This window comes from Herpailurus yagouaroundi, unplaced genomic scaffold (assembly GCF_014898765.1).
Source record: "Herpailurus yagouaroundi ecotype Mexico unplaced genomic scaffold, PumYag 186, whole genome shotgun sequence".
In the NCBI taxonomy this organism is placed as follows: Eukaryota; Metazoa; Chordata; class Mammalia; order Carnivora; family Felidae; genus Herpailurus; species Herpailurus yagouaroundi.
This window is the reverse complement of record NW_024412417.1, coordinates 28,667,895-28,739,983: the sequence shown is the minus strand read 5'-3', so window position 1 is coordinate 28,739,983 and position 72,089 is coordinate 28,667,895. Positions and strand designations below refer to the sequence as shown.

The 72,089-nt window shown below is 39.7% G+C and overlaps 1 protein-coding gene across 1 annotated transcript; it reads right to left on the bottom strand.

Moving 5' to 3' along the window:
- Positions 1 to 12,608: 12,608 nt before the first annotated feature.
- COLEC10 (collectin subfamily member 10) lies at positions 12,609 to 52,121 on the bottom strand. Its single transcript, XM_040494299.1, has 6 exons — positions 51,852 to 52,121; positions 30,642 to 30,713; positions 28,940 to 29,011; positions 18,829 to 18,882; positions 17,087 to 17,182; positions 12,609 to 15,236 (listed from the first exon to the last, which is right to left on the bottom strand). The coding sequence occupies exons 1-6, from the start codon at positions 51,997 to 51,999 to the stop codon at positions 14,845 to 14,847; spliced, it is 834 nt and encodes a 277-aa protein (XP_040350233.1). The 5' UTR covers positions 52,000 to 52,121; the 3' UTR covers positions 12,609 to 14,844.
- Between the last annotated feature and the right edge of the window lie 19,968 nt (positions 52,122 to 72,089).

The following is a 72,089-nucleotide window of genomic DNA, read 5'->3' as shown; positions in this document are numbered from 1 at the left end:
GAGATGTAATAGAACTGAGATGCTAAGATATGCCAAGGGGTAGACAGCACTCTTGGAATGTGTCCAGCCCCTTTGATTTTAGCAATTTAGGATGTTCCTAAAGTTAGGAGTCCTATCTTTTTTTTTTTTTTTTTTTAATTTAAATCCGAGTTAGTTAACATACAGTGTAGTCTTGGCTTCAGGAGTAGAACCCAGTGATATATCTCTTACATATGACACCCGGTGCTCATCCCAAAAAGTGCCCTCCTTAATCGCCATCACCCATTTAACTCACCTCCCCACCCACCTCCCCTCCAGTCTCCTATGGTTTGCTTCCCTCTCTATTTTTATCTTATTTTTCCTTCCCTTCCCGTATGTTCATCTATTGTGTTTCTCAAATTCCACATATGAGTGAAATCATATGATATCTGTCTTTGACTTATTTCACCGTGCATAATACACGTAGTTGAAAATGACAAGATTTCATTCTTTTTCATCACCGAGTAGTATTCCATTGCATATATATACCACATCTTCCAGCAATTACATTAGTAGGTATTTATCCAAAGGATACAAAAATGTTGATTTGTAGGTGCACATGCGCCCCAATGTTTGTAGCAGCGCTATCCACAATAGCCAAATTATGGAAAAAACCCAAATGTCCATGGATTGATGAACATATAAAGAAGGAGTCACATCTTAATCCTCTTTGTTATCTGCCAAAACCAGTTCTGTAGACTTACCAGCTCCTTCTTCACCTATGAGTAAATCTGTATATATTTTGAAAACAAGGCACTACAACCAACTGTATTGTTTTAGATAATTTATCCTGGCCACACCTTGTTTATTTCATTAAAACTACTCAGTTCTGGGTTCCTGTCCCATTGGCTCACATCTGATTTCTACCAGAAATCTGCCTAGCTCTTTACTAGCTCTGATGCTTTATGAGGATTGACCATACTAATCCTGGCTGTACACTATTAGTTGCCTTTCTAATTTTGAAGCTCTTTCAACTTCTCCATCTCATCCTGGTCCCCAGAATTCACAATAAACCATCATCAGACTGCTTGCTAAAGAAGAGTTTGGACTCCAGTCTCTGTGCTGGGTACCTTTGTTCAACCTTCGGTTCCAATTCTATCTGGTTCCACCATGTTCAAAGCCTCAGAAGGCTGAATTTTATAGCTTACAACTGGGGAATAAGATTAGGAACTCCCTAGGCTTGCACCAATGGGTTAACAAGACATAAAGAAGTACAAAGTCATAGGATGAGATGGAGAAGTTGGAAGAGCTTCTTTTCTCAAGTTTGGATAAACAAGATTAAGACCCAGGATAGAAAGGGGGGTGCAAGGCACCCAGAATGGAGAGGGGGTGAAAAGGCACCCAGAATAGAGAGAAGGGCAAAGGCCCCCCAAATCAAAGGTATATGAGGTAAGCAAGATTGGGCATTCAGGGCGAAAATGCCCCCCAATTTAGTATTATAGCAGAAAGCTGCTTTCACAGGAGGGAAGGACCAAATTAGGTAAGCAGATAAATACAGCCATAGACCACTGCACTGTGCTGTGGATGATGCTGCCCAGAGCACAGATGGTTAACAAAAGAAAAGGTGCTTTGTTAACCCTGAGGTTATTTGCCCTTTCTGTCTTATCCCCTAGGCTAGCTAAGATAAATAGACACGGCGCCTCCTGTCTGCTGTTAACAACCATCTGCCCATCTGCTCAGTGCCAGGATTTTGTTTTATATTGACCCAAACCCCAAACACTGTGTATCTTCAAAACCCCTTTTCCCTCATGCCCATGAGTTAATGCTCACCGATTCATTGTCTCTTTGTGCACGCCCATCATGTTTTTAAGCCTCCTGATCTTAATAAATACAGGGCAAGGACCCTTATTCGGGGTTCTTGTCTTTTCCCAGACATCAGCCATGTCTCGCTTTTCATCCTGCATCCTGCTCTCTTGCGGGATACGAGAGAACTTCAGACCCAGAGTCTATGACGACAACAACTGGATCCTTTACCCTCTGGCTCCCAGTTGGGATTGGCCAAAGGGAAGCATTTTTATGAGAACAGAGAACAGTGAGAGATGTGAGTCAACTAATGACCTCTTGGCTTCCCTGTGGTCCCAGCAGCAGAAGTGGGACCTCGCTGCTAAGGCCATAGGTCCTGTCAGGTATCTCTCACCTGTGGCTCTTTCCACATCTGGTAAGCTGACTCACACTGGCTCCTACAGGCTTTGCTGCCCTTCATGTTTCATGACCCCTAATGGTTTCCCTTAATTCCATTTACACCTTTGTGGAAGGTTTCCCTTTCAACTCCTCAATTACCTCATTTATGTGTGACATGTCTTTCCCATAAAGACCCGGATTGAAACACCCCTAGTTTCTAGAATTCTGCCCTGCACATAGTGGGGCACCAGGAGACCTTGAATTCTATTCCTGGATTCGCCACTTTTAACATAGTTATTGGGCAAACATGCACTGGTTAGTTCCTATATCCTGGACACTTTGCCTTTGCCTTTAATCCCTGTCCTCAACACAAGATGCCATGACAGGAACATGTAGAGCTGGGCTTACAGAACAGTGGGAGAGCCCCTGAGGGTCTTTGGGAAGCCGAGGTTGTGAGCCGCATCCCACTAGATGTATGAGAGGTTGCTGAACACAAAACAGGGAACAATACACAAGGGCAAAACACACAAATCAGAGAGATGAACTTGTTGTGGAAACTTCTAGCACATGTGTAGATTTGTAGATTTGTAGATTTGCTACCCACCTGGAAGTGGGTAGCATAAGGAGGGACTAAAAAGGCTGGCAGAAGCCATATTACAAAGAGTGCATATTCATTTATCAAATATCCAAGTTTGATAATACATTATATTATGAATTTGTGGCTCTATTCTTTTTTTAAAATTTAAATCCAAGTTAGTTAACACATAGCGTAATGATGGTTTCAGGAGTAGAATTCAGTGATTTGCCACTTACATATAACACCCAGTGCTCATCCCAACAAATGCCCTCCTTAATGCCCGTCACCCATTTAGTCCATCCCCCGACCGACCCCCCCCCCTCCAGAAACACTCAGTGTGTTCTCTGTGTTTAAGAGTCTTTTATGGTTTGCCTCCCTCTCTGTTTTTTGTGTTATTTTTCCTTCCCTTCTCCTATATCCGTTTTGTTTCTTGAGTTTCACATATGGGTGAAATCATATGATATTTGTCTTTCTCTGACTGACTTATTTTGCTTAGCATAAGACACTCTAGTCCTATCCACGTTGTTTCAAATGGCAAGATTTCATTCTTTTTGATTGTGTGGCTCTATTCTATAAGACTATGGGTACGAGATATAATTGGACATTACAGTTAAGTGACTTTATACCTGCAACATTTAAAAAGTTGCTTCCATCATGGAATGAGTGATTTTGCATTCTTAAAATTAAATAAAGACAACATATCATATTAAGTACATCACAATAATAAGAGAGGGAGACAGCAATCATTTAAAAGAGCTAGGGGGTTGTTTTCCCAGTCTAGAATACTATCTGTACAGCAGAGGGACCCGAATGCTTTCAGAATCCCAAACAGCGGACTTGATGTCCTCACCACCTGGAATTCCTTCCAGAGGCACTCACGGTGTCCTAAAGGAGGATCTTGTGTTCTCCATCTTCCTGTCACACTCCATCCCAGGATAACATCACTTCAGCCCAGAGGACCCCGATTATGTCATTTTTCCTTCTCTTAGAGCAATTGCTTCTCAAGGTTTTTTTCAGAGACTTCATGTTTGGTTTTAAGTGTTTTCAACCAGATCCCCCTGGAACAATCTATCTCTATTAGAATGTTTTCCTTTATGTGAGGCAGTATTTTTCCTTGCCTTCTGAAGGACAGAATAAAAGAGTTGTCTTCAGAATCCTTGAAATATCTGTTTATTCTTTTTGGGGAATGGATGAAATGTTCCTGAGTTTCCAACCTATTCATAACTGATGGAGGTATTGTGAAACAGTCAGGGCTTTGTACAGTTTTCCTCTTTTCCATACATCCATCAATACGTGCATTGTATACGCAGATAACAAGCTCAGAAAAGTTATGTGAATTGTGAGCAGCCGCATAGAACATGAGTAGCAAGGCAGAAACTCTGGACCTTCCAGATATGCCCATTATCCTATGGTGAGACAGAATAGTGCAGTAATTAATAATGCAAACGCTGGACTGGATGGCCTGCATGGGATCTCAGCAGGGTGAACTTAGGGATGTTACTTAATCTTTGTGTCCCAATTTACCCATAAGCAGACACAGATAATAATAGTATGTACCACATAGGGTTGGTTTGTGGATTAAGTTAAAAACCACAAACCGCACGTAAAGTGCTTAGCATAACACTCAAGTTACATCAGTTATTACCTTTGTTTTGATTGCCAATGTCCAATCACCATTCTTGATCTTGTTGCTTTAACTCTCCTTTACAGAAGCTTCTTAAAAATATTTTTCGTCAGTAGATGTGACTTCCCTTTTCTGTCAAATCCTGTGGTTTTAAATTAAAACATGTGTCTCGCATGGCACTTTTATTTTTTTATTTAAAAAAATTTTTTAACTGTTTATTTATTATTGAGAGACAGAGAGAGACAGAGAGACAGGGAGACACAGAATCCGAAGCAGGCTCCAGGCTCTGAGCTGTCAGCACAGAGCCTGACACGGGGCTCGAACTCACAAACCGCGAGTTCCTGACCTGAGCTGCAGTCGGACGCTTAACCGAATGAGCCACCCAAAGCGCCCCTCACATTGTACTTTTAAAACGATCTACTTCCTGGAATTCTGTATGTTGGGATGTTTTCTATATATACCATCTCTACCTTCTTACAGCCCATTTCTCCATCAACCCTACTGTACTTTGTCTTCTGCCTCCATCATACTACTGATATGTCTTCTGCTAAGTTCCTTTATGACTTCATGTTGACAAATTCATCATCATTGGGTACCAATAGAAGAAACCATACTAACAGTAAAGGAACTAAGGACCTATAATCCCAGTGGCTACATCGTTATTATACTTCAGGAAAGTGTGAGGGTATTTTCCAACAACTTTGGCTAGAAATGCCCAGGAAATAAGGGGCCATAAAGATTATGATAAATGCAAGGATGTTTCAGAATCTTAAACTCCTAAAATTATTTAGGAGTATTTGCAGAAAATTTAACAGTAAATATTTCCAGTGTAAGGAGATTGCACACCAGGACCCAGATATCATGTAATTTCTATCCATACGGATCGGAGGGCGTGTTTGTGGTGCTCAGAGGAACACATTCTTTGGTGTGTATAATTTCACCCTGTAAATATTATCTTGATAATTGGTAGTGGTATGAATCGGTGAGGCCAGAACATTAATGCATACCGAGCTACTGAATTTTTGAAAACGTAGGAAGGAGGGAAACTGATAATATAACATTTGAAGGAGAGGCAGCAGTATCATGCCCCATCCCATTCCCAATGAGACGTTAGCTGAAAAAGGAAGAGCTTAGGTAGTTTTCCTTTTGCACTTTCAAAGGTGGAGATACAAACACACATATTCACCCCCTTCCTTTTTTTTTTTTTTGTTTTAATAAAATCTCTCCATGCAGGGGCACCTGGGTGGCTCAGTCAGTTAAGCGAACAACTTTTGATTTTGACTCAGATCACGATCTCAAGATTTGTGAGTTCAAGCCCCACAAAAAAAAAAAAAAAAAAAAACAAAAAAACTCTCTATGAATCCTTCTGGGTTTCTTAACACTAATATTTTATTTTATTTTTTATTTTATTTTATTTTAAAGATTTCTTTTTTAAAATATTTATTTATTTTTGACAGAGAGAGTGTGTGAGCACGAACTGAAGAGGGTCAGACAGAAGGAGACAGAAGATCCAAAGCAGCTCTGTGCATCAGCGCAGAGCCCGATGCAGGGCTTGAACTCATGAACTGCGAGATCATGACCCGAGCTGAAATCAAGAGTTGGACGCTTAACCGACTGAGCCACCCAGGCGCACCGGCATAGTAAGATTTTATTAAAAAACAAAACAAAACAAAAAAGTAAGGAAGGGGGTAAGTATGTGGGTTTGTATCTCCACCTTTGTAAGTGCAAAAGGAAAACTACCTAAGCTCTTCTTTTTTCAGATAATCTCTTATTGGGAATGGGATGGGACTTTGAGAAATTGAACAGAAGACCATGGGGGAAGGGAAGGGAAGGAGGAAAACAGTTACAAACAGAGAGGGAGGCAAACCATAAGAGACTCTTGAATACAGAGAACAAACTGAGGGTTGATGGGGGAGGCAAGGGAGAGGGGAAAATGGGTGATGGGCACTGAGGAGGGCACTTGTTGGGAGGAGCGCTGGGTGTTATATGTAAGTGGTGAATCATGGGAATCTACTCCCGAAGCAAAGAGCACACTGTATACACTGTATGTTAGCTAACTTGACAATAAATTCTATTAAAAAAATAAATGAATAAATAAAAGTTAAAAAAAAAAAGAAACCCAGAAAAAATATTTTCAAGCTTCTTTTTTTTTTTTTTAATTTTTTTTTTTCAACGTTTATTTATTTTTGGGACAGAGAGAGACAGAGCATGAACGGGGGAGGGGCAGAGAGAGAGGGAGACACAGAATCGGAAACAGGCTCCAGGCTCTGAGCCATCAGCCCAGAGCCCGACGCGGGGCTGGAACTCCCGGACCGCGAGATCGTGACCTGGCTGAAGTCGGACGCCAACCGACTGCGCCACCCAGGCGCCCCTCAAGCTTCTTTAAAAACTGCGCTTTTTGGTACTTTATTTTAGTGTCTCCATATGTATTTTTGGATATATCAACTTATCACTTTTCTCAAGTATAGAGACCAAAATTAGAAATAACTTCTTGTGTTCATTCACTCTATTCTTTAAGTTCTAAGGTCCTTTAGGGCAAAGATAATAACCCGATTCTGTGGAAGAGAGAATTATAGTGCTTGTAAGTTGCTAGTACAAAAATCCTCATCCACCCTGAAGGTTGTGTCTCTGTACAATACCAAGCTCATCAAATTCAAAGATAAGATTACACAAAACGGGGTTGGGGAAGATATTTTTAAACATAAACATTTCCGGAAATCATCCACTTATACAACACATGTTTCTCCTGGTAGCCTTCTCCAGAATCACCCTCTCCAAGTTGATTTAGGAAATATCCATGTGAAATTATTATCTACTATGAGAAGAGTCTCCCATAATTCTTTGCCATGTTAACTGTACTTAATAAAAATATTCATCTAGACTTTATTAGATTTCAATTAAATGTGTTTGCAATTACATCTCTCCTTACCTCAGTTTCTCAAGACTTAGAAAATGTTCCTATGCCTGCCTGGGCTTTTCACACATCGTGAAAGAGCTTATGAGTACTCGTCCCTGGAGCTGACATTCTATCAATATTTCCAGGGATTGACTGTAGACAGTCCTCATCTCCATCCCCTCTCCCAAAGGCCTACCAATCAGGTTTACACAAAGAGTAAGTGTTACCTGTTGATAAATTAGTCTGCTTAAGGGTTTTAAAGTGAAAAATACATGTGCCAAAGGGTCATATAGCTTTAAAATTGCGTGGACACACATTAATCTCCATTATCTCTCAAATGCAGAGGCTAACATAGTGATTAATTTGGGGTTGCTGTACTCACATTTTAATGAATTGCAAAATGTCTGACTCACTTCTCGTCCCTTCCTCCTAAGTGTCCCTATTTTATCATGAAAGTGACAATCTATGGCAAATCTGAGTTTCACTGAAGGTCAGCTATAGGTCGCCAGGAAAAAATAAGGCAAGGGGACATTTACCAGGTATCAATGCTCATTTATGCACAACCTCAAGGATACATTCTATCTTTGTGAGGAAGTGATGTGGGTGAGCATAGACACTGATATGGGAGCTTTTTGTTCACCTCAAAATGAGTCAGTTAAAATGGATGTGTAAATGTATTCAAAGGAATGTGTCTATGTTACTCTTTGAGAAAGGGTAATGTGGTATTGTGACATGAAAATTCCTTGCCCAACTTATTTCAGTAGATCTTTGAAGAGGTGTTATGTTGAAGAGGAAGTACACATAAAAATAGGATAGATTTATATATTCCATCCCTGACAATGGAATAAATCTTGGGCCTCAGCGTGGTAGACTTGATGTTCAATGAGCATGAGGGGAGTTCTGCCCATCAGTCTACAAATCTGATTTGTCTTCTTTTCCATTGTGTCTCCAGCCTTATCATAGTGCCTGCCACTTAACACATATTCAATGCTCCGTAAATATATTTGATAAATTAATGAACTCTACTATCCACCCAGGCCAATTGCTCATAGTGTAGGCTCTATGCACATAGATTCTGATTTTGACTTCATTCTCCCACTAGCATTGGGACACCTGCTCTGAACCCTCTCATCGAGGCCTTACCCCACCATCTACCTTTTAACAGTTTCCTTCCTGGGGTTGAACCCTGTGCACCCATGCACCTTCCTAATAAATAGATTGTTTATGACTGAGATGCCCCACATGACTTCGAACACCATTCATACTCTACCTCTGTGCCCCTCATGCCTCACCAAAAAAATTTGAATTCATTGAATGTGGAGAATACCATCTAGGTTTAAAGAAACGTGTAAAACTGGATATCCACCTTAGTAGTCAGTGCCATAGTGAGGACAGTTCTCCCTGCCCTGATTCGTACTTTCATTAAGTACCTGCTCTAGCTTGTCTCTGGGCCAGAACTTTCAGAGATATAAACAGCAGAGACCATAACAAGGACGATGGGTGGGAATTAGAAGGAAGAAGATTTTAGTTCACCATCAGGAAAATTTCTCTAACGGGGTTAGCAAATTACCAAAACCATTCAAATATGGATTGTATTACCATCTGTTACAAGTGCTGTGAAAGAAATTCCTATATTCAGAGAAAGATTTGTGTATAGAATATCTGTGGCAAATGGTTCCTTTCCTTTAATCTTCACTCTAAAGGACATGACTATTTTCCCTTCAAATTTTAAGGGACGCAGCTAGATGATGAAGGCTTACAACCTCAAGGTGATGGTTTCCTTTTTAATTTTTAAATTTTTTTTTCAACGTTTTTTATTTATTTTGGGGACAGAGAGAGACAGAGCATGAACGGGGGAGGGGCAGAGAGAGAGGGAGACACAGAATCGGAAACAGGCTCCAGGCTCTGAGCCATCAGCCCAGAGCCCGACGCGGGGCTCGAACTCACGGAGCGTGAGATCATGACCTGGCTGAAGTCGGACGCTCAACCGACTGCGCCACGCAGGCGCCCCTTAATTTTTAAAAAATAGTTACTTTTTTATGTGATCAACATGAGTTCAGATGAACCGCATCTTAGGAAAAGTAGAAATGATTTTAGGAATCAAAAATATCCAGTTATGAAACTCCACACTAATTCTAATCAGCAAATTTATTCACTGCCCTGAGGATGAAAATTTTCTCTAGAAATGAGGATAAGAAAAGTTATCTGCCTGTGTATACATACACAGACACACATATACAGCACATTCATATATATATATATATATACACACACACACATATATATAATGTGTATATATGTGTATAATGTGTACAGAAATACATGCATATAGCGTATATGCTGTATACATATATTTTTTCACTCAAGTAATTTTTTGTATATAAAATGTATATAGGTATCCCCCACTTTAAGAAAGTTCACATAGGGGCACCTGGGTGGTGCAGTCGGTTAAGCGTCCGACTTCAGCCAGGTCACGATCTCGCGGTCCGGGAGTTCGAGCCCCGCGTCAGGCTCTGGGCTGATGGCTCAGAGCCTGGAGCCTGTTTCCGATTCTGTGTCTCCCTCTCTCTCTGCCCCTCCCCCGTTCATGCTCTGTCTCTCTCTGTCCCAAAAATAAATAAACGTTGAAAAAAATTAAAAAAAAAAGAAAGTTCACATTGTGCCACTTTGCTTTTACAGAAGACCTACATTAGTATCTGCTTTCACTAACTGAAAGAATCTGCAGAGAATTTTCACTTCCCCGGGAAAAAATCTGAAAAGTGAACACAGCGTTCAGCGTTGGTCTTGCAGGAGCTGGGAGAGAAGGAGCCACACCCTGAGGAGCGGGAGTCGTCCCGCCAAGCTCTGTCCCTTGTGACCTACCCTCAACATCTCAGCATCAACCGCCAGAGCTTTGACGTGTGCCCATGAGCATCTAGGCTTTACCTCGATTTATTTTGCGGATCATTAGCAAGATGTGTCCAAAGGCATCAAAAAAGCCTAAGACAGGTGATTTTTTTTTTTTTTTTAGGTCTGGAATGCTCAAAAAATATTCCATATACATTAATAGTAATTGTTTCTTCACACCATTTCAGTTCACAAAAAGGTTTCATGGGAATGCTCTACTTTCGGATACTAGGGGCAAACCTGTATCTTAGAATATGACTTGTTTCTTTTCAACATGTGGCTGATAGTAATGGTCAAGTTTTATCGCACCCCTGTAATGTGCCTGGCTGGTACCCTGGTTCTTACCAGGTAAGAACCATCCTGTCTTTAATTGTCACAGTACTCTGTGGAGGAATTATACAGATTAGGAAAATGAGGTTTAGAGCATGGAAATTTCCTCCTTAATAGGGCTAATAAGTGGCACAGTTGGCATTGGAATTCAAGACATCATGACACCAGATCTGGATTTATAATTTTTTTTAATTTGTATTTATTTCTGAGAGAGAGAGAGAGAGAGAGAGAGAGAGAGAGAGAGAACCAGCAGAGGAGAGGCAGAGAGAGAGGGAGACACAGAATCCAAAGCAGGCTCCAGGCTCTGAGCTGTCAGCACAGAGCCCAAGGCGTGGCTTGGACCCACAAACTGTGAGATCATGACCTGAGCCAAAGTCGGACTCTTAACTGACTGAGCCATCCAAGCATCCCTGGATTTTTACTTTTAAAGTGATACTCAAAGCTGCAGGGTTTTACATGGAATCCCATCATGATTTTCTTTCCTTTTTCTAAGTTTACTTATTTACTTTGAGAAAGAGAGGAAGAGGAAAAGGGAGAGAGAGAGAGAGAGAGAGAGAGAGAGAGAGAGAGAGATAGACCCGAGCAGGCTCCACATTGCCAGCATGGAGCCTGAAGTGGGGCTTGAACTCACGAACCTCAAGATCATGACCTGAGCCAAAATCTCGAGTCAGAAGCTTAACCGACTGAGTCACCCAGACGCCCCATAATTTTTTTTATTAGAGATAATACCCGCAGACATTTAGTCTCAAATCTGTTGACAATGTAGTGGGTGCTGCTATTTAATTAACCTTTCCTATTCAATAGATATCTTATTGTCTCAAAGTATGCAATCCAGAGAGCTGAAAATTAGTTGGTTAGTAACAATCAAATCAGCCCATATTTGGTTAATATATATCTAAGCAGGACAAAATACACATATATTTTTAATGCCAAGTTTTTATCGGTGAGGTGTCCAAAGTGTAATCAATGTCAGTTATATATGTCTCAACTCTGGGTATACACCTTTCCACAGTGTTTGGGCAATAACTCAATGATATTTCTTCTCACCTAGTTATGGAATGTGTTCCTCTGAGAAGGTAGTGCTGTGAAGTTGTCAATGTATTTTAAAAATTTTCTTCCCATGGAAACTCTATGTAGTCTTTGGGAGGTACACAGATGTACCCCTGAAAAGTTGAGTATAAACTTAACTTTTTCAGAATAAAATTGATTTTAAATGCTAATTATTTAAGGGAGTTCTTATGAATTTTATGGGGCAAATAAATTATTTTTTCATCTTTACTTTGAGCAGATCTTGATTTTCATATATCTGTTCTGCTTTCCTTTAGCAGTAGTTATCTGCAAAACTATAGGGAGGTCGTACTAAGTCACCTCCCCAGCACTAAGGCCATGTAAAGACATTTATGAATTAAAAAATAAGCTAGTAAACACCAAATTTGTAAGGCAAGTTTCTCTATCTCCAGCATGTCTGTTAATTGACTCTAATCTTTAGCTTTGGAAAGTAATCAAGAGAGATAATTTGAGTGCCCACTATCATGAGAGAATCATGAATGAGCTTCCATTTAACATGATCAGTAAACAGGCTGGAGAGAACACTGGAGAGAACACTGGATTGGCAGTTGTGATCAGCAGGTTGGTCTTGTTTTTCTCCCAAATGAATTGACTTTGGTAAATTGGTTAGCTTTCTTGGGTTTCAGTATTCTCTTTTTTTTTTTTTTTTAATTTTTGTTTTTCAACGTTTATTTATTTTTGGGACAGAGAGAGACAGAGCATGAACAGGGGAGGGGCAGACAGAGAGAGGGAGACACAGATTCGGAAACAGGCTCCAGGCTCTGAGCCATCAGCCCAGAGCCCGACGCGGGGCTCGAACTCCCGGACCGCGAGATCGTGACCTGGCTGAAGTCGGACGCTTAACCGACTGCGCCACCCAGGCGCCCCTTGGGTTTCAGTATTCTCGTGAAAATGGCAGCAAAATGTCTTCCCTTCCTACTGCACAAAGCGTATCAGGACCAAATTAGAAATGGTGTGTAAGGGAATTTATTTTGCTATTTTGTAAAGCACATAGGGCTTTATAAAACTGAAGCAAGTTTTTAGTAAGTCTAAATGTGTGGTACCTTAGACATTCTGTCATCTTCTCTTAAAAGCATTGGCAGCAAAGATGAGTCATTGAAAGAAATGTTTTAATAGTAACAATGATAATAATAACTAATAATAGTGCTTACAGTACACACAATAAGTATTCATATTTCTGCCACTTAGAACAAATCAGAATATGGATCTCACTGCAAGTGACCTCTAAGCAATGCTTGCTGTCCATTCTTTCTCTCCTTTCTTCTTATTTCTTTCTTTTCCTCCAACTGTTTCTAGGTTCTTGTTCCTTAGGCTCCATCCAAGGTTACTGGCTTTGATATAGTTTCCTGCTTTGTAATTTTTATTAAACTGTCTTGCCTTCCAAATATCATATGCCACATTCTCAAAAGTCTGATTAAGTAACGAGTTTATTAACTCGATTAATGGCAAACCCTGGACAAATTCCTGTAATTGAGCTGAACTGATTGAAGTACAAATGGGAGACCTTGACTTTGATGTCATTGTATCCTAATGACATTCAACATGGTTAGAACCTTCAGAACTTTTCCTCAGAGGTGAGAAATGAAAAGTTCAGCCTTTTGGCTAGGAGACTGTTTTGTATAACTTAGATATTTGGGCTAAAAATGGACTGATTGCAGTATTTTCAAATATGGATATACATTATGAAGTTGCAGGTGTCTGACTTCTCTTGAAATATCAGAGCATGTAGTGATCTTGGATCTTCCATAGGAAAAACAGCTGTGACTGAGGAGCAGCCGGTTTCTTTAGGAGAATAAGCTGTGTTCAGCACTGGGATCCCCACCCGTTCCGCTTGATTTATTTATGTCATCTTGTATGGCCCCTGTAGGACCTGAGTCTGTGACTCTCAATAAACCCACAGAAATAACCTAATTAAATCTTATCTCATAACCAGTTAGTCATGGGTGAAATCATGGACAGATGGTTGAAGGTGAACATATGTTGTTGATCTGTTTCTCTTATTTCATTAACCATTTTGCCAGCATTTTGAATAGTCTGATCATATGTCACAAACTATAACTGGCGCAGCAGTTTAGAAGGGGAAAAATCTAGAGTTTTGTTGACTATATTATTTTCAAATTTGAAACGAAAGCTGCTTTGAGTTTTGATTTGCAGTTCAAAGTAGAATTTTACCAGCTCAATAAATGTGAGTTCTAGGCAAGTTCCAAGCTCCACACCCACCACATTCCTATGATGTCAGAGCATGACAAAGAGCATCTCTGGTATGGGGTTTTTATAACATACAGTTATGGAAAGTAAAAGGTCTCCCATGAAATGTCACCGTAAGTGATATATTAGAGGCAAGAAGGAGAGGACTTAGCAATTTGACATTGGTAGCACCTTGAAGCTTCTAGAGTTTTCTGAAGGTTTCACAAACTCCTTCCTTTGTTCCCCATGCCTACGGGGAAGAAAGTTGATATGGATAAACCCAAGACACAGAAAAATGGAGCGATATTAGTAGCAAGGGGCAATTTAACAGGTTTACAAATAATACTGTTTGGGGAAAAATTCTCCCTTCCTTTTTTCTTTTCAATTTCTAAAGTTCCCCTTTCTTCAAATCAGAGTGAGAACCTGGAGCCCTAGGATTAAGTTGTGGGCCTATAGAAAGAGACCAAAGCAACTTCCTGGTAGATCTCAGTGAACGCTGTTAATCAGAAGCACAGTTCTCTGTGTGATTCCTTACGGTTTGGAACAGGTCATGGGCTAGAAGTTTCTCATACAGAGGCTTGGGGATGAAAATAATCTTATATCTGAGCAAACAAGAGGACCTTGCAAGTGTGGCTACAGGCATGGTGGGTGACCACGAAAAGAATAGGGGATCTCGGCTTCAAAGACAGATAACATCTCTGCACCCCTAGCAGAAGGCCTTCCCATGCATCTGGCTTTGAGCAAGGGTAAGTTAGCCAAATCGTCACCAACCAGCTGTCCAATTATCCACTGGGTTAAATGGACAGTGGTTTAGGAACCTAAGGAGAGACAGCGGAGCAAATGCCAAGAGAACACTTCATCTGACACATGGATAGCCACATTCTGCACAACTAGTAATTCAAACTCTCTCCCAGGATCCCTGTAACTCGGTGAGCTACCGACTCAATAATATACTGTGTATGGAAATGTTCAAGATCATCAGAGAAGATGACAGCAATGGAGATTCCAAACCTCAGTTCAGCATTTTCTACTTGTTTTGAGTCAGAATGAATTTGGCATAATTAGAAAGAAAAGGATGGATAAAAATAACTGCAATGGTAGTCGCAGAGAAAGAACAAATGTGTAGCACGAGGGAAGTTACTTTTTCTTCTTGACAAACTCACAGACAAAGTACATGGTAAGATGGCACTCTGTGTCATTCCATCTGCCTGAACTCAGCATTTCCACGCAGTCCTCATGACCATAGGGGTCACTGGGCTCCCCCTCTCTCCAGTTGCTGTAGTTCTGCAGTGGAGTGTTGTCTGTGAACACATACTGTCCCTCCTTCTCAAGGTCGTTCACCCCGATGAACACCCGGAAGAAGCCACTCTTGGCGACATAGTCGGCAATGAGGGTGTTGGCAGCTTCGTCCTTTGGCATGGCCAGCATTCCACCCCGGATCCGGCAGTGGGTCAGGGATTCCCGATAGTTCTTCTCCTCCTGCACGATGTAGTAGAATTTCTCCTCAGTTTCCCTAATCCCTGCGATGACTTGGCAGAGAGGAAAAGATGAGCATGATTATGTATCTCAAAAAGGGAAAAAGCAAGTATATAATATTGCTGTGATTAAATTCGTGTATTCGATGTTCAACAATTATTTTGCAAGCCCCTATTATGAGGTAGGCACTGGTTTAATATTTTTATCACCCTCGTAGTTATCAAATGGAGAACAAAGCCTTCCCATTTGCCCTCCTTGTCCTTCCTCCTTAACTTCCCACACGACTGTGAAGAAGAGACTGTTTTCACAAAGACTTGTCATATGAACTGCGCTGAGCTCCTCTCAGACTGTTCTCCCATCCAACTTTACTCTCTTCCATACAGAGTCCAACAGCCTGTCCTTCTCTCTTCCACTTCAATGACTTTTATGCCTGGGAAGTCTTCTCACTGATTTACCTGGAAAACTCCTTGTCAATTAGATCTAAGTGGAAGTATTTTCTCCTGTACAAGCTTTTCTAACGTCCCCGCACAGACACAGGGCTCTTGTGCACCTTCCCCACGTTTCCACTGCTCTTGGCTTTTTCTCTTGTGTATCCCTCAGTGCATTCCAGTCTAATGATTTGTCTGTATGTCTCGTGTACTAAACTATGAGTGTCTTGAGGACAATGTCTGTGTCTTTACCACTCTGTAGGCTCAGAGCCTGCAATAGTGCCCAGGATGGTAAAAGCTTATCAAGCGGATATTGGAATAATGCAGAAATGTGTCCGTTTGGGGCCGAATTTCTGGGCTATGAACGTGTACATAGATTGAAATTGTCCATAGTTCACTCCAGATACATGAAGTACTGAGCTACTGAATAAGATTCAGGGCAGAAGTGGGGACTCAGAATCATCCTGAGCTCATAATATGGTAAATATGTTTTAGGCTTCAGGGACATCTGCATATATTTCTTAGGGCCTATAAATTAAAATTTGCCAAGAAATCTGTGACCATGCCAATATAGATCAAAAACTGTTGCTCTGTGTTGAACCTCAAGGGTCTGGGGTTTTCATGAGAATCCAAGTCATGTCAGAGACAACGTCTCTAAGAGTAGTTTACAAGATGAAGAGGAACACAGATGGCATATGTGTGTTTCTAATAATGTACAACAAACATAGTTGGATTACAGTAAATAAAAGTGTAGCAAAGGAAACCAATTTCAACTGTAACTACCATAGATTGTTCATTCATACTGTCTCCAAAGAGAACACATAGGCCCTACTTTAAGGGTTTCACCGCTAACTACAATGGGGAAATGGACCAGGGATAACAAAAATGGCTAGCGTGGGAAGTTGCACAGTTCTGAGAAACACGTAATGATCTGTTGGTTTGTATTAAGGGTAGAGGAATCAGTGAAACCCACAGTCAAATCCCCGCTCCCCTGTTAATTAGTTCTGTATCTATGGGCAAGGTAATTTCTCTAAGCTTCAGTGTAAACATAATACCCACATGGCGATCACTATTTCAAATTCTCAAGAAAGTAGCTATTGTTTTTACTATTACTTCTCTTTTCTGAGATGCTAACTCTGTTGGATTCTTCCTGTCCTCTTTTCTTCTTAAGGCATGGCTTGTTAAACTCTGCCCTTTTCTCCATTCCCTTTTCTCCAAAAAGTATCTTTTCCTATCCATAGGCAAATGAATGTATTATGTATGAATATATGTAGGTAGTGTCCTGGAGTCTGAAGGGATAATTAGCATTTGAGAGACCTGCAAAGTGGTGACACTCTCTCAGTAGGCCTTTGCCTGACCCAAGGTATTTGCCGCTAAAATACTGGAAATACTTTGGAATTGTATTCTTGAATACTGGAATTACAGTGTTGAAAGAGGTTGAATTGACAGCATAAAGCAAAAGAGCATATACTCACCATTCTTGACAAACCTCATAGATGTCTTGAGGCGAGCAACACTAATATCCAGTTGTCCAACAACTTTCCGGTATCTTCCACAATCACAGACAGTGCCTTTGAAATGACAAAAACTGTGAATTCATGTTGAAGTACACATAGTTCAGTTGGAAAGGGCAATGACTCCCTTCTCAATATTTACTATCATCTTTTCCTAGTCTGGCTGTGTCTTTCTGTGAATGGCTATACTTTTAGTCTTTTATTTAAAACAAAGTTTCCAGGGGCGCCTGGGTGGCTCAGTCGGTTAAGCGGCCGGCTTCGGCTTGGGTCATGATCTCGCGGTCCGTGAGTTCGAGCCCCGCGTCGGGCTCTGTGCTCTGACCGCTCAGAGCCCGGAGCCCGTTTCAGATTCTGTGTCTCCCTCTCTCTGACCGTCCCCTGCTCATGCTCTGTCTCTCCCTGTCTCAAAAATTAAAAAATAAGAAAAATAAAAAAATAAATAAGTAAAACAAAGTTTCCAATTGACATTGTCTTCAGGAATTTACAGAATATCTTTTGAAGTATTTTGGATGAGATAAAACACAGCCCTAAGCCAGATTTTTAAAGTGAAGAGTAAATTGTGGCAAACCACTGCACACACACTGTGGACCACCTGGCATTTTTGTTGAACACAGAATGTGCCCATCCAATCTCAAAATAGAATCTTTACAGCTTTCTTAAAACAAACTTCTAGCCAGTCTTCTCTTCTGTTACTGCATTGCTCACTGGCTCACACAACTCTCCCAAGACAGGAGAAAACTTTCATGATGAAATCGAATGGTAATTTTGATTATCCATTTCAAGTATAGCTTGAATGATCCTTGAATGTTTCAAGGACTAAATTTTAATCTTGTGAATAGATTCAACTTATAATTTCAAGAGGCAGTCCCCCCATTTGTGGATTAACTCTGATTTTAATTTCCACCATTCATTCCCGCTTTGCTCATTTACCTTTTCAACTACCTGCTGATGCTGAGGCAGAGAAAGAATTGTAAGGGAAGTGATGTGAAATTCAAATGATTCCCTTTTTCTATTTAATGGCTGCTTTGTGTAATCAGTTCCTTTTGCCTTCTTTTTTGGCAATCGAGAAGCAAAAAAATCTTATTAGCCAAAGGGGGGGTGGGAATCTGTGGCTTTATTTATCCGTGTTCACAGTTAAATATAAGGAATTTAAAACAGTTCTTACAATTAGTCTTCACTGCACCTCTGTGAGCTCCCCTCGAAGCAATCTACCTACTTTCCCTGCACAGAGCATTGGAAACAAAACTCTTTCAGGAGGAAAGAGAAGACTCTTTCTGGCCACCGAAGGTGTGTCCTGTACCCATGGGGTCTCTCTGGATCAGGCCAGTTTGCTGCGGGCCTCCCCTCCATTTGGTTGAGATGCCGGTGGAATGCAGGGAACGCCGCTTCGGTCCCACTGCCATGGCCACGGTGGATTTTCCTCTGGCTCTGGTAGAATGAGGGCTGCTTCCTGATGTGCTGGGTTTGCTTCTCCTACTAAGCATGACTGGGATGGAATGTGCCATCACTCCCTTCCCCAGGGCTTGGAAAGTCACCAGCAGATGGAAAGGAAAGTTCCCTTCTTTCCTTTCCCCCAGCCCGAGTAAAACCAGGTTAAGCACCGAGAGGACTATTTTTTTCTTTCATAAAAATGTATTTATTTTTAAAGATGAATATATTTGGAATGATGCCAGACATTGAAGAGAAAAATGAGCAAGCCTTACCTGCTTTGCCTTTTCCTCCTGGGATCCCTGGCAAACCCTTTTCCCCTTTGTCACCTGAATAAAAACAATCACCATGAAAAGAACAATGAACTAAAATGGCAGATTGTTTCTGGAAGACAATATCTTATACACCTAAAATCATAGGAAACAGTTTTTGAATTTCACTTGTAGTGTCGCCAACTAATATTCTTTGGTTTTATGTAAATAATTTGATTTTGCATTGGCTGCACAGGTACGACTAATCAAACAAGTCATCATTTATTTAGATTGAATGTAGAATTCCGATAGAATGGGTAGAGAACATTTAAATTTGTGTCACCTGCCCTACTAACGTGGCCTTCTGAGAAAGGCTAATACAATGCTCTGCATATTTTTAACTTTAAAAGCACCATTGTTTTGTATACCTGGATCTGTTGATTAGCACATTGTGGTGCCCCAATTCTCCCATATGGCTTCACCCTTGGCTTCTCAAAAACATATATTGTGCTTTTCCAATTTAATTCAAATATTTACTATTTATTACTTACACTGTGCAAGACAAAAGGCTTGGTACTTTGAGAAGGTATAAAGAGAGACAAGATTAAACTTCTGACTTGAAGGGGTTTATACATTTTGGAAAAGATGTGATGTATGCAAATATCTGTAATATAAAGCTGTGTCAAATATATTACGCCAAAATATCAACCTTGATAATTTTCTCTTCTGCTCTTTTTTGTATGTGTCCATTTTCTTATTCAGTCAGAGGCATCCACAAAATAACTCTCAGAGAATCAGGAGTATTAAAGCAGAGAGGAAAAAAAATGTTGATTTTTTTTTCAACTTCAAAATAAGCCCTTGAAGCCTACATCAGACACAATAATTGAAAGCAAAAGCTTTTGATTTCCAAGAGGAAATGTTTGGCTGAAGTTCTTGAGAATCAAAAGAGAAGACCCTGATAGAAGTAAAATAGAGTTTATGCTTCAATGGTGAACTAGAAAAAGAAGGAAAAAAAAAAAAGGAATTTGGGAGGGATGAATATAGGGTGAAGGTCATCCAGGCCAGAAGGGTATGGGGCTTATCTCTGTAGGAGTTTGGTGAGTCCAGGGAATTAGTTATGTGCCCCAAAGGGGCAATATGAATGGAAATGGAGTCAGCATGAAGGTTCTACCTAACCCCATCCTTTACCAGCAAAAGGGAAAAAAATGGGAGCCACTCTAAAACCCGTAGGGTGGCCCATGTGGCCTGCTCATTAGCTATTCTTTTCATCACTGTCTGCTGAGTGCCTTTCATTAAGAGTCCTGTACATATCGGGGGCGCCTCAGTGGCTCAGTCCGTTAAGCGTCCCACTTTGGCTTGGGTCCTGATCTCACCGTTGGTGAGTTCGAGCCCAGTGTCAGGCTCTGTGCTGACAGCTCAGAGCCTGGAGCCTGCTTCAGATTCTGTGTCTCCCTCGCTCTCTGCCCTTTCCCCACTCGCACTCTGTCTCTTTATCTCTCTCAAAAACAAAGATTTAAAAAAAAGGAGTCCTGTACGTATTGACTGTTGATCTTTCAGGAAAGCCCGCTTGCCCAGGCCCCAGGAATTTGCTGAACATTTCCAAATTGACCCATGTGGACACTTCTTTTTACAGGGATGCCAGACGTTCACAGGCTCCCCAAAGAGAAAAAGCAGTCCTTGAAACCGAAAATGCAATTTAAGTGTGTAGGAGGAAGCCTCAGAACTTGCACTTGAATGAAATAAGGCAATGATGAAACCCATGACAACAGAATGTGATAAATGCTGTAAGAGAGACATTGAACATTGGACAGAGATAACATCCTCTGGCTGGGGGAGGTAGACGAGGCAGTACTTCAGCTGGAGGGATGAAGAAGACAGCACTGGAGCTTGGTTCTGAAGAACTTCAGCAGGTGAAGATGGGAGCAAGTTAGGGGACAATGTCCAACAGAGGTACACTGGAAAGAGCATGGGAAACATGCCATGCACCCTGATGAGGAAGACTGATCTGCTCACACCTAAGTTGTGTCCTGCAAATGCCTCCATTTCTCTTTTATGTAAATTGTTAAAGGTAAAAATAGAATTTGAGGACATATTAATGGAAGAAAGGAATATGCCTTTGCTAAGTGCCAATCATTTTGTAAGTACTGTTCCAGATACTTTATAGATATTCATATTATTATAGATATTATCAAGTTAAATCCATTAAGCTAGCTATTATCATTATCTTTATTCTACAGCTGAAAGAATGGAGGATCCTAGAGGCAAAATAACTTGTTCATGGACATCTAGCAATTCAGTGGCAGTGCTGGCATTTCTGACTCCCTAGTTCATGGTGCTTCCCAAATGAGGGAACCAATGATTTAATGAAAGGAAGTGAAGTATTCAAAAAATGCTGTCAGTAGTTGAAAGGCATGCCAAGTCCTTGTCACCACGAGACACAATATGGACTTAAAAGTTCATATGAATATAGTTTAATATGCTATCTTTTTAAAACAGTGTGTTTCCTTTATATGTGGATCCCTTTCAATTCAACATGGGCTGAAAGTTGACTCTTGTCCTGCTATCATCCTAGTTCTGGGCTAAACCCAGTGGTGGACATTAAAGAAGCCTAAATGGAGTATTTGCTTTATAAAAGTAATGGGGTTTTAAGGAAAACAAAGCACACATCGCAGACCAAGGAAATGGGACACGATCACTATTACCTACTCACAGAATGAAATAAAGGAAATGCCTGCTGGGTTTTTGGCCAAGATGGCCGTGGATCCGGGCAGAGAAGATGTTCACTGAAGCAAGAGCCTTCAGCTGGATCCTAATAATGTGGAAAACGGATTTTTGAATTGAAAAATGGCATTTTTTGGAAGCATATAAGTTTACAGATGTAAGCACTGTGACTACTTTCCAGTATTTTCCCATGAATGTCTTTCCTTTTTTGACAGATGGGAAAGTCAAACCAGTGTGGTAGAGTGAATGACCAAGGCAGTCTGAAAAACCAGGACTTCAATCCCGGCTCTGCCGCTCACTAGCTAAACGTGCCCAGGTTACTTAATTTCTTTAAGCCTTTGTTTCTTCATTTTTTAAGTGAAAATAATGACACCTAAAATCAGAAGATTATTAAGGAGGATTCATTGGATAATGTCATCTTATCATGGGATTAGCTCTGTGCTTAAGCCATAGAGGCTGCTCAACCAATGTGAGCTTCTGCCAAATACTTAGCTGGTTCACGGAGGATGTGGGCTTACAATGCCTGTTTCCTGAAAATGAATTCAGGTTTAAGGCCATACACAAAAACTTATTTTGGCCCGTGAGTGGGAACGTGTCAGTAATAACTGTCTTAAGCTTGAAGAATTAGAGGTTGTATTTAAAAACCAAACAAAAAAATCATAATGCTTCCACTGTAAAAGGATTATTGACCTTAAGTAAAAACATTTATTTTGCTATGAGGTTGAATTTGCCTGTACTAAATCATTCTCTCTTATTCCTAAAATGAAATATCGACATCCAGAAAGCTACCTTGTCCGTGCAAGTGACAACATTAAGGTCATCCCAGAAAGTTGAGATTAATCTGAGTCAGTGAAAAATTTAGAAGAGCCCCTGACAAAATGAGGACAATAAATTTCAAAGTACAGATTAAAAATGAAATTAATCCAGGTGAGCCAGAACACTAAACCTCAATTTTTTTTAAACTCCGAGACATGTTCATAAATTTTGATGGCATATCTCTGGAAGAGAAAGAAATTAGTGAATGGTGGAAATTGATGTTAAGGGACAGTAGTACTTAGAGAAACAAAGAGTCAAAAAGAGGGCCACATCACAGGAAATAAAATATTTCATCATTCACGTTTTCATTCTTAATGCAAAAAACATTTAGAAAGTTTCCACTGTACAATAGGCACTAGGATAAAAATGATTAAAAGGTAGGGTCCCCACATAGAGCTTATCTTTAAGCGAATAGAGCCAGTAAATCTTTCATTCATTTGTTCCTCCAGAAGTTCACAGTCTAGAGGGGGCAAAAAAGACAAGCTAATAAGCCATGACAATGAATAAAGAAATAAGGGTATGCAGGTATGGAATTGTCTTGAAGAAGATAAGGTTAGTTAACCCTATAATTTCCAGACTGTTACTTATTCAACATTTGTGGAAATTCATCCACTGAGGTTCAGAAAATCATACTGAACTCGACTCTTCATCATCTCTGTTATCTACCCTCCCAAGACACATCGTCTTATTCTACGACTCTTCATCATCTCTGTTATCTACCCTCCCAAGACACATCGTCTTATTCTACGAAAGGTTTAAGACTTGATTCAAGATCACGAACTCCAATTCCCCTAGCTGGAGCCTCATCTGTGTTTGACACACTTAAATCTGGAAAATGAAGTCTTGAATTCTGGACGTGTTCATGAGCGTGACTCTCCCTCCGCCTCCACTTCTGCTCATCTCCAGGGAAATACTTAGGATCTCAACCTTATTGAACATGGCTATATCTCAGAAATCTTGAAGTCCGGAATCCCACTTTCTGGCTACATCTTTCCTTCTCTTAACTAGTTGCTACATGAAACTGATATAGCCAGGGGCAGATCCATGATTCATTTTATCTGAAACTTATACAATTCGGGGAGCCCTGTTTAAGAAAAATAATACACAATTACAAATAGAAAAGTGGTATAAAAATGAATACTTATAAGAAATAAAAACAAATCATTAAACTTTAAAAGTAGGCAAACACCACAAAATTCACTAATAATCATAACACTTTAATTAATAAATTTGTGCCTCTATAATTCTTTTTTCATACCTATGGCCTGCATATGTTTGGCTGCTTTCATAAGTATCCAATTGACCTCGCACTATTTATCGATAAATGCGTCATTTCCCATTGCCAAGTCATGTCAACTTTGCATAAACCAAATTTAGGAGTCTGTTTCTGCATATTCCATTCCCTTTCATTGGTGTATTTAACAATCTCTGCATAAATTAACACTATCTTGATGGATGTAGCTTTAAAATAAATGTTTAAATTCAGGCTCCCAGCTTTGTTTTTCTTTTTTAAGATTGTCTTTGGGTATTCTTGGCGCCTTTCATTTCCAAATAAATTTTGAATTGGCTTATTAAATTCCAAGAGAGCTGCTTCTGGGATGTTGATGGAGATAACATTGATCGATACATAAATTTGGGGATCAAGTTAACAATATTGATCATCTTAACGATATTGAGTGTTTCAAGCTCTGAATGTAGTTTTAGTTCCATTTTTTCAAACATTCATTAATTTCTCTCATTATCATTATGTATTGTTTGTTGAAGAAGACTAAGCACCTTCTTTTTTAGCTTTGTTCCTAGATATTTAAGAATTTTAATGCCGTAATAAGTGGCATCGTTTTAATTTCATTTTTAACTGTTTCTGGTATGTAGAAACAAAATTGATTTTGGTGTGGCTAAACTGTGTAAAAAACTTAATACAAATAGTTAATCTGTAGATTCTTTTTTTTTTTTTTTAATTTTTAAAATTTTGTTTTTGAGACAGAGAGAGAGAGAGAGAGAGCAGGGCAGGGGCAGAGAGAGAGAGGGAGACACAGAATTCCGAAGCAGGCTCCAGGCTCTGAACTGTCAGCACAGAGCCTAACTCAGGGTTTGAACCCACGAACCATGAGGTTGTGACCTGAACCAAAGTCAGACGCTTAACCAGTTGAGCCACCCAGGCACCCCAATCTGTAGATTCTTTTGTATTTTCTGATCATGCAGTCACATCATCTGCAAAAAAATGACCCTTTTACTTCTTTGTTTCCAATGATTGTGATTCTTCTCTCTCATGCTTGCAGCTTTACTCTAGCTAGAACCACTGCTATTATGCTGGTTAAAATTGGTGATGAGGGCTCCAAATCTCAGGAGAGAAGTGTTCGAGGTTTCATTATTGAGTATGATTTTTTTTTTTTTAAATTTTTTTTTCAACGTTTATTTTTGGGACAGAGAGAGACAGAGCATGAACAGGGGAGGGGCAGAGAGAGAGGGAGACACAGAATCGGAAACAGGCTCCAGGCTCTGAGCCATCAGCCCAGAGCCTGACGTGGGGCTGGAACTCACGGAACGCGAGATCGTGACCTGGCTGAAGTCGGACGCTTAACCGACTGCGCCACCCAGGCGCCCCTGAGTATGATTTTTAATGGGTTTTTGTTGCTGTTTTTGATGTTCTCTTTCATATTGAATATGTTACCCTCTATTTCTAGCTTGCTAATAGTTTTTGAAACGTGAATGGGTTTATGTTTAATTCAGTGTTTTTCAGAATTTCTGGAGTTCTAACTGAAAATGTTGATTTTTGAAATGAAAAAGAGTACCATTTTCCTGGGCCACCCTTCTTTGGCAGGCCTTGAATACCAACTCAGTTTGAGCAACTTTCTGCTTGAGCTTCTTAGTCTCATAATGCTGCCTCACTCATGAATTGATGAACAACTTGAAAGGAAAATTAGAATAGAATGCATAGCTCATCTTAGTGTGGTTCCCTTCTCCTCCAGATCAAGACCCTAAAGTCCTATTCAATTTGGTACCTCTCCCATTTGTTTTGTCTTGTGGTTTTTTCTTTTTCTTTTCTTTTTTTCTTTTTTTAATTTTTTGGTGGTGGTTGTTTGCTTTTTTTTTTTTTTTTGACTCAGGTAGTCATTCTTTTTTTCTTTTTGATTTTTTTTTTAACGTTTATTTATTTTGAGACAGAGAGAGACAGAGCATGAATGGGGGAGGGTCAGAGAGAGAGGGAGACACAGAATTGGAAGCAGGCTCCAGGCTCCGAGCCAACAGCCCAGAGCCCGACGCGGGGCTCGAACTCATGGACCAAGAGATCGTGACCTGAGTCAAAGTCCGACGCTTAACTGACTGAGCCACCCAGGCACCCCTCCTTTTGATTTTTTTAATGTTTACTTACTTTTGAGAGAGAAAGAGAGAGACAGAGTGCAAGCAGGGGAGGGACAGAGAGAGAGGGAGACACAGAATCCGAAGCAGGCTCCGTGCTCTGAGCTGTTAGCACAGGGCCCTACATGGGGCTCAAACTCACAAACAGGGAGATCATGACCTAAGCCAAAGTTGGATGCTTAGCTGACTGAGCCACGTGGGCGCCCCTTAGGTAGTCATTCTTAAAGGATTAATGCAAGTGAATTTCTCATGACTTATAGCAGAAATCTGGCTTTTGTTTTATTATTAATGATGTAAGAAATTTCTTTCACCTTTACAACTTATTATTGATGATGTATGTAAATTAAGAATATTGTCAAATTTGAGAACACCTCTGTAAAGTCTTTTCCATATAGGAGCTGTTGGATTTAGAAAAATTTTCCACAGCCTCTCTCTTGCCCTGTACATTTCAAATGTTGTTTCTTTTCTGCAACTCACACATTTCTTGTGCTGGGGTCCCAAGACACATTCTTGTGATGATTGGATCTCTGCACTTTTTCATCATGACTTCAGATAGATCTGTGCAGTAAGTGGTAGGAATATTCTTGGAAGCTATTCCTACACTGAAATTGTTAGCAATAACTTAATTGTACCTGGAAGTAACTGCACGCTATGTAAGTATATCCCATGAAGTCCAAACTAAATGTTTCTTTCCCCCACTCAGATTCCTCTTGGCGAGCTCCCTGAATACTTGTGTCCACTCCCATAAGCAGCTGATACAAAGAGAAGTCTGATGGAAGGAAGCTGGAGCAGAGGGAGACAGTAGGGGCACCTGTGTGCTCAGTCAGTTAAGTCTGACCTAGATTTCAGCTCAGGTCATGGTCTCATGGTTTGTGAGTTCAAGCCCTGCATCAGGCTCTGTGCTGACAGTGTGGATCTTGCTTGGGACTCTCTCCCTCTTTCTCTCTCTCAAAGTAAATAAACAAACTTTTTTTTTTTTTTTTCAAAGGAAAGAGACAGTAGTGTTAACCTGCGCATTCTTGATAAGGACAATACCAGTTCAAGGATATAAAAGTCGATTCTAGAAGGGTGAAAAATCTTGCTCTCTTTTATATATAAAGCACAAATATACACATAATACATAATAGATATATAGTCCATGGATGGTATTAAAAATTCATAGGGGAGGGCAATTAGAAAAAAAATACGCATAAAAAGGCTTGTAAGGGGGGAAATAGTTTTGTTTTGTTTGTTTGTTTGTTTGTTTGTTTGTTTTTATGTTGAGGGGTACTATTTTAACCAATTGAGGATAAATGCCTTACTTCACAAACTTTCCCAAGCCATACAGACATGTGCACCCATTGCTAAGGCTCCTTGTCAGGGTCTTGGGAAGGACCCAAATAAGTGTGGGGCTCCAAAGCCAAAGCTTCATTCGTTTCATGGTAAAACCACCCCAAATGCATAAAATGGGAAGAGTCATAATCTCTGACGAGTCCACGTAGCTCTTCCCCAACTATGAGAATTTCAGTCACAGGCAAACATACACTATAAGCCATGGGATAAAAAAAAAAGCACAGCACTTTCTTTTCAGTGGCACTACCCTCCGTCCCTGCCCTCAAATGCAGGCTGAAGGAAAATTCTCAAAGGAATGAGTTGGAAAAGGATGGGAGAGAGGAGATAACCAAGCTCCAGGATGAATGGAGAGGGACGGCAGCCTCTCTCCCGCTGCGCCAGTTCACCCCTCAAGAACGCACCTCTGGTGACCGGGGGCACAATATTGATTATGCCGCTGCTGGAGACGCGGATGGCAGGAAGGCTGCTGGGTACACATCCAGGCTGCAGAGTCCCATCGCCTGTGGCACTGGGTTTCCCCGGATCTGTACCTTTGCACTAGCATCTCTTGCCTCCCCGTCAAATGTCTTTCCCTCCATTTCCATACACATGTCACCACTCCTCAAGACCTAGGTAGGTTTCTTTATATCAGTCAGGCCTTCCTCTCCCACCTGGCTCCTATAGTAGTCTTTTAGTTATTCAGAATTATGATTCTTTCTGAGCAAGTCCTGTCTTCCCAAATAGTCTATGAACTTCTTGCAAGAAAATTGTGATTCTCATTCAGCTTGGTATCTTCAAACCAAGTGGAACAAAGCATGAACTGCTGACCATCAGGAACAGTTAGAACCTGCTGTCATTGTGGGGCTTTATAAGAAGACAGTAGGGAGGAGTGCTCAGATGATAAAGAGGAAGCCACTCCTATTGTATAAGAGGAAAGCAGTAATGTTGTGCAGGGTGGGGACAGGATGCAAAACAAAAGAAAATACATACATACACTCAAAGCTTCTAACCTGTTAATAAATTCCAGATGAAGAATCTTTATTATTTCATTCAGTTTAAGAAAGAAAATTCCAGGGGCGCCTGGATGGCTCAATCCGTTAAGCATCCAACTTCACCTCAGGTCATGATCTCACCATTCATGGGTTAAAGCCTTACGTTGGGCTCTGTGCTGACAGTTCAGAGCCTGGAGCCTGCTTCGGATTCTGTGTCTCCCTCTCCCTCTGCTCCTCCCCTGCTCATGCTCTGTCTCTCTGTCTCTGTCTCTGTCTCTCTCAAAAATAAATAAACATTAAAAAATTTTTTTAAAGAAAATTCTACTGCCCTTCACTGCATTGACTTTTAGGAATAATTGTTTTCTGTTACTGAACATGCATCATGATGGTGATACCCATTTTAACTGTATCAAGGATTACAACCAGCAGATCCCAGGAAATAGTTCAATGTAGAGACCACCAATACTATTTTTTAAATTAATTAATTAATTTATTTATTAATTTTGAGAGAGAGAGAGAGAGAGCATGCATACAAGCAGGGGAGGGACAGAGAGAGAATCCCAAGCAGGCTCCACGCTGTCAGCGCAGAATCTGACGCAGGGCTGGAACTCACGAACCATGAGCTCATGACCTGAGTCGAAATCAAGGAGTCAGCTGCTTAACGGACTGAGCCACCCGGGCGTCCCAAGGCTACCAGAACTTTATGTTTGATTCTGTCCCTGAATTTCTGTTTAGTTTTGTTCAAGCCCCTTATTTATTTTTTAGACACATTGTTTATGTAAAGAAGGAACAGCCAAGATATGAAGAAAGAAAAAACTCATATTTTAAAAGAAAGACAAGGGGTCATTTTCATGATACAGAACGTTTTGGAATATATCAAGGGTATGCTTGATTTGCCTTAAATTACCACTGGAGGAAAGAAAAATGCAGCTTACCCTTCTTGCCAATGGGCCCGGTCTTGCCAATGTTGCCCTGGTCTCCTGCATCACCCAGCTCCCCCTTAATTCCTGAAAAGCAAAGCATGTGTCATCTTTACATCCTAAGGTTTTAAATTCCCTTTGAAGACGTGGCTAGTACATGATATCCGCTTGAAGGAAATACAAAAAGCATACTCTTCTGTCTGCGGTATGGAACATATATCCTATGTTTTATTATCTATCTTAATAGCATTGTAGTGTATATACGAAAACTAAATGTGGGTAAGAATGAAAATCCTGGACCCAATGGTATTGAAATGTTTACTGATATGATATTCCTAAAAGGTCTATAGCAGAGGATGTCTAATCTAGAGGTCAAATAAGGGGCTGAGTGGAAGAATTCTTGAGTTTTATTCTAATTCTGTTCCTTTCTAGATCCTTTTGGGCTTCACTTGGGAATTCTGTTTCCTCCCTATTTCAAAACAAGATTTGACTCTCTTAGCCATTTTTAAGAAGGGGAGAGGGGCGCCTGGGTGGCGCAGTCGGTTAAGCGTCCGACTTCAGCCAGGTCACGATCTCGCGGTCCGTGAGTTCCAGCCCCGCGTCAGGCTCTGGGCTGATGGCTCGGAGCCTGGAGCCTGTTTCCGATTCTGTGTCTCCCTCTCTCTCTGCCCCTCCCCCGTTCATGCTCTGTCTCTCTCTGTCCCAAAAATAAATAAACGTTGAAAAAAAAATTTAAAAAAATAAAAATAAAAATAAAAATAAAAAAGAAGGGGAGAGAATGTATAATCGTAAAACTTCATGATCAAGGGGACATCAGAGATTGCCCTACTGAGTTTTTACCCCCCAAAAATATGATCGGGATCATGATTTCCTCCAAAATTATCAGTTTTGTTTTTTTTCTACGATGACCTAAAAAACATTTACCAGTAATAAAGCTGTATAATTTTGCAACTGATTGTACATAATTATAGAATATTATACATATTTATAGAATAGGAAGAGTATAAATCAGCATTTCTCAAATTGAGGTTTCAAAAGCTTGTGAGTCTTTTCTTCTCTTTAACTTGCTAAAGATTTTGAAGTCAGTGGTCTAGGGCCACCACCTTGTAACAGTTGATGGAGAATATGTCCAGTGCTTGGAAGACACACGCTTAGACACCACAATCCAGAAGCTATGTATTGGTTAAGCTCCTCTTGGCGTTATGAGTAAAAACACTCCCTAATGGCCTTTGTGTCGTTCTCATCTTCCTTGGCCCTGTTCCTCCCACTCCATCGTCTACTGACAGATCTTAGAAAGGTGAGTAAGCCAATGGATCAGTCAACTCTTTCTGTTCTTCTCATCCCCCTCCTTACACTCTAGGTCAGCCAAAAGGAGTTGCTTAGCAGTGGATTCTGAGAAAAGACACAGCTATGAACCCAGCTGTGTTTCTAAAACTCGTGGTTTCTTAGGTATTTCTGGAGACTGCTCCTCCCTGGGTCTCCTGGAATACCCCACCCCTGCTCATCCTAAGGAGGCAGCCTGAGAAATGTGTGGTGACTTATTAACAGCCACTGTCATAGGAGCTCTCTGGTAGCGAGTACATTCATATCTGAAGTACCTTTCATTCATCTTTGGAGCCAAGAGTGTTCCAAAAGCTGCCAATCTCCAGGACAAGGCCAGTAGAGAGAGGAAAGCAATTCTAATATTACAGCGTCACATTCACATCATTGCACTTACCTTTCGGGCCCATGCGTCCCACTTTGCCATGTTTCCCCTCCTCTCCTGGATCTCCCTTTTCGCCATCATCTCCTTTGGAAATGGAAAATGAATGAGTGGAGCAGCTCGAATAATAACATAGCACATCCTCCCCAGGATATGGTGGTGAACATGGTTGGAATCCATTCCTCAGCCAAGGGCTTGCCTTAGAACTCTGATGTGACTATGTTCATGGGCCCACATAGACTGGAGAGTCAGGGAAAGAGAGGACACTTCTGGTATCTTTACTCTTTCACTTTTCGCACGCTGTTGGGGGAGGTCATTAAAGGGATGTGACCACCCATTGACTTCTGAACCAGACCCAGGAAATCAGTTAAATGCTACTCACCCCTTTCCCTATCTTGCAATGTATGACCACCATTCCCACAGTGGGAGCCATGTCAAGGATGCAGCTTTGACAGAGTGAGGTGTTGTTGAGACCATCTGGCAGGTATATGTGACTGAACCCTGAAAAGGCATCTATATAAACTTTTGAGAGTCTGGCAGGCAGGTGTGGAAACTTTCTTGTCTTACCACCACTGAAGACAAGCCTCATATGTAACTTCCCTTGCTTATTCACATCACCACCTACCAATCTGGAGTGGTCTGCCTCTTTCCTTCATCTCTCCTTGCTCTCAGTATAGGTAGGATAGGAGGGCAGTTTCAAATTTTTCCCAAGAAATTCTCAAGTTTGCAAACCTAGCTAACTTTATGTTTGAAGAAATGTCTTTGCTGGTGAATTCCTGAGAAGTTTGCAAAACTTTTTTTTTAATGTTTATTTATTTTTGAGAGAGAGAATGTGCATGAGTGGGGTAGGGGCAGAGAGAGAGAGGCAGAGAGGGAATCCCAAGCAGGCTCCACACTGTCCGTGTAGAGTCAGATGTGGAACTCGATCTTACAAACCATGATATCATAACTTGAGTCCAAATCAAGAGTTGGATGCTTAACCAACTGAGCCACCCACGCTCCCCTCTTTTTTTTTTTAACTGAAGTATAGTTGACAATTTTATGTTAGTTTCAGGTATACAAGTCTGATCTGTCAAGTCTGTAGGTCATGTTACGCTTGCCACAAGTGTAGCTACCATCTATCACCATACAAACTATTACAATACCATGGACTATATTCCTTATGCTGTACCTTTCATCTCTGTGATTTATTCATTTCATGACTGGAAGGAAGCCTGTATCTCCTATTCCCCTTCACCCATTTTTCCCATCTCCCCACCTCCTTTCCTTTTGGGAACTACCAGTTAGTTCTCCACATTTACATCTGTTTCTGCTTTTTGTTTGCTCATTTATTTTGCTTTTTAGGTTCTACATTTAAGTAAAATCATATGGTATTTGTCTTTTTCTTTCTGACTTATTTTACTTAACATAATTCTCTCTAGGTCTATCCATGTTATTGCAAATGGCAGGATCTCACTCTTACTTATGGCTGAGTAATATTCCAGTGTGTGTGTGTGTGTGTGTGTATCATATCTGGCATGACAAGTCTTTATTTTTATAGTGAATTTGGCCAGTTCTGGAAGCATGTACATGTTCAAACGTGTATATTGATGTGTAATACATATATAAATAATATTCTATACTTATATATAATTATCTAAATATATACAAATTATAAAATATATAAATTATAACTTATACTTTGTAAACTCTTACTCTCGGACTGCATGTTTGAGAGACCCCAAGTAGTAGGCATAGACCAGGAAGCTAAGAATAGAAGACAGGTAGGGAACAGGAACAGCTGCAAAGCAGTTCTGTGTGGGCAGCAACTATCTTTTTTTTTTTTTTAACGTTTATTATTTATTGAGAGACAGAGCATGAGCATGGGAGGGGAAGAGAGAAGAGGAGACACAGAATACAAAGCAGGCTCCAGGCTCTTAGCTGTTCACACAGAGCCCGATGTGGGGCTCAAACTCACAAACCACAAGATCATGACCTGAGCTGAAGTTGGACCCTTAACCGACTGAGCCACCCAGGTGGGCAGCAACTATCTTAGTCATAGGTGGATCTAGCTCTCACACCCCATCTAGTCAAGGACAGAATGAATGTTTTAATGAAAAGTGTCCTGGACCATAAATCAGGAGCCCTGGGTTCGAAGGTCATGTTAGTCTCTGATGGGTTGAGCAACCCTTCAAAAGTCAGTGATAGAGTTTATTGGCTTTAGAATAAGGCAGATCTGGACTTTATCACTTGACCACTCATTATCTGGAGAAAGTTAGGTATGTGACGTCCCTTTCTGAGTCTCGATTTCCCCCCATACAAATTGAGCTAATAATGCCTACAAAACAAGGGCCCTTATAAGAACTTTAATAAGATAAAATACATAAAAGACCTGGAACATAATCTGTTCTTAGCAATGGTGGATATTGTTATTCTTTATATCTCAGTGTCCTCATCCTTAATGTGGACTTAATACCTGCCTTCCCTACCTCTCTCAGTTATTTTAGCATCAACAAGGTAAGTATGCAATTGTGCTTTGAAAATAAAGAACACAACACACACGATATTATGACCAGCTACCTGAATTATCACCACAGCAATCTCAGGATATGAAGGAGTCCTGTCCATCACTAATGGAAAGAAGTAGATAAAAAAAAACAAAAAAACAAAAAAACAAAAAAAAAAAACTTCTAAGGACAAAAGTGAAGCTCCTCAGATTAGACAGTTTGGGAGAGAGCAAGTTGAGATGTCATTTACTTGTCCAGAAAAAGCATGCTCAGCCATTCTCTATGTTTTCCTTACAGCAGAACGTAAATATTTTAAATGAAAGCTTAAGTCAAGTATGGAACCGTTGGATTTCCAGGTCAAAAAGCCAAGTATGGAACCGTTGGATTTCCAGGTCATGAGATGGGTCAAGCATTAAAACACTTCCCATGTGAAGCTCTAAAATCTCCTTCCGGGGAAGCTTTCAAAAAAGAACACACAGATTATTTGTGTGATCAGACCAGAGGGGTGAAGTGGATGGACAAAGTGGCATTTCTTTAGATAAAGTTAGTAGCCAATGTTTATTGAGTTATTATATGTATGCCAGCACTGTTGATGATCATACCAATTCTAGGAGGTGAAAACTATTATTGTGCCATTTTTTGAATGGAAAAATAGACTCAGTGAGGTTAAGTTCCTTGCCTAGTGTCATAGAGCTTGTGGATGGCAGAGCTAGGATTCAACATGTGTATTTCTGTGCCTCCAGATCCCTACCAGATCCCTCCATTTATCCCTTCTAATCCAGGATTCTGTGACCCTTAGCAAATTGTGGATTTTAAATAATTTGATATTGTGTCAAATTTTTCAGGGAGAAAAAGGGGAGATGCAGAAAGAATGGCTGTTTTTGTTCCTTTTTGAAAAAAGAAACAGTGGGGAAGAAAACAAACAAACAAAAAAACCAGCCAAGCATCTCAATGACTTAATCCACAGGGAATGTATCCTTGAGGTAGTTCAGTATAATTGAGACCTGGCTTTGCCACTCACTAGCTGACAGAGCTTGGGACGTCCTTGACCTTTGTCGAGCCTTGATTCACTGATTTGGAGAATGGACAAAATACTATCTTCTGCAGAGCTTCAGAGGGTTTTAGTAAAGGTAAAATTAGGAAAGTATTTTCCTTCAGGAAGCCCTTTCTAACACTTTCAGGCTGGGCTAAATCCTCCCTTTAATTACCTTCATTGTTGAAAATATCACTGTATCCTGAGTCCATTTTTCTGTGTTATTCCTTACACTCATCTGTGACCTGTGGGATGGCTGGGGTTATGGGTGATTTATTCTAGCATCTTCATAAATTAACACATTGTTTGTGTCTGGTGCCTAATAAATACAGTTGAGCTGGATATATTTTGTGAGCCATAAAACATTTTACAAGTGTAATGATAGTGTTTATTGAATACTATGGGCCAAAGGGTACCTAGCACTTGATATACATCTTATCATTTGGCCTCTACAACAACTTTGAGATGGATATTATTCTTAGCTCCATTCTACAGGTGAAGAAATGGGTCAAAGAAAGGTTAAGTAACTTCCTAGGGTCACAGAGCTTGTAAGTAATAAAGCCAGGATTCAAACCAGGGCAGTTGCCTTCAAAGCCCATGTTCTTAACAAACTGTCTGATTGGGAACAAATTCTTGTTAACATTTCTGGGTTTTAGATTGCTATTCTGTACAATGGGGCCAAAGATACGTGTCCTGCTCACCAAAAAGTGAGATCAAAGGCAGGGATGTATGTGAAACACTTTGTGAATCATGAAACCACAAAAATTATTGGTGCCATTATTACTTCTCCTTCTTTTCCACCTTCCTCTGAGCTTTCCCATTCGTTTTCAAGCAAGTATCTAACTGAAAGCAGCCAGATGAGGGACTTAGTCATCTACTGCTCCCTGGTGGCTCCTGATGGAGACCTGGGAGGGTGAAAATAGGATTATTATTCTTCTGACCTGTGTGCCTGCATCCCAGCCCGGTGCTGAGCAGGCTGCTGGCAGAGATGAAGTAAACAACTCATGCCCTTGCCTTCAGCTTGAACCCTGGGTTCATTTGATCTTTGAGACTTGCTTTAATGAGAACAGAAGAGAGGTATAAAAGCAAGCTTTGGAAAGGATCCCCCACATGGCTCACAGTTGTCTGCTTTCATCCTCTTGGCAATATTTCATTGGATTAGTAGTGCAATTTAGACTTTCTTTTTTCCTTTTAAAAATAGCTACTTACATTTTAAAATTAAATGAAAAGCTATCAATTGAAATGAACTAATTTCAATTTTACAAAAATGATTTGTTTCGGCCCCCCCAGGCCGCCAGCTTGCTGTGATAATCTCTCCACCAGAATTCCAGCAGAGCGCACAGCTGACTAATTTTTCTTAGGGAAAGGGAAAGTTTTTTTTTCCCCAACAAGCAAAAAGTCTTTAAAAATTAAAGTCTAGTTTGAGTTGAAATTGCCGAACCTAGGTCAGTACCCCCTGCTCAAAGGAAGCAATTATTAAAAATTAGTGAATTGGTTTTGGAAATGCTAAAGAAAAATCACTAGAAGCTGAACTTTTCCCACTGCCAAAATAGTCTTATGGACAGGAGGAAGTTGTTAGCAATCCTCCTCCTGATCAGCCTTTGAATTGAGTGCAGGAGGTGGTATGGGGTGCTTTATTAACGGGGCCAGCACTCTTCTCTAAAATATATCCCTCTCGTCTCTACCTACACCTTCTTGCCAATTACATTCTCATTCTTGGAAAGCTCTGTTGTCATATCGATTATTCCCTGGACCTCTCCTATACACCACATATCTTAGTACAGTCATAAAATGGACTATCTCCCAGTACTTTTACCTCCTGGATCACCACCTCATCCTTTTACCGAAATATTCAGCCATCCTTGGGACCTACTACTTTTGCCTTCTCCCCAGTCCCTCTGTTTATCAGTCCCTCTGTGCCTTTACTTCTCTCCCCATTAATCCTGAATTCTTTCAACTCAGTCACTCCTACACAGCTCTCCCTAAGGCAAAGGGACTGCCCTCCTTTGGTGAAGAGAGCTCTGGGACAAATTCTATCATTTTTCTGAATCCCAGTGCCATCCATTAAATAGAGAAAATAATCGTTACTTCATAGGATTGTTGTAGACTAATGGAGACAATGCATGAAAAGTGTGCAGCACAGTGCCTGGTGCTTGGCAAACTCATCTGTTCTTCTTTTAACAAGAATAGAAGGGAGGTGTAAGAATGATTAGCATCATCATCATCATCACCACCAGAAATGACATTTCTTTTAAACCTTCCTTTGTATTCACTACCTCAATCCTTATCCTGCAATCATCACTTACCTTTTTACTTAACTACGTGTGCTAAGTAAATTTTCACACAATTAAAGATAAATGGAAATAGATATATACCCATTACTGAGGTTTAACAATTAACATGTTGTCATTGCTTCATCTATGTATTTTTATTGATTTTTTTTTTTAAAGTATATAACGGACATCACGACATATCTTCCTTAAATACTTCAGCAGGTCTCTAAACGGTAGGAACATTCTCCTGTGTACACATAATATCATTATGTCAATCTTAAATTTTAATTGACTACCGGGATTTGCTAAAGCCATCTTTATAGAGTTCTGTGACCTCGTTTATCTTGAGCCTGTGCTACTGTGCTGCATATAAACTAATAAAAAGAGGTGAGCCCTTAGAAAGAAAGACAGACATTCAGAGGAATAAACCTAGGTTCACTGAAAACAAATCATGACAAAAATTCCATTTTTAATTCTGAAAGGACTCCTAATAAATCAAGAAACTGTCATGACCAGAGTGGCTGGGAGAAGACACATTTCCATTGGTCATTCACAGAAGACTGCAGTCCCTGTGAGGCTGGGAGGATATATTGATAAAATCCATGGGCTTCATTCTTACAGATCTTGAATTCAATTTCTAATTATATCCCTTTGTGTGTGTGGTATTTAACCTCTCAAAGTTTCTGTTTTGTCTGTAAATGGAAATAGAGTAACTACCTGTTTAGTCTCCCGAATTGAGGGCTGTTTCCTTATGCTGAAACACATGATATTTTTCTTTCATTTCAATAGCTTTGTGATGGAAATTGCAGGTAGAGGAAGAAATCAGTACAAAGGTTTCTTATTTCCTTTTTCCCCTATCCAGTGTATTGCCAGGTTATGTCTAGTGTTACCTGCCCATTCCTTGAAGGTGGGATTTTTCAGCTCTCCAAATGGTCTCATATCCTAGGACTGGCAACAAACACTCGGATAACAGGAACCAACAGGAGAAGGTGATCTGTAATTTAAAATCAGGCTTCTGCAAGCATGGCTCACTGACCCTCAAAGATAGTGGTCATAAACTGTGGAGAGATTACAGACCCTTGGTGACATTTCATCACAGCTCTCTTTCCCCATTTCAGACATGGAGGGGGTTTTCTTCATATTTCTTTTAATGAAAGCAGAAAAAATGAGCAAGCATAGTTTTTAAAGGAAGAATGACATGTAGACATTACTTTGCATCTTCACTGCCATGAGGCAACTTATCTGTGGGTCAAGGGAGACCCAGACCTTGGCCATCTTGGCTTAAGAAGAACAGCAAAATAATAATAATAATAATAATAATAATAATAATAATAATAAAATACTATGTTCCTCATGAATGGAAAAACATCTTTCCATGACAGTAGGGCAGGGGTCCTCTAAGAGATTTTTCTGAGCTCCTCCCTAACATTATCTTACCCAGTTATAAAGAATGTGCATGAAATAAGACCATCCTTGTAAAACAATTAACATCTTTCCCAATACATTTAAAGCATTTGCAAAATGTTTATTTTGGTCCTACAGTCGGGATATGATTACAAAAGAACTAAGTTCATTTTAGTCCATAGGAAGCTGCCTGCCTCTAAGGAGAAAAGCTGTCCAAGGGACAATCTTCTGTGGAAGAAAGCAGCTCTTAACCAAGATACAATTTGGCAAGGGTCTCAGCCTTCAGAACCACAGGTCTTTGGAAGCTTGGTGCAATGGGAAGAATAGGAGTTTTATAGCCTGTTATGGGCTGAATTGTTTCCTCATCTCCAAAATTCATATTGGAGCCCTTCATGTTGAAGCCCTACTCCCAGTACTTCAGAAGGCAAATGTATTTAGACATAAGGCCTTTAACAAGATGAGTAAGTTAAATTCTGGCTGTTTGGGCAGTCCTAATCCAATCTGGCAGTGTCCTTATGAGAAGAGGAAATTTGGACATACAAAAGGATACAAGGACAAATGTAAAAAAAAAAAAAAAAATCCCTGCAAAGGCCATGTGAGGACACAGTGAGAAGGCAGCCATCTGCAAGCCAAGGAGAGAGGTCTTAGCTAAGAGAGACCAAATTTGTCAACAACTTGACCTTGGCCTTTCGGCCTCCAGAACTGCAAGACAATGACTTCCTGATGTTTAAGCCACTCAGTTTGTGTCATTTTGTTATGGTAGCCCTAGCAGACTAATTCATAGTCACAGAGACCTGGGCTCAACTCCTACATCTCCACTTAACAGCGCTTTCATATTATACTAATATAAGTATAATGGGTACTCTCTCTGCTTCAGTTTCCTAAACTAGAAAGTTGAGATAGTTACATTTTTCTTACACGGAGTTGCTTGAAGATTAAACGATATTATGGATGGCAAATTTCACAGAGGATACCTGTGCATTGAGTGTGCCCTTAATGATCCACTAAATGTTGAGTGTATAGTGGGGATCTCTTGCTTTTACCTTCCTGGTATCTTCTTCTGTGCTTCTAGTACCAGTCCCACAAATTTCCATAGGAAACCACGCTTGCTTATTCTACGTCCATGTGTTTTAAACCTAACCCACAGTGATTGGTTCAGCAATGGACATGTGACTCGCCAAGAGCCAGTGAGTCTCAATTCGTAGATAAGTCTCCTCAACAACTCAAGCAGTTATAACTTTCAAAAATGGAGACTTGCTCTTTCTGCAAGGGTTGCAGAGACGATAGACTACTATTGAAATATCTGAATCTATTTGACCACCACGAAGGGAGAAGCTTCTTTAAAGTGAAGTCATTATTGAGGAAAGCAGAAGCAAGGTATGAAGACTGAGTCCTGAGCACCTCACTCCGGACTGGATATAGTGCAGCTTGAATCCCTCCCTGTTACATGAGTCTATAAATTCCCCTTCTCTCCTCTGTTTGCTTGTTTGACTAACCAGTTTAAGTTTACTTCCTTACTAATGTAAGGAAACTTATGTGTCTACTAGACACAGATCAGGACAAAAGGGCCTTCCTATGAGGAAATCAAAACCTCAGGAGAAGATAGGCATATAATTACCGTGATAAATGCTAGAAGAGGAGCTGTTATGGGAGCACAATGGAGGAAACACCTGCCTTTACCTGCTTACACCTGAAACTCTCCCCTATTCTTTCTCCAGAAGAAATGGGATCCCTTGCACTGGGCTCCGCCAGAATAAATTCATAACTTAAGTGAAAAAATAAGATAAAATACAAATTTGTCATTATATGAGGGCAGGCTGTTACTACACTGTTCTCATCAATAAAAGTTCATGTGGATTTTTATTTTCCATCCAAACCATGCATCCTATGGGTTCTGCTCACATGTCACGTCCTTTCCCCAGGAGTCTTCTTGGTACAGACTTTCTTGCTGCCATCTCCCTCTTTAACTGTCAGGATCATCTCATTTTCTGAAGGGAACACCCCTCCTACTTCAAAGCATCCACCACACTGTGTCACATGATGGGACAGGTCAGGGATATGCACTATATTCTCTGTATCCCTAGCACTTGGCACAGCATCTCAGATGTAATGGGTGCTTTCTCAACAAAGGTTTTCAAAAGAAAGGGAATAACACCCTTAAAGTTAAGATAGATAAATGTGAGCTTAATGAGAATACAGTTAAATAAATTAGTAATTGATTGAAATGTCATTCTCTCAAATGGCTGATTAATGAATTGACTTGAGTCAGCTGAGAAAGGTCTGTGTGATGGCTTGTAATCTAGGAAGGCAGCCAGACTGGCTCTACTACTCTCTCCACCCCATATTTTTGTCCCCTCTTCTTTTTTTTTTTTAAGTGTATTCATTTATTTTGAGAGAGAGAAAGAGAGTAAGTGCATGCACATAAGCGGGGTAGAGGCAGAGAGAGAGGGGAAGAGAGAGAATCCCAAGAGGTTGAACTCATGAACCATGAGATCATGACCTGAGCTGAAATCAATAGTCAGAGCCCAACCGACTGAGACACCCAGGCATCCCTGTTCCCTCTTCTAATTTGCCCGTGTCTCCCAGTGTTGCCACCATGCTCTAATCTCCCAGGCTCAGTACCCAGATTGGCTTTGGCTATTCCTCCTTCCTAACTTCCACCTTGATTCTTACTTTTTCTCACATGTGTCCTTTCTTTTTCTTCCTAACACTACTGCCATCATTCTACCTCTTCCTGTCCTCATATAATCCCTATTCCTTGTGGGTGGTCCCTAAATGGTCTGCATGGTGTTTTATTCACCAGTGACTCCAAGGGCCTAGAATAGTGTCTATTCAATGAATAATTGTTTAAATACTGGTTTCCTTAGATCTGAACTTCACTTTTTCAAACCATCTTGCAGACTAATCTTTATAAAATAGCATTTTCATTATAAAACTGCCCCATTCAAAACATTTCAGCAGTTCCTCTGTGTTTATAGGCCAAGCCCAAACTAGTTAGTCTAGCATTTGGACTTTCACAGACTGGCATCGGTGGAAATTTCTGGTGTTATTTTCTGTCACTGAGTTGCATAACCTTCTATTCCTGTTCAACTTGGTTATTCATTTTTTTTTATTAAAATGTCTTTCAATTCATGCCTCCATTGAGTGCCACACACTTTTCTCTCTGTTTGAAGTTCGTCTCTTCAGAGGAAAAAAACACAGACGTCATAAAAGAAAAGAAAAACATATATGACCATATGAGAAATTAAAAGTTTTTATATGATAAAAGATGCCTCGTAAATATATACAGTTTATAAACAAATATATGACAGACAAGGGAAAAAATCAAGCACTAAGATACAGAAAATGATTGATATTCTTAACATGCAAAAAGCCTTTGCAAAAAGATAATAAGTGAAATAAAAAGATGATCTAAAAATATAAGTAATAAATGGTAGATGAAAAGTGCCCGCACTATTAGTCAGAACAATAGTACATATGGAAATGTCTTTATGGTACTTTGCCTTTAGATTTAGTAATAATCTAAAAAGACTAGTAGCATCAAACGATGCCACAGATGCAGAGAGCACTCAGTCATTGCTTCTGGCAACATCAATTGCTACACCATTTCTGGAAGCTAGTCTGTCAATAAGGATTAAAATAAAGAATCCAAACCATCTATTTTACCTTAGGGAACCTATTTCATGGGAATAACTGTAAGAACTAAAAACTACTTGTAAGAACGTGTGTGTGTGTGTGTGTGTATTTATGTATATGAAAACACTTGTTTGCTGTGGCAAAAACAAAAACCATAAACCATCTGAAAGTTTGTCATCATGGAACTGATGAAAATACAAGGAGAAATACTGTGCAGTTACTAAAAATAATGAGTTAGAGCGAGACCTCTGGAGAAAGTACGAGCTCCATGTTATAGTATATAAAGAATGTCTCTTGGAGAGTCACATGCATATGATCTTACTTAGAAGAAAGAATAATAAACAGAAAAAATATAGAGAAAAGTGCCAATACCAAGCTCTTCATGATGATTACATGGGAGAAGTGGGTCTGGAAAAGGAAGAGTGACAGTGAAATGTGAAATCATTAGTTTTTTCTTTACGCATCTTTATTCTGCATATATTTATACATGCTATATGTTTAACAAGCATAAAATACTCTTTCAATTTAAAAAATAAATCATTAATAATATAAAGAAACTATGGCCCTTCTCTCCCTTTGTAAATTTTACCCATCAGTCTGTCTCACATTCTAAATTCTCTGAATTTATTGATAGAATTATTTCCTTGGTAATTCACCATCTGCTTCCCTGTTACTACTCTATAATTGCTGCCTTGGAGTATTATTTTAAAATGCACTGTTATTTAACTTTTTGTGTTAATGTCAACTCCTTAATTGGAGTGTAAGTTCCTTGTGATGAGGGCAGATATTTTACACTTTGCTCTCAAGAGCTGCTCAAAACTTCACAATTTGCTCACTCATTCTTGAACAAATATTTATGGAGTCTCTACCAACTACTAAGTCCTGTGTTGAGTCCTAGGCATACGGCACGGTCTCAGACTAGACATGATCTAAGCCTAAAAGTTTGGTTGGAAGGAGGCACCAAACAAGGTCTTCTAAATGTCATGAGTATTACGAAAGGGAAATTGTCATGTGTGTTGTTGGCACCTAACAGGGTGCGATTTTGAAAAGATCAGTGATATGGGAGTAAGGAGATTTGGCTTTTATTAAACTCTACTGCTCTCTCCTCAGATGACAAGATAATGTGTCAAATAAGGAAACAGAAAAGAAGTGCTTGTTCTATATTAATATGCTAAGTAATGCAAGGAAATAACATATATAAGGACATATAATTAAGTTATCTAATAACAATATCAATGTCAGTAATGATAACAACTGTGTTTACTGGGGGCTTCCTGTGATCCCACCCAGGTTGTTGACGTGCATGACCATGATATCAACCAGTTCTTTTATTGTTGACCCATCAGTTTCAGAGACCAAAAAACTTTATTCCTCCTTCAGCTCATTCCTGTATGACCTGGCAAAGAAAAGTGAAGATTTCAAATATCCTGCAATATTTCCTACTTGGATTATAAAGCACCTCCTCTTGTTTTCAGCTTTACTTGGTTTAAAAAGAATTTCTACTTGGAACCTACAAGTCTTTTGTAGTCACTGCATGTCTGAGTAACAGGAAGAAAAAAACCCAACAACAACTAACATTGTACTTAATGAAAAATACAATATCAAGGTTTGTTGGGCAGGTTTCTTCTGCCTGCACATATCATTCACTATTAAAATTCATTCACAGCCATGTCAGTAGAAACAAATGCAAGGAGAAATCCCATCCATCCAGGACTAAGTGGCGAGTGCTTTTGCAATGCAGTGCGGTAGTTAGGAGTGGAAGATCTGGGATCTAAGGGCTCAGTTCAAGTCCTGGATCCATCACTGGCCCACTGGCAACCCACTTAAATTGTACAGGTCTAAGTTGTTTATAAATCAGAGTAGTGAAATATCTCCCTCACAGTGTTGTTGAGGGGAGTAATGTGATAATTCACATGAAGGGTCAAACGGCGCCTGGAATGAGGTGAGCACTGGAGAAATTTATAACAGTATCATCCAATAGCCACCTAGAATTTCTAGCCAGTAGAAATTAGAGGGATGCAAAGAAGAGGCCAAGGGCAAGCAGTGCCTCTTTTAGCCCATTCCTTGGCTGTGCAGATTTGCAACTCCCTGGCTGAAGTGTATTTTTGCTTCCATAGATTTATGCCACTGGCATTGAAACGTTCACAACACTCTGTAGATGTAACATACAACATTCTGTCTAAAATTCTTTTCAGTACAAAGTGGGGCAGAAACTAATTTGAAGAAAAAGATAGCATTGTAAGTAATAACTGTGCGATTATATCCCGGCATCCCAATCCATGGGCATCCCACCTATCTGTGAGAATGGCGGTGTCCTCCTCCCTGATGATTCCCCTAAATGAGACAAGTCACAAAAACCGTGAGTCAAGACAAATAGTGTGACTTGTTTTTGTAGAGAAGAAATGCCTAAAAAATGTTTGCGATATCTATTTTCAACTGCCTGCTGGACTTTTCCATCTGAATGTCCAGAGGCAGCCCAAACTGTTTAGAACTCATTATAACCTGCCAGTTTTGCTTCTGAAATCTCTCTTTAATCTCCCCCTCTCTTCTTATCCCAACAGCCCTCATTAATCTCTTGCTTTTAGTTCATATCCCACTGGGAGCTTCTCACATCCTTCAGTGTTTCAGTCTATCTTCATCCTTGCCAAGAGATTCATCTACCTGAAAAAAAAATCTAAGTTGCTTCATTCTCCTACTCAGACTTCCAATGGCTCTTCTGGTTTAAACTATCATTTGGCTGGTCAGACCTGATACAATCTTACAACTTCTACAAAATAGCATGAAAACTGAAAAAAGAAAAAAAAAGAAGAAAGAAAACCCAAGGTATAATGAAAATTAGGTTAACAAAATGTAATGAGCTTCCATTTACAATGAAGCCATTGGAGCTGGAATAGGGAAAACATTCTGTGCTCTACTTTATTAAAAGATTGATTTTAGGGGCGCCTGGGTAGCGCAGTCGGTTAAGCGTCCGACCTCAGCCAGGTCACGATCTCGCGGTCTGTGAGTTCGAGCCCCGCGTCAGGCTCTGGGCTGATGGCTCAGAGCCTGGAGCCTGTTTCCGATTCTGTGTCTCCCTCTCTCTCTGCCCTCCCCCGTTCATGCTCTGTCTCTCTCTGTCCCAAAAATAAATAAACGTTGAAAAGATTGATTTTAATAAAAGGAGATGGAATAACACTTACTTTCTCCTCCAGTGGACACCCCTGTTCCAAGAGTAAGTTGCCACTGACCAGAAAATTAAGTCAATAACTTTGTTGCATTAGTGATGCATTTTTGACATGTTTCTAAATCCAAAAAGTAAGATAGGAAGGAATACAGGAGAACAGGGAGTAAGAGTGATGCATTTGGGAGATTCAGTTCTCAATAGAAAAGCCTTATAGGCAGGTGCAGAAACACCCTGGCATCAATGAATGCTGAACATTTTAATTTTGCATACACTCATCTGTGCAGAGTTAAAATGTTAGAGAATCAGGAAGAGGGAGCAGGAGAAAGTTCCACATTGGCATGATTGGGTCACCTTCAAAACATACTAACATGATATTTCCTCCTTTGATCATGAGGAGACAAAATATAGAGACAGTTGAGATAGGGAGAGAGAGAGAGAGAGAGAGAGAGAGAGAGAGAGAGATTAATCAAAATGTTGAGTCCATTCTAATTTGAAAAATAAAATGTTATCTTAATGGTCCTCTAACCCAGGAAAGTAGGTCATCTCCCTTGCTTTTGCACACTCTATGTGAGTATTATTTCAGTGTATTTGGTTTGTGTCTGTGGACTAGTACTGACTTTGCCCTAAGATCACTGGCCCAGCCTTATTCTTCAAGTGCTAGGGTAACACTGATAAATGCATTCCAGAGAACTTCCTTTGTAATATGTCAAAGTCCCTCCATCTCTTTGGGGACTTTCGCTTTGGTCTAGAGCATATTGTCTTACTTGCTTACTTACTAGAGCATATTGTCCATCTCCCATTGGACATAAGGGTCTGTTTGGTCACAGAGCATGTGGTCTGAGGAGTGGGTGGGGTGGGGAACTTTGGTGCTGCCTGTCAAAATCCTTTTCTAGATTTTTGTTCATCTCAAGCCAGGCAGAGCAACATCATTTAAACTATTTTTGGCTGTACTCAAGACTGCAGTGCCTGCACATACAGTCGCCCCTGGGTGATAGCAAATAAATGACCCTCAGAAGGGTCACAGGCAAGAGTAGTGTGCTTTAGTTTCTTCTCTTTAAATAGGAATAATGATTCCTGTAGTATGTCACTACAGCCAATGAAAAATAATTGATAAACCTTTGTGAATTCTAAAGACTCGTATTCATATACTTTATTTAACAGATACCAGTATTTTCAAGTGGCCACAAGAGACGTGAAACGATGGTTCTAGAGTTTTCAAATCAAGAATGATTATAGTAAATGATTTGCAAACAATTACATTATTTAGCTGCTACTTCACTTGAGCCTTTGACTGTCATATTTTCACTGCACATATTTGTAGCAGAGAACGCTACAAACGAATTTTGTGAAAGTATAGAATATTGCAGATCAAGTATGTGGTGCAAAAACCAGCCAGACTGGTTATAGGTTGGAATATCCTGAAAATATGTGAAAAGGCCAAAACACACCATTTCTAACATAAGTATATCTCATAAACATAAAAAAAGAGTGAGAGACTTAAGTTTGTATCTGGCCTACGTATATGGTCAAGATCCAAGGAGAACAAACCTGCCGGCCTGGGTCACGGGAAAATATTCTTTAAAGGAAGAAAAAAAGACCCCCAACACAAGAAACACATTCCTGTTTTGTCTTGAGTTTTGCTAATCCACAGTTTTCTAATATTTAAAGAGTCCTTGGCAATATGTGAGAGACAGTGCTAAGTGCTTTGTGTGGCTTAACTCATTTCTCCTCACCACTAACCTATGAAGTACTCACACTATTATTATCCCATCTTTTCTTACTGGAAAGAAAACTGACTTTTGGTTTTGTGGGTTTTAACTCATTTAATCCCATTCCATCCATAGGGGTATTTACACTATTGTTATTCCTATTTAATTGATAAAGATTACCAGGCTCAGTTGGAGAACTGCCAACTGCGGAAAGAAGGCAACATTAGTGAAGTTAGGTAAGGGTGGTCTCAAGTTTGTGAGCTACTGATGAACAAAAGTGGACTTTGCCTTGGGGCTACACTAGGCAGGAAATTGCAGCAACCTGCAGAAGATAGTGGCATTTCCTGGGTAGGTTTCTATTCATAGAGCCAACTTTACAGTCTGTGAGCCTTTTGTCAGGATGGGGGAAAGAAGCAGCTTATGGTGGCTGGTAATCGAAAGTGGAAGCTAATGGCAAAAATGAGGATGGCTAAGCTATATGCCGAACATGTTTTAATTTTCAAATGAAGTATTTGACATGGACAATGTCATCATCTCCATTTTAAAAATGAAGGCCCTGAGGCTTGAAGTTCCCGTGAACAGGTAAGTAGTGGAGCTCAAATTCAAAGTCCATGATCTTTACCAACATGCAGGTGCCTACTACTGTGGCCCTAGCAGTGACAAATAGGTGGTCAAGTTACTGTGCAAGAGAGTTGGGGAAAGAGGGGGCATGAGTAAAGGACACATCCTGATTAAAACGAAACAAGCTAATTTTTTTAAATCATTATCATTCAGGGCCTCCTGACTCGTCTTTGCCCACACTTTGATTGACTGGAGTTTTACTCTTCTTTTTCTGGTTTAACCTTGAAGTACTTTCTTGGTATCTATCCAAAAGGAAAAGGAGAGGAAAAATCGTTCAGAACAACCTGGCCAAACCATTTAAAATTTTGGTTTGTCTTCAGGCGTAGAATGCATATTAAAACTCTCAATGAAAGAATCTAGTGAATTAATGCCGTTAATATAAAGGTCTTGGGAAAATACCTACTTGCTTAACCTCTCTGATAAAGTCACCAGAAAGAAATTAGCAACTTAATTTATATCAAGGTGACTGAGCTAAAACAATTCTGTACCATGTTTATACATTGACCTCACAGAACTCCTTTTCTAATGTTAATTTATAAAACTAAGGGAAGGATCATTTCATGCTTAATGAGAATGACAAAACGTGAGGATGATGATATAACATGGTAGAATGGAACAATGACTGGCCTGACAAATGGAATGTGAGTTCCAGTTCTAGCCCTGCCACCAATTAACCACTGTGTGACCTAGACCAAGTTATTCTACCTCTCTGGGCTTCAGCTTTAACGAATGTAAAATTTGTCATTTGGGATGAAACCAAATTACCTCTGATAGTTACATTACAGGTAGTGAGACTTCCAATTTGGCTGTGAAGGTGATCCCGACATTTCTGGGCATAGTTGGCCATCCGTCTGGGGAAGTCACAAGAAGGCTTGTTTGCACTAGAGACTGAGAAGATTCCTGGAAACAACTCAAGTTTGTGCCAATTACCAGGACCAGAAAATGAAGGGTATCAGGTAGGGCCTCCTGTGAAAATGGCATTTGAGCTAAAACCTGAATGAGGAGAAGGAACTATCTTTGGGAAAATCTGGACTGGGGTAAGGTTGGGCCAGACAGAGGGGAGCACTGAGTACAAAGGTTCTGGATTAAGAATGAGAGACAAAGCAACAGCGCCTGAAGCAGACTACAGGTGAAGAAGCAGTTTCATGTGGTACAAGTAGGGAGAAGCCAGATGGATCACAAAGGAACTTTTAGGCCACACACACAAAAGTCCTTGAAAAGCAAAAATCTCCGAAAGAAAAGAAAACTAATGGAAGCCAACATAAGCTGTTAGGCAAAATACCTTTAATTTCCAAGCGAACTAATAAGGTAATGGAGTTGATTATCAAAGCGGAGGCAATCATTATTTTCAGCATATACTGGTACAATGTTGAGCTGTGATGTTGCATGAACACTGTGTTCTTAGGCATTCTTGCATCCATTTCTTACCAGCAAGGGTCAGTGGAATATACTTCCAAACCTGATTCTAATAGAAACCAGTGGGGGCGCCTGGGTGGCTCAGTCGGTTGGGCGTCCAACTTCGGCTCAGGTCATGATCTCGTGGTCCATGAGTTTGAGCCCCACGTGGGGCTCTGTGCTGACAGTTCAGAGCCTGGAGCCTGTTTCAGATTCTGTGTCTCCCTCTCTCTGACCCTCCCCCGTTCATGCTCTGTCTCTCTCGGTCTCAAAGATAAATAAATGTTAAAGAAATGAACAGAAACCAGCAGATGTCATGGAATGGCACTGGACCCAGAGCCAGACGCCCAGGGCTAAAGTTCAAATTGCATATCTGTTCTGTAAGTATGTGAAAGAGTTTGAGAGTTCCTCTTGGCCTCATTGAGATTGTTTCCTTATCTTTAAGTTTAAAGTAATTGCTACCACTTAGGGAAATTGTGAGAATTAAACAAGATAATCTACTTGAAAATACTTTGGAAATTGTGAATCATCACTCAAATATTTATTGTTTTACATTTCTTTTTAACATTTCTTTTTAACATTTCTTGTTAAAATTTATCACCCCTGCTGTTTTCAATTAAAACCACTAGAGGTCAGAATTTTACACGAATTGTTTAAAGAAACAACGTAGGTGGGAAAGAACATTTTCTGGCCGAACAGCATACGATAGTAAACTTAAGGCACAGAAAGAAAAGACGACTTTCAACAAAGAAGTTTTGATAATTGGAACAATGCTTATACCCAAAATTGTTACTCAACAGACTTAGATAAACAGGGAGAGGAAGGAAAGATAAGTAGAATTTAATTATCTATTTATGATGTCTACATGGCTTAAAGTTTACATTGTTTACCTTATATTATTCTTCAAACAGTTCTCTGATGAAGCTCACTTTGCAAATAAAGAAACTAAAACTCAATAGGTGTAATAACATACCGAAGATCAGATTCAATTCAATGTCTTTCTTACCACCAAGTCATGCTCAGGAAATAATGCAGTAAAAAATGATCAGTGTATGTTGGAAAACATAATATATGACACATTAGCATTACTGGTTTTCCACGTACAACTCTAAATGATGTATTTAGCTCCCAGTCTCCCAAATGAATTTAGGGAAAACTCCTTTTAATGTTTCTCAGGGTATCTAGAGAAGTTTCTGCGTGCGATACTAGTAACTATGGTATTGACGTGATTAGCCTTGAAGAAAAATATAGACCAGCTTGCTCGTAGGAAAATATATTGAAAAGAAGCAATAGTTCAGTCCTTTAAAATGTTTCTTTATCCGTCAAGCTTGTTTCTTTATCTTTCTTTTTTTCTTCCTTCCTTCCTTCCTTTTTTTGTGGAAATAAATATGCAAATCTGCCTTGTTGGGAGGGGAGGAGCTATGCTCACTTTCAGGAAGGAATGAGGTAGGGTAGATGGCAGTTTACATCTTGAGAGAAGACAAAAACTAAGTCCTGTTTTTCCCTGTAAGCACAGCATCCAGCACAGTGCCTCGAGTGGCAGAAAGGCAGGGATGAACATGTATAAGTTGCTCCATGTGCGTGCATACAGGCAACTTGCAAAGAGAAAATGAATTAATTGAGCCCTGAGTCCAAGAGTTTGCAATTTGATAGCTTGAAATGCAGACACGTTTTAGGACAAGTGCTTTCATTTGAAACCTTTAGTATCTAACATGAGGCCTGAGATGTCGTAGGTATTCAGTACGTTCCAGAATTGGGGAATCTCTTTTATAAGAAGGGACTTAAAATTCATTTTAATGCAAAGTCCCCAGGCTCTAGGAAAAGAAGAAGACATCATACCAGGTCCCTAATAGACTTAGTTCTGGAACCCAGGGTTCTAGAGGGCTCCTTTCCAAGTATCTCCACCCAGGAAGACGTACTTCTTCATTCTGTCATATTTTTGCTTGTAATCATCTCATAATTTCTACAAGGCTCAGGAGGAGAGTGAAGGAGATTTACATCGTTTGAAATCTTAGCAAGGTTTCTAGGAGGAAGGGGGAAATTTTGCATTAAGAAAAGAAGGTAAGAAGACCATGGCAAATAGGCTGCTGCTACGCAATAAATATTAACTGCCCTCCTTCCCTCCTAAATTTTTTCTCTACTGTTCATGACACTGATGTATGTTATTGAATGCATCTATTATGCCTAAAACAATGCTTGGAACTTGATAGGTACTCAATATATGTTGGCTGATTGGAATAAATAGAATTGTTGAATAGGAATCCATTATATTTTGGATATTATTTTCGCAGAGCTTTGCCCATTCTTCTTATAGCTTGAACATTGTAGTTTCTCTGCAAGGAAAATTGTTCAACAGTGCTATTCTCAAATGGACCCTCCCATTTGCAGGAACAAAGAAAACTTAATTTTCAGCATTTTCCATGAGAGCCCAGGAATGGCACAAAGTTTCTTATACTCTTGATGGAAAGGCCACTAATGGTTCTAAGTAAATACTTTTATTTCTAATCAAAACTTTCTTTTCTGAACATTTGCCCTCACATTATTCATTTATTCACCCAAGAAATTATTTGGAAGCCCCAAGGTCTCATTGTTCTTCCCTGCATTTATTTTATGGTATCAAAGGTTAAAGCTTGGATTGCAATCTTAGGAGGAAATTAATTCACTGATTACGAAAAATGCACTTTAAGCAATACACATTTAAATAACAGACAAGCATAGGGCGATGTATTTCTGCTTTTTCTGAAAGACCCTTTTTTTCTGCTTAAAATTTTAAGCAGCTGTGATTCTTCCACCCTATAGCCTGGAGAAACATAGCAGGAATTACTAATAAGGGCACCGATCTACACTGCAGTGACCACTTTCAGAACAAAAGGGTCAGAACTGAACCCAGGAAAACAGCAGCATTTTTTATCAACCAGTTGCTTGAAGCACATTTAGACCTTGGCTCTACTGGAAAAAATTTTGCAATAGTCTATCCTCCTTCCACTGAAGGCACTTGGCCCCGAAGACTCCACTTTCAACGAAGAAATGTTCATTTATATACTACCTGCAATCCTCAACAAAAATTGTCCTCCTCTTTGGAAACCAGAGCCCCACGAATTTATGAGGTATATGAAAGATTTAATTTTCTCTTTACTGAGCTTTTGCCTGGTAGCTTTACCAAAATCAGTAAGTACCGAGAAAGGCATTGGAATAGAGCAGCCCAAGAGCAGAGATGATCTTCAGGAAAGTCTCCCTGAAAGACCAAAGCTGTGGCTTGTGTATCTTCCCCTGGAGCAGCACAGAGGAGGGAATTTTCTCCTGCCTTGGGCGCGTCCTGCCCCCTCCCCACATTCTCCTGCCTAACATGAAGGGAGGTTTTAAAATAAATAACAGGTTTTGCAAAATAGAAGGAAAGAAGGAGGAAGAGGGAGAAGAGAAAGTCATTGAGAGCTCCAGTAGGGTTGAGGGAGGAGAAAAGAGAGTTCGCTTATTATATATGAACATTTTGTTGTTCTTTCCTCACCTTTGGGTCCTGGTGCTATAGTGTGTGTGGCACAGACTTCAGTGGTAGGACGACTCTCCATGTCCAGACCCAGACTCTGAATTTGCAACAGAAAAAGCACCAGAAGGATGAACTGGTTTCTTCCAAGTAGGGCTCCAAAGCCACTCATGGCTGTGGTTCTTCAAAAATGATTGCCCAGAAGTGCCAAACAAGCAGCTTTATTTTAAATAAAACTTCTGCGTTGGGGAAGAAGGTAGTGTATCTGGAGCACACATTCCAAAAAGGGCTACAAAGACAAGAAGAAAGCATATCCTAGGTTGTTTATTTTCTCAGTGCTCCAAATGGACCATACATTATCCAGACTGTTTATTTTCAAGTGACAACAGTTTACTGAAAATTATCTCTGAGCTAAACACTCAAGTGTGCAGGTCAGTAGAAACAACCTAGAGAGCAGAGAGGATAGAGATGCCTTCTGCTCAGTACGTGAGCAGACAACTTAATATCCTATGTTGCATTTATATGTTGGGTTCCAGAAAGATGGTGTCAGAGACTGCTTGAATTACCTGCATGACATGGAAGCACTATGCAGGGCTTTGAGCTTTTTCTTAAGGAAATATTCATTACCTGTTGGCGGCAGCTGAAAGCTAGGGCTCCCAGTGTTCTTCATGACCTTATTTCCTTCTCTCATTACAAAGAGTTGTCTTGGGATTAAACCCCCAAGGAATGAACAGCAGCTTTTCTACGAAGCAATTTGGCAATAAGTACCAAGAATATTAAAAATGTTTATAGCCTTTGGTCCAGTTATTGCCTTTCTGTTACACTATTTTAAGAAAATGTTCTGAAATGTGGACAATATTTTATTTGAGAAAATGTGGCAAAAAGAGGAAGGGACATCAATTGCCTAACAATACATTGTGGCTGGCAAATCATAGTAAATAACAAACATATGAGAGAGTATGACATGACAATTTGACAACATTATTAAAATGACGTTTGTAGTAAGTTTTTGCTAAAATGGGGGGGGATTCTATATTATTATATTTCTTTTTTTTAAGTTTATTCATTTATTTTGAGAGAGAGCGGGGGGAAAAGAGAGAAAATCCCAAGCTCCATGCTGTCAGCGCCGAGCTCAATGTAGGGCTCGAACTAATGAACCGCGAGATCATAACCTGAGCTGAAATCGAGGCAGACACTTAACCGACTGAGTCAACCAAGTGCCCCTATTATTGTTGCTTAAAAATCAGGACCTTATCCTGATAAGGGCTAATGAAGAATTATTTCTAAGAGATGTCATTACAAGTAATGCTCAATGGAAGAAATACAGGCGTATTCGTTTTTTAGGGCTGCTGTTAACAAAGTGCTGCAAGCCGAGTGGCTTAAGCAAACAAAAATTCACTTTTTCATAGTTCTGGAGGCTGGAAGTCTAAGACCAAGGTGTTGACAAAGCCATGCTTGCTCTGAAGACACCAGAAAAGGATCTACTCCAAGCCCCTCTCCTAGTTTCTGGTATTTGCTTGGCTTGGGACAGTACAACTCCAGTCTTCTCACAGCTTTCTCCCTGTGTGTTTCTTGATGTCAAAATGTTTCCCTTCTAATAAGCCTACCCATTCTTAGTGGATGAGGGCTGCCCCCCAATGATCTCATTTTAACTTGAATACCTCTTATAATCCTATCTCTGAATATGGTTATGTTATAAGGTACTAGGATTTAGGACTTCAACATATGAATTTTTTTTTTTTTTTTTTTTGGGTCTGGGAAGACACAATTCAACCCCTAACAAAAGGTTTATCATATGACATAACTGGACCTTTTTATTAGCAATACGAAGAGAGGGAGGAAAGGGAACTGGCATTAATCGAATAGTCATTATGTGCAAAATAGGGTTGATCTCTTAAGTGTATCTTTTTTAAGCCTTAAGATAGCCCTGTGGCATGCCCATTTTGCAGACAAAGTACTTGAGGTTCAAAAAGATAAGCATTCTGTTTAACATCACTGTGAAGGTTAATTTTACGTATCAACTTGACTGCATCATAGAGTGCCCAAGTATTGGGCTAAACATTGTTTCTGGGCTGCATGTGTCACTGTTTCCAGAGGAGGTTAGCAGTGGAATCTGTAGACTGTGTCAAGCAATTTCCCTCCCCAATCCAGGTAGGCCTCATCCACATCACTGAGGGTTTTACTAGAACAAAAAGGTAGAGGAAGGAAGAATTCCCTCTCTGCCTCATTGCTGAAACTGAGATTTCGGTCTTTTCCTGCACTTGGATTGGAGCTCACAGCATCATCTCCCTGGGTCTTGGGCCTTTGCACCTAGACTGAACTTAACACCATTACTTCCCTGATTCTCAGGCTTTTGGGCTTGGACTGAAACTATGCCACCACCTTTCTCAGGCCTCCAGCTAGCAGATGGCAGATCATGGGACTTCTCAGCCTCCATAATCATGTGAGCCAATGTCTTATAACAAATCCTTCCATCTCTCAATTTAGAGATAATATTGATGTATACAGAATATGGATATCGATACAGACATATCTTGATGGTTCTGTTTCCTTGGAGAACTCTGATTAATAGTCACCAATTGAAAAAGGGACCAAAAAAGGAGTGCGGGGGTGGCTCAGTTGGCTGAGCGTCCAACTTCGGCTCAGGTCATGATCTCACAGTTCGTGAGTTGGAGCCCCATGTCAGGTTCTGTGCTGACAGCTCAGATCCTGGAGCCTGCTTCGGATTCTGTGTCTCCCTCTCTCTCTACCCCTACCCTGCTAGCGCTCTGTTTCTCTCTGTATCTCTCAAAAATAAATAAACATTTAAAACAATGAAAAAAAAAATGAAAAAGGGACCAAAATAAGTCTAATACAAATCACTTCCCCAATTCCTGCTTTTTAAAATGCTACTTGTCTTCCATAAAGGTGAATAAGCTTAAGCTTTGAAGATGCATTAATTTTCACGTATTCTTAAAATGTCAAAATGGTTTCATTTGCCATATTAACAGTGATGGGATAATAGTGGGAATCCATAGAATGGTGTGAGCAACCTCAAATTCCACATCTATCATAACCAGACAAATGACAGAGCAAAACACTCAATTTCAATTGCTATAAGGCATATAAAGTGAGTTTAGACTTGATATATAATGTACTTTCTTCATTCTAAGATACTCTGAGAATAGGTGTTATTTAAGTTGTTTAGACTATTCTTTTTTTTTTTTTTTTTTTTCAACGTTTATTTATTTTTGGGACAGAGAGAGACAGAGCATGAACGGGGGAGGGGCAGAGAGAGAGGGAGACACAGACTCGGAAACAGGCTCCAGGCTCTGAGCCATCAGCCCAGAGCCCGACGCGGGGCTGGAACTCCCGGACCGCGAGATCGTGACCTGGCTGAAGTCAGACGCCCAACCGACTGCACCACCCAGGCGCCCCTAGACTATTCTAAATCTATTTCATTTTTTTTTCAAGCATTTCCTGGCAAACAGTGAAATACATTCATTACATTTATATGTAGAAATCCACTGGTAGCAGTTTGAAGCAAATAATAGTTCTTAGTACTTTTCCTTGAGATAGCCTATGCCTATTTTTTCCAACCTCTCCCTCCCCCCCGCTCCTTTTTTTTAGTTCAACAATTCATAGAGACTTTCAGAGAAGATGGCAGAGTAAACTCACTCATCCCACAGATACATCTAGATACACTCAGTTTACATAACCCAGAAAATGACCCAAAGACTGGTAGAACAGACTCTCCTCAGCTAGATGTAGAGAAGAGGCAACATTGAAGAGGGTGGGAAGGGCAGAGACATGGTCAGAAGCCAAACAGAACCCCAGTACTATCTGTGAGAGGGAGGAACACCACAGGTGTGAAGAGGGGGGAGGACCAGATCCCACCCCAGGCACCCCAGGCATGGGGAACTTGCAGGAAAAACAGAGGGACACAATTTCATGAGTTCTTACTCAGCTACATGCAAAAGAGTGAAACTGGACCACTTTCTTACAGCATACACAGAAATAGACACAAAATGGATTAAAGACATGCATGTGAGACTTGAAACCATAAAAATCCTACGAGAGAGCACAGGCAGTAATTTCTCTGACATCAGCCATCGCAGGTCTTTCTAGATATTACTCCTGAGGCAAGGGGCATGAGCAGCATGGAGTCTGCTTAAGATTCTCTCTCTCTCCCTCTGCCCTTCCCCTGCTCTTTCTTTCTCAAAATAAATAAACAAACAAATAAATAAATAAATAACCTTTAAAAAATAAATAAAATAGAATAGGTCAGGTGATTGGATAAATGAAAAGAAGTGGTCAAATTATGTTAAGTGTATTCATTTTAGTGTGAGAATAATATACCTAATGCCCAGACAGATACCTAATGCCCCAAAGAATTTCTACTGAGATGTAAAACAATTCAATTGTTTTCTTTTTAGAAAAACATGGTTTGGAAATAGACAATAAAACCTATCAAGTTTTCAGCAGGTATAAAATTGGAAGAAGTTAATGGTAACTCTAAAAAGACAGGACTTAGTGACTGGCTTATGAAACTGGCTCTGTAATTCCACATTTTCCTGAATGTTTTTGTCTTCCTCTTCCCAAGGCATTGAAATTTCAGTCTTGGTTTTGTGCTTGTCTGAATAAAACATTCCACTAAAGCGAATGATATGTGATATTTCCCCATTCTTATTCTTTGACCCATTTTTCATGGGGTTGAATGGTGAGCCCATGAAATATATGCCCACAACTTAATCCCTAGAACTTGTAAATGTGATCTTAGTTGGCAAAAGTGTCTTTGCAGATGTAATTAAGCTAAGGCTCTCAAGAGGGAATAATCTTGTATTATCTGGGTGATGGTGACAAGTGTCCTTAGGAAACACCCACAGGAGGGACATAGGGACAAAAGGAGAAGGTCATGTGAAGACAGAGTCTGGAGAGGCTGAAATTATGCAGGTGAGGAACACTGGGAGCCACCAGAAACTAGAAGAGACAAGGAAGGGTCCTCTTGAACCTTCAGAAGGCATGCAGCTCTGCTGATGCCTTGATTCACTTCAGGCCTTCAGAACTGTGAGTTCATAAATTTTTCTTCTTTTTAATAATTTTTTTAATGTTTAATTATTTGGGGGGGGAGAGAGAGAGAGCATGAGTGGGGGAGGAGCAGAGAGAGAGAGAGGGAGACATAGAATCCCACGCAGGCTCCACACACACTGTCAGCACACAGCCTGGTGTTGGGCTCGAACCCATGAACTGTGAGGTCATGACCTGAGCTGAAATAAAGAGTTGGATGCTCAACTGACTGAGCCACCCAGGTGCCCCCTCAAATTTTCTTGTTTTAAGCCATCACATTTGTGGTGATTTGTTACAGGAGCCCTAGGGAATTAATACACCATTCTTATGATATTCATATACAGTTACTGGAAGGAATGACACATCAAAACGTTTACTCAGTGCCTGACAGAGACCGAGCAACATCTATTCTTGTGCATTTAGTTGTCATGCATCCAGCTTATGTGATATCTGGAGGGAGATGAAATACGTATGAAACCAGCACATCCTAGGCAGAACTCAGGCTATCTTCAGGATGGCAACAAAATGACACACTCCTCTCCTGAAGGAATCTCCTGACAAATTGCTATACTTCCATTTTGGACTTGGTTTTGTATGTGTCCATTCACATAAGCATCTTATTGGACTCAGGTTCTCTCTTGTGAGTTAATTCAATTGAATGCAGTTTGTAAAAAAATGGGAATTAGTAGAATAGCTTTTAAAATGACATATAGTTAGGAAACAACATGCTAACAAACACACTCATAAAATTATTTTATTATCGTTCGCTTTTTAAATTTCATATTTATAAAAGCATATTTTTAAAAAATGGTTTTAACTGGCTTCTGAGATTAAATAGAAACCTCCTACTGTTCCCATCCCATTCTTGATTCTTACTTCTGTAAGAAAATTATTTTAATAATTGTAATGCTTCTTCTTTTATCTCTTCCATATTTTAAAATAAAGTTATGCTAATGTTCTTGATTTTTATTTGTTTCAATTTGGATACTCATTGTCTTCTTAATATGGAAAATGGAGATTTTTTTCTCTTTCATTCTTAGCCCTACACCCCCCTCCATACACATTTCCTTTCTTTCTCTTGGTAATTTAATAATGTTATCATTTAATATAATATTCAATATTTATATCATAAGGATGCTATAACAATTATTCATGCCGAATCACATGGTGCATTATGATTACATTCTGTTTCTTGTACTAATTTTGTTTTCACAAGATTTAATAATTGGGTTGTTTTCTTTTGCATAGCTTTCAATGTACCAATCCCACAATAACTACTAATTCTTTGAGATTTGTCAGTTCTGTGGAAAATGCAAAATGTCCAATTAGTTTTCATTGCTTTTCTAAGAAATACTTATTCTGGAACACTCATGCTTTTTGCTGCATCTGGACTGGATATTCTTTAGGCTTCTGGTAGAGCTATTCAATTGGGATGGGTCTTTGCCATTGTTTAGCAATCTGTTACAGCTCCTTTTCCTGTATCCACCTCTTTTTTTTTCTGGTTTAATAGTTGGTTTCTTTTCTCATTTTATGGTAGCATAAGTAATTTCTTATAAAGCATGTAGCTGTATATACATTTTTGAGATAGTGCACATCTGAAAATATGATAACTGTACCTCCAAATTATGACTATTTTGGCTGGGTATAGAATAAAACTGGTAGAAGAAAACATAATAGAAGATCGTTGTGACCTTGGGTTAGGGAAAAATTTCTTAGATATTGCACCCAAGCCATGGTTCATAAAAAAAAATTTGATAAATCATACCAATTCAAAAGGTAAAATATTTATGCTTCGAACACACACACACACACACACACACATGCACGCACACATCTTTAAGGAAAAAAAACAGACAAATCACAGACTGGAAGAAAATATTTGCAAATCATACATCCAATAAAGGACTTTTATCTAACTCAATAATAAGAATGCTAATGACTAAGAAACATGACCTAAGTACTTGAACAGACACATCTACAAAGAAGATGAATAGCTAATATACGTAGGAAAAGATGCCCTATGTCATCATTTATTAAATCACAATGAGATACCACTACACACAGAGGAGACTAGTCACAATACTAAAGATTGTGACAAGAGTAAGTGTTGGCTAATAAACTGGAACTCTGATATACTGTTGGTATGGATGTAAAGTGGTACAGTCACTTTAGAAAGCAGTTTGGCAGTTTCTTAAGAAGTTAGTATAAACTTAAAATATAACCCAACAATTCAACTCTTAGATATCCAACCAAGAGAAATTAAAAAGTATGTCCACACAAACACTTGTACATGAATGTTCATAATAGTATTATTCATAGTAGTAAAACACTGGAAACAATACACATGTCCATCAGGCAGTGAATGCATTTTGCCTGTCAGGTAGCGTATGTGTACAATGGAATGCTCTTCAATAATAAAAGGGAAAAATGACTGACAGATGCAGCAACATGGATGACATCTCCTCTCCAAATTATGCTATGTGAAAGAATTAAGAAACAAATGACTACGTACGACATGATTCTTTTTACATTACATTTCTAGAAAAAGCAAGCTTTTACAGATAGAAAGTAGATGAGTGATTGCCTAGAACTGGGGGTAGAAGCAGGGATTGATCGCATATTGGCACGATGGAACTTCTGGAAGCGACAGATAGCTATGTTGTAAAACCGAATCACAGGGATGGTTGTGCAAGTACACAAATACACTAAAGAATCCAACTCTCTACTTCCAGCGGGTCCGTTGTATGGCATATGATTTGTACCTCCATAAAACTGTAAAAAATTTAACATTCAATTTGCAATCAAAACTCTTAGAACATTTTCATTCTCAAGAAGTGTTTGTAAGCCTGGAAATCATGAATGAGACAAACTTGGTTTTGCTCTACTTTGGAAAGCAGTCCTTACATGTTCAGTAAGTCATCGATCCTAAGATTGTTTCCAGTCCAGTGTACGTGGGTTTGGCACACCTAAAGAGTGTCTTTTTTCAGTTAAAGAAATCGATAGAAAATTACCAGAGAAAAGAAAAAATATGACTATACGTACACAGCTAAATTATATTACTTAAATACATCTAAGTATAAAGTTAATTATAACAATTAGTTACAGTAAAGAGCACAGGCTCGCCAATCTTTTTTACCTATTAAGGGATCAATACCTTCTGCTGGCCCTAATGGAACTAGGGGCGAATTCTTGATTTTCATTATGTTTGTTCTGTGATTAATTATATATAGTAATCTCTTGAATAATATTGGATTAATGAGAATGGATAATTATACAGGCACATAATGATGGAAGTTTGAGTTTGGAAGATAGAAATGTGTGATGAAAATGCATTAATTCATCTACTCATTCGACAACTGGTACAATATCTGTAGCTACAATCACCCACAAGACAGTCTCTTCCTTAAGGATTTTATCATTGTCTTGTTGAGAAAACATAGAAGTTTAAAGTAGTTGTCATTACCTTTTTTTTCCCCACCATTCAGATGGAGATAAATACCAGGTATCCAATTTCATAGAAGCCTAGAGGAGAGGGACCTAGCTTAGACTTGGAGGCTCAGGAAACGTTTCCTTTAGGGGATATTTCCTAAGTGGGGTTTGGGAACCTGTCAGCGTTAGACAAATAGACTTGAAAAGGAATAAAGGGAAGATATTCCACATAAACAGACTAGTATATGCTAGTCTGTAGGAAGTAAAAGTAGTTCACTGAGGCTAGAGTTTGGAACTTGGTGGGGAAGATGAGGCTCAAGCTATCAATAAAAACTAGATCCTGAAAGCACTTATGTGCCGCTCAAGAGTTTGAAAAATATTCTAAGGCCAGTGGGAGCACATAAAGGATTTTAAGAAAAGGGATGTCACTATTAGAACTAATAATCAGAATGTAAGAGATGTGTCAGAGATAAGACTTCATCAGCTTCGTGTAATAGAAACCCAGCAACAGTAACTTACTGGCTTAGTGAAATAAGACGTGTTTGGTTTGTTTGTTTGTTTGTTTTGATAATAAGGAATCTGAAGGCAGAGAATCCTAACAGAGCATTTCCATGCTGTCACCAGGAACTATGACTTCCACTTTCTGGCTTTTCCGTAATTTATTTGTGGCTTTTCTCCTCATTGTCACAAAAGGGCTGCTATAGTTCAAACACTCCACCTAAATTCTAGGCAGGATGAAGGGAATGGTTGTAGACAAAAGACTAAGAAAACAAGACAGCGAAGTTAGTCACATTTTTAAAGAACATTCCTGGAGAGCTTCTGGGGTGAAATCAATTTACACCTCATTAGCCAGGATTAGGTCCTACTGTGGCAGCCAGGGAGGCTAAGAGATCAACTATTTATTTCAATTGGGTAAACCTGGGCTTTGGAAGCAAGAATGGATAGTAAGCAGGTAAACAGTAGTGCCTGACTCTGCGTGCCCTGTACTTTAGCAGGGCCAATGGGAATATAGAGAAGCAAATGGATTAAAAAAAAAAAAAAAGTGGAGGTAGCAAGACTTACTGTTTAGAAATGGAAGGGAGGGGAGGGAAGAGTCTGAGGGATTCTCAGGTTCTTAACTTGAACAGTTGGACATGGTGCCATTTACTGGGATATGAAAAGCAAATTTGGGGGGAAAGATGCTGAATTACATTTTTGGATACATTAGTTCAACGTCCTTCTGTATTATTCAAGGGGATGCATCTGACGACCTGGAAGAAATCTCAGATTAGGTACAGATTAGAACGTCATCCCCATATACACTATATTTAAAGCCATGGGAGTGGATAAGACCTTGAGAGAATAAAAAGTGAGAAGAAAAGATAGTCAAGGTATTTCAAAGGTAGAATCAATAGAGTTTGGTAAGTTGTCAAATCTGTGTAGAGAAGGAAAGTTCACATTTTATAACCGGGAGATGCTTGGATGCTTTTAGCAGCACAAAAACGAAATAATACTTTATGGCGCTTTTTTTTTTCCTTTTGACAAGGCATTTTATTATTTGCAGTCTGCTCAAATACATGATCTCTTTAGAATTGCTTTAATGCTCTCGAGGACAAATAGATGATTAAATTGAATACGTTTAATAGAAACTATGTTAAACAGTCGTCATGACTTGACATTTAAGAGGCCTGAGCCCAACTTTCAATTCCATCGCAGACTTTGCCTCTGGGAAGATTATTTACTTGTTCTACATCTTGCCTCTCCATGTGGCAAATGTGGAGACCCACATCCCTGCTCTGCTCGTGCAGATGGGTCAAATAAAGGTTCACGGTACCTGAGAGCCAGGACACAGGCACCAGACAGATATAGATCGAGTGACTAAAGGGCATCTTTGTCTCTCTCTTCACTGTGCACAGAGGTCAGGGAAGAGGATTCTTCAGGGTAATTGCTACTGTGCACTCGTCCCCGACCCCTTGCTTCCAAAAAGCCTAAAGCAGCAGGGTTTCCACACAGACAGAGAGTATGTGGTTGACCTACTGTATCTGTTTGACGCTCAACACAGAGGAGTTAAAGATAGACTATCAGGCATTTGTTGAACTGATGAAATGCAGAATATAAGCCATTCCTGGGAAAATATTTCCTGCACTGTGGAGATAAATATTTATTTCAGCTGTGCTGGGAAGCATGTGACTAACAAATGGCATGCTCCTTTTTTTTTTAACGGTCTGTTTATGTTTTAGAGACTTCACATCACAAATCTTGGTCATTTACATCATATAGAACTCTCAAAACATATTTTCCTGAAATACTTTTGAGAAGATCTAAACTTAATAATCAAGCGAATATCCTTCGTTGCCTAAATTCTCATAAACGACTCTGAAGTTTCTAGTTGATAACATGCAGAGATACTGAAGCCTTTTACGCATGTAATTATTTTTCCTTCAAAGGATCCAAAAGCTCACAAGGATGTGTCACAATATATACAACAGCGAAGGACATGTTTGTTTAAAAAATGAGTATTTCGTTACTAAAAATATTTTTTTTTAATTTTTTTTTCAACGTTTTTTATTTATTTTTGGGACAGAGAGAGACAGAGCATGAACGGGGGAGGGGCAGAGAGAGAGGGAGACACAGAATCGGAAACAGGCTCCAGGCTCTGAGCCATCAGCCCAGAGCCCGACGCGGGGCTCGAACTCCCGGACCGCGAGATCGTGACCTGGCTGAAGTCGGACGCTTAACCGACTGCGCCACCCAGGCGCCCCCTAAAAATATTTTTTTAATGTGTTAATTTCAGAGGCAAGACTGTATCATAGAAAATGGAAGGCAGAACTTAGGGACTCCCAGGAATAATTTTGTGTATGTTTCTGGGCGCCGCAAGGATAGGTATGCAGGGGAATGTGTTAGGATATCGGGGCCGTACCTCTGAGCTCTGTTCACTTTTGGTGTCGTGTTCTGTTCCTCACTCTCAGTCCCCTGGTGCCTCTGCTAAGCGGCTCCCTGTCTGTCACATGCAATTCATCTCAATGTTCCACCCTGCTTCACTCACATGTAGGTGAATTCTTTCCTTAGATTTCTCTGACGCGTCACCGGCTGGAGGTGGTTATATGCGGTCAGCGTCCTACGGGAGCTGACAATTTCAGGGAATCTCAAACAACTGAAGTGTGAGTAGCAGGCATGTTCTTCAAGGTTCTGGAGCCAATAACATATGAGGAATATCCTCTTTGCTATCTTCTCTCGGGCTTTCCTTCTCCACATTTTTCTTGGAAATTTTACCTCCGCTCCTCTCTTGTTGGTTCCAGATACCCTCAGTTTCTATCTTCCCTGAGCTGCCAAAGAAGTTCCAAAATCATTTTTTGGGTTTGTTTTCATTTTGCAGATACTTTTGCTTTCTCACTGTGCGCCTTCACCTAAATTTACCCCATAATTTCTAAAATAAAATACCTTTTTCCCAGTATGAATTGCCACCAGCAACGCTTCTTTCAATTAAATTAAAATGCGAAAATGGTTATTTTTTTCTCTCCTCTAAAAATGGAATGGGCACAAAAACAACATCACCAGCTGATGGGAGAGAACATTGGCTTGCTTTACTGTTTATAATTTGTTCTACAGATATTGCAGTGGTCTGATAGTCTTGTTAAGTAGGCGGAAATGGAGGTTCAGGGACTTTAAGCGACATAATAAATTTGTATAACTAATAAGTGCCACGAACAGAACTTGAGTTATAGGAAATAAAGTATAGAAATTAAGCATAGAATTTAGAAGTTAAAGTACAGAAATTATACTTAAGTAACTAAATAAACACTTAGAATAAATATATATTAAATAAATTATAGATGTATAGTGAAATATTACTCAGCCACAAAAAAGAGTAAAGTCTTGCCGTTTGCAACAACCCAGACCTAGAAGGTATTATGCTGAGTAAAGAAGTCAGGCAGAGAAAGACAGATATCATATGATTTCACTCACGTGGAATCTAAACACCAAACCAAACAAAACAAATGAATAAACAAACAGAAATAGACTCAGAGATACAGACAACAAACTGGCGGTTGCCGGAGGGGAGGCGAGTGGGAAGGTGGATGAAATTGTTAAAGGGGATTAACAGGTACAAACTTCCAGTTATAAGGTAAGAGCACAGCCAAGGGAATATAGTCGATAATATTGTAATAGTGGTGACACTATTGTGGTAATAGTGGTGACCACTATTACCAGTGGTAATATCTGGTGACAGATGGTAACTACATTTATTGTGGTGAGAATTGTCCAACCCCTACCTTGTACACCTGAAGCTGACGTGGCATTATATGTCAACTGTACTTCACTAAAAAAAAAATAATAATAAACAAAGTAAAAGAAAATTTGTTCGAAAAAATTAAAGTCAGCAATTGTCAGCTGTAGTAGCCTTAAAAACCGAATGAAATTATACCTCGGGAAACGGAAGGATCTGTCATTGTCATCTTAAAACACTTGCCTGGCAGACAAACTTGTACGTGGCTCTCAGGGTTAAGTGTAGGTGACATTGCCATCATCTTTATGACAGATCAGTATGTGCACAGGCTTGGTGTCGCTACTATTCTCCACACCTTGGCTAGCATCTGGCCTACTGGAAAAAAATGCATGTGTCTTGTGAGCCCTCGCCAGACTATGGGATGTTGGTGGAACCACAGCGAATGAAATGTTTTGCTACGACCAAACCAAATGACTTCTACGAATGAGAAACTTTGATAACCTTGCGGGTGAGGATGATTACAGCAATTTCGCCATCCTGGTATATTTTCTATCAGTTCTTCAGGGGCTTACATAGTTACCCCGCAAAGGTCCTATTTTGCTGAGTCCTGGGCACTCTGGCTATCTCTTTTGATGCTGTAAAAATATTAAAAATACATAATAAATAAAACTGTTACCTTTCCCATTGTACATGAGAGAAAACTGAGACACAGAGCGTTTAAGTGGCTGGCTTAGTATCACACGGCAATTGAGGCTCAGAGATGGGATTCAAGCGTGCCCTGGATTTAGGCTGTACTCGGGCTGAGCCTGGGAGTCTCCGAGCTCTGCCACCCAGTTTGCCAAGTTGCTTCGACGTGTTAAGCAAAGGGCATGTTACGCATTTGAGACCCTGACAACTTAAACGATGCGCTCACTGCCTCAAATGAGGGTGATGTCTGTGCCTTTGTCCATACCAGATGCATTTTTTTCTTTTCTTTTCTTTTTAAGTTTTAGTTACCATACAGTGCAATATTGGTCTCAGAAGTAGAATTCAGTGCCTCATCGCTTACTTATGACACCCGCTGCTCATCACAGGTGCCCCCCTTAATACATCACCCGTCTAGCCCATCTCCCACCCACCTCCCTCCATCAACTCTCAATTTGTTCTCTATCATTAAGAGTCTCCTGCGGTTTGTTTCCTTCTCTTCTCTCCACCCGACTTCCCATATGCCCATCTGTTTTGTTTCTTAAATTCTACATATGAGTGAAATGAGTTGCGGTTTTATTTTCCTTCCTCAAGCGAAGATAAATGTCACAATCTTTCATCTATTGTACATTAATTTATTCATCCACGCATTGATAAACATTCAAAGAACACATATTTGGCTCCATCTGTGTGCCAAGCACACTTGTGTGTGATAAAGACCCAGACTTCCTGAGCAAAGTATTTTTGTTGCTGTTTTAAGACACTGATAACATTTTCATTAGATACATGATATTCATCTTCCTCATAAAAACTTGATTTTATAAATATAATAACTCAGGCTCAGGAAGGTCAAAAGACTTGCTTCAGCCTGCTGGTTAGGAAATAGCAGGGACTCGAGTTCAGAGCTTCTGATTGGCTTTGTCACCGCAGCGCTGAAAAGGAAAGCAGTTGCTGTCAAGCAAGTTCTGCCTAAAACAGTTATCTGGGAAGAGCCAATAATGGGTACATTACTTGTATTTCATGCTTTTAGTTATTTATTTCATGCTTTTATTTCCAGTTCTCACAGGTGAATTGAAAATTTTTATTTTATTATAGACTCTTAATGTCCACAAGTAAATGCAGGTATGTTTTGAATTTTGCAGATCTTGAGGCACCTGGGTGGCTCAGTCAGTTAAGCGTCCAACTCCAGCTCAGGTCATGATCTTGCGATTCGTGAGTTCAAGCCCGTGTGGGGCTCTGTGCTGACAGCTCGGAGCCTGGAGCCTGCTTTGGACTCTGTGTCTCCCTCTCTGCCCTTCCCCCACTCGTACTCTGTCTTTCTCTCTCTCTCAAAAATAAATAAACCTTAAAAAAACTGAATTTTGCAGCTCCTACTCCTCCAGCTTGGAAAGGAGCTTAAGTCAATAGCTCTGAAACATACATGTGTTTCAGTGAAACACTTGGTGGTGGGGGCGGGGGGAGGATGGAAGGATTTACTCACTTTTAAAAAGCAGTTCATTTTCTCTTTTGCTCTATTTTATCATTAGCCCAAGTATTTACTGATACATTAGTCTTTCTTGCTGGTAAGGAGGTTTCAGAATATTTTAGATGTGTGAAAAGTTAATTGGCCTCATTGAAAATTGAGCACTGTAGGAGTGCTGGGCACATCACAGAGACCTGACCAAAACGGGCAGCACAAACATGACTTTGGCCTCGTTGTTTCCATTCTGTAAACGAGTCAGTAAACCCAAGACAGAACTACTCAGATGTGGTTTCATAGGGGCAGAGAATTCCTTTGACAAGAATGTGGACTGATTCAATGGACTTTTTATGTCCCAAATATATATATATATATTTTTTCACACGGTTCTTAGAATCATGCAGTCATTTACTTGATTTTGTGTTGTCTTAAAAGATAATAGCTTTATTAAAGTAAAATAAATTACCAAGTCAAACAAGATGAGTTTTTTCCTAAAAAAAATATCCACTCAGACATTTACTCAGACTATGAATGTATATATACTGTTGCTTGCAGATTCTATCTAATTAATAATTGATAAGATTTTTTTGGATAGAAAATCTTTTTACTGGCCAACTTCTGAGAAATTGTATCAATTTAAAGCTGCCATAAGGTGATTTCCATAGATGGGGTACCTGGGTGGCTCAGTTGGTTGACTGTCTGACTCTTGATTTTGGCTCAGGTCATGATCCCAGGGGGTGAGATCAAGCTCCATGCTGGGCCCTGAGCTAAGCATGAAGCCTGCTTGGGATTCTCTCTCTCTCTCTCTCTCTCTCTCTCTCTCTCTCCCTCCCTCTGCCCTTATCCCCCACTTGTGCTCTCTCTCTCCCTCTCTCTCTCAAAAAAAAAAAAAAAGGTGATTTCCATAGGTAACTATGGGTTTATCATTAAAATTTTAAAGGGAAAATGAACTTTATTATTTATTTATTTTCCTTGACCTCCAGGAATATATTAAAAGGAAACTCAGTTATTCTCTGGTTACTGTGGAAATTCTTAGAAATTATAAATGACGAGAGCTTTGAAATCGAGTGTTGACTTTTAGTTATCTCGTCAAAAATAGTGTAGCTAAGACATGTGGAGTGCTATGGAGTGCTAGGGAACATCCCATTCTACAAGATCTTTAATATATGAACTAGATTCTCACAAAAAAGCCAAGTCATCAACTTCAGACTAGTTCAACCACAAACTATTCAACCATGCCAATAGTGTGTTCCCTGGAAATTGGAGGGAATTTAATCTTTAAATAGCTGAATTCTCAGATCCCTGATGAAGATAGCCGGGAGTGCTGTAGCGTGGCTCTTTTCCAGGTTCAGTCAGTGCTGAGGTGACTTTTTGTTTCTTCTTCGTAGCCAATTATACAACTTCTATAATTGATGTTAAAAGAAGATTCCTTTGATTCATCAGAAATTTATGAGTACCTACTCTTCCCTGTACTTACCTAGTCAGTGGAGATAGTACAATGAATGACTTAGTCTTTGAACTTGAGAATCCCTCTTTGCTAAAAAACCAATTAAAAAAATAAACCAAACTTTAAAAATACCATTACGCCACTCTTGTGTCTTGGTAAATAAGTATGTTAAAAAATACTTTCTCGCTTTAATGACGAGCTTTGAGGATTGGGGGCTGTTATGTGGAATAATGGCCCTTTATCTAGAGTAGATGACTATTATATATGGAGATAACACACAACTTGTTTGAACTCTAGAATTTACATTGAAAATCACCTTTTTCTAACATCTAGGAGATAAATATTTAGCCTGCTATTTCCCTCTTTTTTTATTATTTATTTATTTATTTATTTATTTATTTTTAATTTTTTTTTTCAACGTTTATTTATTTTTGGGACAGAGAGAGACAGAGCATGAACGGGGGAGGGGCAGAGAGAGAGGGAGACACAGAATCGGAAACAGGCTCCAGGCTCTGAGCCATCAGCCCAGAGCCCGACGCGGGGCTCGAACTCACCGACCACGAGATCGTGACCTGGCTGAAGTCGGACGCTTAACCGACTGCGCCACCCAGGCGCCCCTTCCCTCTTATTTTAAATAAAAGATGTTGGGCGCCTGGGTGGCTCAGCCGGTTAAGCATCAGACTTCAGCTCAGGTCATGACCTCATGGTTTGTGAGTTTGAGACCTGTGTCGGGCTCGGTGCTGACAGCTCAAAGCCTGGAGACTGCTTCAGATTCTGTGTCTCCCTCTCTCTTTCTGCCATCTCTGGCTTTCACTCTGTCTCTCTCTCTGTCTGTCACTCTCTCAAAAATAAATAAACATTAAAAAAATTAAAAATAAAAAAAATAAAAGAAGGCAACTCAGACTTTCCATGTGTTTGCATCATTGCTGAGAACTGTGCTTTTATTAATTGTTTTCTTTTTAGTATAATTGGCATGATATCCTTGGCATTGGACACTCAAAGCCATTTGTTTTTCTTTTTTTCTTTTTCTTTTTTTTTTAACGTTTATTTATTTTTGAGATAGAGAGAGACAGGGCATGAATGGGGGGAGGGTCAGAGAGAGAGGGAGACACAGAATCAGAAGCAGGCTCCAGGCTCCGAGCTGTCAGCACAGAACCTGATGCGGGGCTCGAGCTCGTGAACCACGAGATCATGACCTGAGCCGAAGTTGGACACTTAACTGACTGAGCCACCCAGGCACCCCCGTTTGTTTTTTCTTACATGTTTTTTAGATTTTCTTTATATTAGGCAATCATATTCCTACAGAAAAACGTAGAAAATTGGAGAGCTTTAGTTCAGATATTAACAAAAACCATAAGCTAGTGGGATTTATGCTTAGTAGAGTAAATATATGCTTTTTGTGCACATTTTCCAGAAAGGAAACTCTTCATCATTCCAACTGATGGGGAAGGTTTTGGAAAACCTGCCTCTGCCTAGTCTATACAGGTTAGCTCTATAAGAAGACAAATATGGATAGGCTTTTGTCTTTTTATAGAAAGTAAAAGTTCACATTGCATTTTGATCATTAGTTTCGCCACCTTTCTACATCCTGATCCTTATAATTCAACTGAAGCTTCCTTGCTGGTGTACCAAATGCAAGAAAGACTCTCCCAACTTGATCTGCAAGGCTAATGGCTGGATTTGACACAGCATATGCTGTAACATACTATTGGTTACTGAGTACACACAGAGGCTAGAGATGGCTGGCCATGGCCACGCTTTTGGCTTGGAGTTGCGCCCTGAACTTCCACATTTGAAACGAGTCCATGATTTTCTGGCAGCCTGATCCATTACCCATGTGACAAGAGAGCCAAAGTGGTAAACCAGTTTCCCCAAGGCTCAGATGTACCCAAAATGTTTACCTTGTACACTGATCTATATATGCTTTTATTGGAAGGTGGTTGCTACTTTGTGAAAGTGCTGTACTATCTCTTTTGAGATGGTACCCATTAACATCTGTTGTTTTTTGGAATACCATATATTTAAAAAAATACATTTTTGAATAAAGTCCAAGGTAGGAGTGCTTGATGACTTAGGAGAGCTAAATCATCATTTAGGGGTTTCCCAAAGGAATGTTGTTGTCAACATCTTGTCACATTCTTAGCTGAGTTCTTGACATGCAAGTTCATGCTGGTTACTTCATACCAAAAGTTAAAGGTGAAGTAGACAATTCTATGATTCCATGCGTTTTAGGGACCATGGACTACACATGAGGCCATAGGAAGATAGTGTATGGATCAGTATTAAATCAGTATTAAATGAAGAGAAACTTGATTCCTAAATAAGCAGCAACATGCCAGAATCCATTTTTTACTTGTGTGTTTGGAAGCAGGTAGACAGAGAAGACATCACATAAAAGTCATGAAGACCGAGATAAAAATTACAACTGTTTGAAAATCAAGTCTTTTTTTTTTTTCATATTTGGAAGGAGTCTGACATCTCTAGCTTCGATTTAGAGACGGGATGTGTAGGGTGAAGCGTTTGAACTTTCTATTGTTTAAGAAGTGCCACTAAAGGGATGGGTTGGCCATTATAAAATATGAGCAAAGCAACCGCTAAAATAAGATGCAGCCAATATTTATCTAGATGATAAATTCATGTCAGGAATTCCAATTTACTGTACATCTATGGACTTATGATACCCACCATTAATCATACTTTTACCGAGAGAGCCCATTATCATCGGTACAGAGCCACCAATGAAACAGAAGCAAGGATAAAATAAAAAGAGGTTGCTAGGATGAAGGTTGCAGATTCTAAACAAAGATGAGTGACACACGTTGGGTAGGATAAATCTACAAATAGCCTGGGGCCAGACATCAGACATTATTTGAAATGACAAACTTCACATTAACTAAAAGGGAGAGAAAAAAGTTTATGGATGGAGACAGACGGTGGTGCTAAAAGTTATACAACTGCATGATTCATTTCCAGAAGAAATCAATGTTGAGGTGACTTTTTTCCTCCTTCAGAACCAATAATGAGCCTCCTATAATTAGGTAAACTTTCTCTGTCCTATCAAAACAAACTGTTAAGCCACAGCGAGGCCACTGACACATCTACCCCTCAACCAAAGCTATAGTATTTTAATCTAAGTACAATGCAAAGATGTATGAGTCAATCTACCGTAAATTTTCAGCAAATAGTATGTGTCATTGGAAATAACTTCTGCTTTTCCGAAGACCGTAGATTTATTCTGTAGGAGTTTTAGAAACAAGCAACAATAATTTTAGCTAAAGCAATTCCCTGCGTTCACTAAACCATAACTGTCTGAAACTAGTTATTTCTAGAATTACACAGAACCAAAATAGCAAACATGTAAACAGAGAGCTATGGGTTAGATTCATCAAATGGGGGAAGAAAAAGTTTTGAATTTTAAGGTATAAAATATCACATCTGTGAACTATTTATAGGTGCCCAATTTTAATGCACAATTCAAGCACTAATTAAAAACATTCTCCATAAATAGAAAACCAATTTGCCTGTGTGTGCGCAGAGCGAGTAATACAATCAACTTTCTCCAGCTATCAGTTTTCTCTTCATACAGTCGGTCAAAAAGTAATTGACCTTTGGACTTCTCATTAAAACTCAGCAAGTGAGGCTGGAAAAATGAAGCTGGGTCTATTCATGCCATCAAATAGGGTTATAGCATATCTAATCCTGTAGTTTTCAGCTTTCTCTATTGTCAACACAAGTTGCTGGGCCGTGGTCTGAATCAACTAGGGGAAACAGCAGAATTGAGCCGATTGGCCATGCCACATTTATGCATCCACACTGACAGAGTATTGGTTTGCCATAAAGCTAATAGACTAAAAATATAAGAGAAGTGACATCTGAGCCAGCCTGGACACTGGGATGGAGAGACGGAGTCTCACTGTATCAACCCTATGTCTTTAGCTTGTGTGGATGCTTAAGGTAAATTCCAGGAGGAGAAATTCTCTTACCTTCTGA

What these genes read in the sequence shown, in the direction of transcription:
- COLEC10 (XM_040494299.1), bottom strand. Translation starts at nt 51,999, where the DNA reads ATGAGTGGCTTTGGAGCCCTACTTGGAAGAAACCAGTTCATCCTTCTG. An exon ending in TATAGCACCAGGACCCAAAG is followed by an intron (nt 30,714 to 51,851) that starts GTGAGGAAAGAA and finishes CCATTTCCAAAG; the next exon opens with GAGATGATGGCGAAAAGGGA. An exon ending in AGGAGGAAAAGGCAAAGCAG is followed by an intron (nt 17,183 to 18,828) that starts GTAAGGCTTGCT and finishes GTCATTTCAAAG; the next exon opens with GCACTGTCTGTGATTGTGGA.